At 41.4% G+C, this 72,089-nt stretch overlaps 1 pseudogene; it reads left to right on the forward strand.

The window, feature by feature from the left end:
• Positions 1 to 24,358: 24,358 nt before the first annotated feature.
• LOC127217881 (sodium- and chloride-dependent transporter XTRP3A-like) lies at positions 24,359 to 47,247 on the forward strand (annotated as a pseudogene).
• Positions 47,248 to 72,089: the final 24,842 nt, after the last annotated feature.

Below are 72,089 nucleotides of genomic sequence, written 5' to 3' on the forward strand. Positions count from 1 at the left end.
TGAGCCATTTCTCTGGCCTCATGTATGAGTGTTTTGCCTGCATGTTTTTGTGTACCCCATGTATACCTGGTGGTTTGGGGGGACCAAAAGAGGGTGTTGAATCCTCTGGATCTGAAGTTACAGATGGGCTGTGACCTGCCATGTAGGTGCTGGGAACAGAACCCAGGTCCTCTGCAAGAGTAAAAAGTCCCCTTAACTACTGAGCCACGAGGTCAGGATTTTATACTTAAGGACATGGAAAGCTTTTGCAAGGTGGATATCCTTCGAATAATGAAAACTTGACAATAACATTAAATGTCTTTTGAGAGCAAGGTGATACAAGTAAGAAGTAGCAGGTTACACTAGAAGTGTTCAGGTGGGAAGAATGTCTGAGACTCAGCAGACTGCAGAGTACATAGACCACAGCATAGGGTTCAGAGGTCCTGCCTCAGGATTCCTCCAGAGCCCAGATGAAGAAACACCCATTATTTGTGCCCACAGAGCCCCTGTCTCTTTCCCACATACTTTCTCCAAAAGCACTCTCCTGACTAATAGCATTGTGGTTCATCTGGGCTGTCAGTTTTTGTCATAGTTTGTAACTATAATGGGATCATTCACTGTATATACTCCACTAAGTCCTGCTCCATCCACCCCTGGAGTGAGATTTCTGAGGATTCATTTCTGTTTTACAGAGAGAAATCATTTGCTTGTTCTCATTGCTATATAACATTGTCTTATGTGAACAGCCTATCATTTAATCATCTGCTTTACTACTGATGCACATTTGGAGTTTTCCAGTTTGGGGTAGAACAAAGAATTATATAAACAAAGTGTGGTGCCGTGTGTATATTCAGCAGTAATGGATACTGCTCAGAGTCTCTCCAAGTTGCTAACACTGTAGTATATCTTGTTTCTGTGTATGTTTTCAAGGTAAAACAGACTATCTGCTGTGTCTCACAGAAGAGAACTAGGGTTAACTCCAAGTGTTTGCAGCTGGGCCACTGCTAGGTAAGGCTCGGTATCAGCTGGATTAGAAGCAGGGACTTGGGGGTGTAGGTAAAAAGAAGAGAAAGGTGGGAATTTTGTTCTATATAATCCTGAGATGCCAAATGAGGTATCAAAAAAGTAGTAAACATTCAAGTCCCAAACTCAATAGCTTGGTCTGTATTAGAAACAAAGCAATAGGAGCATCCATGGAGGGAGTTTTAAGCCATGGCAGAGGCAGTCTCACCAAAGAAGTGAGTATAGATGAGAACACAGGATGCCCTGTCACCATGAAATCTGGGAGAAGGGAGAAGCAGCAATGACAAAACAGTAGAAGCCTGTAAGGCTACAGGGAAACCTCAAGCATCCTTAGAGGTATGCTCATGAAGCACATCTGGAAGGAGATATGTGTCCAGGCCACACAGGTCCAGAGGAAGACTGACAAGGTGCCCTGTCAGTTAGGCATGTGGGCAGGGCATTGCTTGAGACCATGCTAGCTTTGGTATCTTCCCTTCCCCCTCCCCCAGTGAGAATTGGCCTGAGTAACTAGAGGAAGTATAAGAGATATAGGGCTACCACTAGGGACACATGAGAATGAGCTCTAAGCAAGGACCTGAACACAGTAAGGGAGCTCACCATGGGATGTCTGCAGAGAGGACACAGCAGTGTAGACACGAAGTATCGATGGAACAGCAGGTGGCATGCTGCGCCTGGAACTGTGAGCAGGGAAAATAGTGGGAAAGTTGGCCAGGGAAGCAAGAAGTGCCAGGTCACATAGCCTCTCAGAGGTCACTGCAAGTGCTTTTGTCCATTCCCCTAAACGGGGAAGCTACTCAGTAGTTTAGGGCCAAAGGGTGACATATTTTGTCTTAATTTGATAAGCTTCAACATCATGATTAGTAGTGATGTGTCACATGCTTCCACTTTAATCTCCAGAGCACAGTGAGTTCTCCTGTTGCCCCTAAGTCATATCAGCATTGTGCTGGAGGTCTAAACCAGAACAGAAGGCTAGAAAACAAAATGGCCAGCGTTCATAGATGGTATGGCTTGGAGATGACAGGATTGTGCATGTTCAAGACTGCACTGCAGGGTTATAAAAGGAGAGCCTGGCACTGCTAGAGCCTACCATACCACTTGGTGGAAGTTTCCATCTGTAGGAAAACTACACTTTGATTTGAGTGGCCTTTACAGCAAAAGTTGACACACTGACGGAAGCCCACAATCATCACAGAGGATGTAAGTTTTCTCTGTGACTGACAGATTAAACTCACAAAAGATTCGGTGAGTGGAGCAACACATTGGACCCAGTAAATGTAGCATGCACACCCTCTTTGCTCGGTATCCCAACTTATTAAGCACAGCATTGGTGTGCTATCATGGAAATCAAAGCCTAATGGCTGGTTCTAAATAAGTCTAGTTTTATAAAATCCCCAAATTCTATGTCCAGAGCAGTGAAAATGTACAGGTTATAGCTACATACAGCATGTATGACCAGTAGAGAAAGTAAAGATGTTATAAAATTCAGATCCACATAAATCACTTGTATGTGGGAAGGTATAGTAGTGTCTTGCCTTGTTCCTGTGACCTAATACCTGACAGAGCAAAATGAAACCAACAACAGAAAAACACTTAAGGGAAAGAGGGCTTATTTGGATATATAGTATGTCTTGGTAGGAACGGCCTGGTAGCAGGAGTGTGAATCCTTTCCATTGCCTCTGTAGTCAGGAAGCAAGTGAGGCCAGAGCATAAAACTTCAAAGCCTGACCCTAGTGGTCCTCTTCCTCCAGCAAGACTCCAGCTCCTAGGGGTTCAACAATGTTCCAGAACAGACTACCGAGGAGCAAAGTGCCCATCATACAAGTCTATGGTGGCAGTTTACATTCACACCACAGCAGAATAAAAATCCTGAAAAAAAAGGTAATAAAATTCTAAAATCTGTGTTTTAAAAATTTAGATTATATAATCTCTGGGGAGGGGGGACTGTGTAAAGTTGAAGTGGATAGGGTGTATCTTTGAACCCTGAAGGCTTTGCATTTTGTTGCCTGTGTGGTAATTATGTAAACACTTGCTTTGTTAAGTCATTCAACTTAATGTGACTTTTCAGAGGTTGTGACATGCCACAAGGAAAAGTACTACATAAATGAAAACAAAACAATAGCCATCAATAAAAAATAAGAAACTGTGTAGGTTATATATTAAGAAATGGAAACAAAAATCAGAAGAGAAACTGTGGAAGAGTATCATTCCTTGTAATACTGCAGGAAATAGGTTTAAAAAAACTGCTCCTAGGTAGTTCTTGAGCTATTTCCAGGCAATGTGGCATCTCAGCAAGCAGGGGAACGTTTTGGGCTCCTTGAATGCATGAGAAGAAATCTGTCTGGCATGTATAACAAAACTATCTTCAATGTAATTCAGAGTGATGGTGCACACTGATAATCCTAGCACTCCCAGGAGAGGGAGGATATGCAATCTCTCTCTCTCTCTCTCTCTCTCTCTCTCTCTCTCTCTCTCTCTCTCTCTGTCCCTCTCTCTTTACCACTCTCTCCCTCCTTCCATTCCCCTCCCTCCCCCACTTACTTGATCTGAATTTATTTTGCAGAGGAAATTTTAAAAGTAGAAAAATCAGAAGTTGACAGTAAATGGTGGCAGTGATGATATTGGGAGATTGGAAAATGGAGGAGGGCTTCAGAAGGGAAAAGTTCAATGATATACATAAAGGTTAATAAAATGATCCCAGCACAGAGAGGCAGGCAGATCTCTCTGTGTATTGGCCAGCCTGGTCTAGAGAGTGAGTTCCAGGACAGTCATGGCTTATACATAGAAACACTGTCTCTAAAAACCAAAAATAATTGAAATAAGATGTGTGATAGGGAAGTACTGGTAGGACTCTTGCTCCCTGAAAATGGCAGTATATACCAGTTGCCATGACACCCTTCAGATGCCTGATACTTAGGGACAACCTATCAACCTCATTTTCCCCCTTGAGACAAGCATATGTAGATTTGGGATGTTGAGGTTATTGTTTTATTTTTTTTAGACAAGACTGCTGTTAATCCCCTTTGGATGTGATTGTGATGATATCTTGCTTGTACAATAAGGGCTGTCTGAAGGTCAGAGAATGGAGCTTGCCACAAACTAAACATAGAGATCTGGAAGTCTGTACAGACAGACAGGAAGTAAAGTAGCTGCGCAGAAACAGGATATAAGCTGGGAGAAACTGAAATTGCTCTCTTGTCTGCTGAGGCACTAAGGAGATAAGGTAAGGCGGTGGCTTGCTCCTTCTCTCTGATTGCTCAACATTTTCCTCTATATCTGACTCCAGGTTTTTATTACTTAGAACTATTAAGAGATCCATTTACATGTATGTGATCTCTTGATTTTCCTACTTTGACTTCCTGAGTGAGTGCTGGGATAGCAGGTATGCACCATCTCTCCCAGCTTGCTCTTATTTGTTTCAAAGTCTCACAAATGATTCTGATGTGCAGCCAAGTATAAAATCTAATATGCCCAGTTGGGATGCCTATGAACCGAGAGAGAGAAGGCCAGCCTATAATCACTAAGAGTACAAAAGTAGCACACGTACCTTGATAGTAACCAAAAGCTCTCTAATTGAACTTACCTGCTCAACAATATAGAAAGCTTGCCTGGTAGTAGAAACCTAGCCAATTACCCAAGGTTAGTTCACTTGTGGGTCTGAGAAGATAAATTACAACCACAACTGTACTAAAACAACATAATTCCTAACTACATTATAAATATTTGTTCATATACTCACATATATAAGAGTAGTCCTCACCCTCATCCAAGGAACTTCTTTTTTGGAGTGAACCGAAACCACTACAGAAAAACCACAGCTAAGTAAAATCCCGAATTGTGGGAAAACAATTCCAAGGAGTACATGTACAAAACAATTCCTGAAAGTAAGGCTTTGGGGGACTTTGCAGAAGGAGGGGGTGGAGAGATTGTTAAGAGTCAGGTGTTGAGAGTATGCTGTGAGAATGTGCCTCCTAGTACTGTCAGAATCTACACCTATAAATTCTCTCCAACATGACTTCCTAAGCATGCTGCTACAGTGGACTGGAGGTAGCTCGCAAGGCTTCAACTCTGTACAACTCCAGGCAACCAAGGAATACTGAGAAATAGTCTTCTCCAGTGAAGGGCACACCAGTCGGTTTTCCAATACTAAGTGGTCAACACTAAAAATATAATAAAAGTAATACTATACAAACTAAGCATGTTGTATTTAAGAATGTATATGTGTGTGCATATTTACTTGTGTTTGTGTGTGTGTATGTAGCAAACATTGATAGAAAAAAAAGGCCATGAATTCTAAAGCTAAAGGAGGGGGTATATGGGAGGGCTTGGAGGGAGGGAAGGGAAGGAGAAAATGTTTTAAATATATTGTAATTTCAAAAACTAACATTTTTTTTAGGCCAGTATGTTTTTAAGATCTCAACATGGATGTAAAACTACTGGTATTCTTTAAAGTGAACCTGAGAGTCTGTACAAGCCTCCCCCTCCCTACACACACACACACACACACACACACACACACACACACAAACACACACAACAAGATGCCCACATTTTATGACAGACCACATTTTGAGGATTCAGAGGTGAAAGGAATCCAATATACTTTGAACCCTGAGCATGTGAAACAAAGCATATGTGTTTCCTGACAACGTGGGACTCATAATTTCTGCTGTTGTGAGATGAGAGAGCAAACACACCAGCCAGGCAGGACTCAGTGAGACTCCTTGGGGCTCACTAGTGGAGCTAACATGGCCCCAATCACATTTTGACCCTGGAAAATATTTCCACAGTGTTCCAGCCATTTTCCCTAGCAGACCATGCCTTTGAGTTAGTCTTGATTCTTGTTCCCATCAAAAATAGTTGAGGTGAAGGAGTAAATTTAGCCAAGACCAACAAAATCTCTGAAGGCCTCACCATGGTTCTCTCAGTCCCCTGTTTCCATAACACGTGGCTGGGTCTTGCCAAACCCATCTCGATCAGCTGAGTGGTCATGGTGACCAGCCAGAGTGTTTTCTAAATAAGCTTATTCCTGACTCTGCTTGAACTGACTTGGAAAATATATTTGTTCCATTTGGGCCTTTCTGAGCAAACAATGTCCACTTTGTGTTGTGTATACCACCTAATTATTTCAGATCACACAGCGTCAATTCACAGAAAATGATCCAGGCTACTTATACTCTTTTCCCAGTTGTCCTTTGGAGGCGAGTATACACACAAAGGAACACACTATAATGAAGTTATCTTAGTTGAAGTCTTACGGAGCCATGCATTTTTATCTCTGTATGTTAAAGAAATAGATGTGAAATAGACAAATGAAATCATCCTTAGGTTAAGTCACCTTGCCTTTATTTAGAAATTATTGCACACCTAGTGGTAACAGTGTAGGTATGTGAAGAGAAGCTGAGATTACCTTGTGGTCCTGGCATGAGAGGAAGATTAGCCGGGAAGAAGGATACTCCTCCACCCTTCCCACATAACAAAAAAAAAAAAAAAAAAAAAAAAAAAAAGAAGGGTTTACTTTGTTTCTGAGTATATTTGAGAGTAGATCCATTATAATTTTGACCTAGATATCATTACCACCATATTCCTTTGTAAAAAAAAAAAAACATAAAATAAATAAAGGCATAAACGGAGTGATGAACAGAGGCTACTACAAATGTAGGCTACTAATTTATATAAAGAGTTGGTGGCCTGTAGACCTAAGAGGTTTTAAAAGTTGTTAGTAGTCCTTGAGGGTATGTGTAAACAGAGGAAGGGAGGGAACATGGAGGAGAAGGAAATCTATAAGTAATTCCATGAAGAGGAAGGTGAGTTTCTGAAGCGCAAGAAAGAAGTGAGAGCTCATGCTGAAGATAAAAGGAAAGGAAACTGCAGATAGGAGAGAGTTTCCCCTTAGCCATCTATGTAATTATTTGGGACCTTTGCTAATCAAGTATGGGGTAAGAGATGTGGGAAGAAACATTTGAGGCACACAGAGATAATATGACCCAGAGCCACAGGTCAACACCTCTATCAGAGATGATTAATAAAGGAGCAGGGCCCTGCTGACATCTTGTACCTGGGCTTGCCCAAGGATCCAGAGCTCTTGGGGTTTGTACTGCAGAAGGAATGGGGGAAATGTGGGTAGGAGCAAGATATGTAAACTCTTTGGTCTAGATAGAGAGGAAAACTTTGGAAAAACAGGGAGGACCAGAAGCAGAGTTTGGTGAGACAGCAGAACCTGGATGGAGCTCATGAGAAATAAAGGTGAAATAGGAGCCCAGGTCTGATGAAGGCACATGACTTTCCCATCCTCTGGTGATTGTTGCTTCAAGGGATGGAGTCACCTCTGATACATGTGACCTTCCTGGCAGAGGATGAGGAGCTGTAGCTCTGGAGAACCCTGACATACATGTCCTTGGTCAGCACCCAAGAGGGGGCAGAGGTGAGGAGAAAGTCACATCCTTTTCTGAGGAAGCAGTGCAGCATGCAACATAGGACTCCATCCCACACAGCTGCCTGCAGTCTAAGCATAGAGAGGAATGCTGCATGGCAGGTGTTATCACTGAACTTCCAGGCCAGGACTGCCTAGTGGAAATTGTACAATGATGTTCTGTGTCTTTCCAGTCCACACACAGAAGCCACCAGCTACAAGTGCCTAAATGATTGCCATAATTAACAGTGAATCCCAGGCTCTTTCTTGACAAAAAATAGGCTGAGCTGCAAGTTTGTGGTGCTGAGGAACACTTGGCAAATTAAATACCAAATGAAGATGCGATGTACGCTAGATACTGTAGTGAGGCTACCCTGGACGTAATATCAAAATTCTGGACACTGTAAAAATGTGGGCAGCTTCTGAAAAGATAAGAGTAAGTAGTGTGAGACATATGACCCAGGAAATACAGGAGACGAGCCATTTTAAAATTCTTAATATCTATCTAAAATTACATAAGAAAAACAATAGCTTCATATACAAAGTAGTATCAATGTTTCAGTTTTATTTTTAAAAATTTTTATTTATTAAATGTGCATGCATTTGTTCCTGAGTGACAGGAGCCTTCAGAACCCAGAAGAAGGTATGAGATTCCCTGTTAAATAAATTACAGATAGTTGTGAACCACCATGTGGGTGCTAGGAATTGAACCTGGGGTCATCTAAATGCACTTAACCACTGAGCCATCTCTTGGTGCTCCAAGCCCTGCAGAGCTGCATTTGTTCTGAAAAGTGAATTGTATGTATTTCTTCGAGACTGTGGCTGATATGTCCTATTCATCCTTAGAGGTAGGTTTCTCACCTGCAGCAAAATGCTGTGTATTTTTAGACTTAAGAGTTAACACTCTGTTTTCTAGAAACCAGGTATGCAAGGGTCAAATTCCTCAGGGCTCAATTAAAAAAAAAAATTCCTCAGGGCTCAATTTAAAAAAAAAATCCTCAAAGCTTTCCAAACAATGCTAAGGAGTGAGTTTGGACTTTATTTTGTGGGGAACTAGAAGCTTGAGATAGTAGTTAGGGAACAATGGAAATCACCAAGATGAGCAAATGATTGAAAGCTGCATGGCCTTCATATTAATAAGGTAAGAATATAGAATCCCGGGATGCACTTAGTGGCCCACACCCATGCAGTCATGGCCCCTTCTTCTCCTCTTTAGGAAAGTGCATAACATGAACTTCAGTGTTGCTATTGTCATAGATGCTGTAAAAGTAAAGTCTGAAGAAAGTGTTCTCCCACAAGCCAGAGTAGGCTCCTCTGAGCAATAAAGCTTGTCTGAAAACTCTGCTTCTGAGACACCAAGCACCCAAAAGAGAAACAAACACCTCAAAGAGCTGAGTTCTCTCTACCGCCCAATCCTCTACAGAGCTCTGAGTAACCAATTAGGGCATGTGGAAGGATTTTGAGAATTTGTTTTATTAAATACAGTCTTTGCTGAGGAATAAGTTGTATAAATTATCTAAAGCAGAAGTAAAAGTTAAAAATCATTTCCAGTTATTTGCTACTCTTTACTACCAGCTAAGCTCTTGTAGCCACCCATGTCACTAGCAGAATCCTTGAGAACCAGGTTTGGTGAAGGGCAGTTTCTAGGCAGTAACTCATTCACTGCTGAGATTAGTTTTGCTAAGGGGTTGACTCCTCAGGAATATATTCATGACCTTGGACTTGATAGGGAAGAAGTTTTGCTTTTTGTTGTTGTTTGGGTTTTTTTTCTTTTATTTTGTTTTTGTTTGCTTTTTTGTTTTTGTTTTTTGAGACAGGATCTCTGTGTAATCACTATGTTAAACCAGGCTGGTCTTGAACTCACAGATTTTCCAGTCTCCCAAGTGCTAGAATTAAAGTCATCTACCACTCCCCTGGTAGGAAAAGATTGTGTAAAGTAAGACATGAGGGGAAAAATGGTCATGAAGACAACTTTTTTAAAAAGATTGATAGATTTGTTTGTTTTTAATATTTATTTTTATTTTTTTTGGTATATGTCTGTGTGTATATACAAGCACATGCATATAGGTGCTGTCAAAAAAAAATCCATTAGATCCCCTACTACACCTGGAGTTACAGTTGGTAGTGAGCTTGCCATATGGATGCTGGAAACTAAACTCTATTGTTTCTGCTTACTTGTTTAATTTTTGAGATAGGGTCTCCAATAACAGGCTATCCTTGAACCTGCTATGTATCTGTGTATCTGAGGATGACCTTGAACCACTGATCTTCTTGCTTCTACCTCCCAAGTTCTGGGATTATAACTATACACCACCATACATACCCAGTTTATGGAGAGCTAGGAATAGAGCCCAGGGTCTCATGCATGTTAGGAAAGCACTCTGAACACTGAGCTACATACATCTCCAGCACAAATTGACCTTTCTTGAAGTTATGAATTCTCTCCAATAGAATACACTTAAAATGGGCCAGAAAGGCAACACAGTAAGAAATGAAACTGTTGGTATATATAGCAGACATAGGGCCCGTAGCCAAAGTAGGGAAACAAATGCAAATCAGTAGAAAAAGACAGCCCAGTAAAAACCGATCAAGGTCTCAGGCAGACATTTCAGAAACCCCGGGCTCTTTTGATGGCTCAGTGAGCAAGTGGAAAGGTTGCAGACTTGTCAGTTGTCAGGGAAATCAACAGGCAAATGGAAACATCACTGCACAGTCATAAGTCTACACAAAAATTTAAAACTGGAACGGCAGGGCCAGTGAAATGGTAAGGTCACTTGCCTGGCTCCCACAAATTGTCTCTAACTTCAACTCATGCTATGGCACCTGCTCCCAATAAATGCTTGTTTAAAACACACACACAAACACGCACACACACACACACACACACACACACACACACACACACACAAAGAGAGAGAGAGAGAGAGAGAGAGAGAGAGAGAGAGAGAGAGAGAGGAACATGCTAGAATGTACACACTAGTTCTCTTCATAGTAACTGCAAACTGGAACAACACAAATATCCATCAGTGATAGACTGGAACTAGGCATGGGGGGAAGCAGACAGGGTTGGGGGTGGGGAAACATATAATCTGAAGCTTAAGTAGCCTGAGTGCCTTCTGCTGTATTGTGCCTGCTTTCTTTACTGTTTGAAGGTGAATAGTTCTGGGATAGGTAGTTTAAGCTTGTTGGCGTGGGGGGTGGAGTAGTAGGGATTTGTTTTTGTTTTCTATTGCAGATGAAATTGTCAGAGGTGTTAAATGACTTGCCCCAAGTCAGAGAGCTTAACCAGTGGTGGAGTGGAGACATGGACCCAAAGTCACTCAGCAATAGCATGAATATCTTAGGTTTCCGCCTAGCCTAGGGCCTAGCCTAGGGAATGAGACTCTGTAGCTTGCACAGGCTGTCTGGAGCCTGAGCTGCAGCACCAGCAGGTACCTGGCAGTGGCAGGGAACCTGCTGTCCCCTTGTGGCAGGACAGGCGCCTCACCCTCTACTGAGGTGGAAAAGTGAGCAACCTGCAGATTGAAAATTTAAGTCCCCAACCACAAGTTGAAACACAAATCAAAAGGGTTGTGAGTTGCTTCTTTACTTTTTATTAATAAAGAAAAAGATTGGTTTGTGGATGTGGGGACTTATTTTGGGTTTGAAATTATAGAAGGCAGGGAAAAAACAAATAATCCCACACACAGATACTTTGTTTCTTGGTCCTGCTGTTGTTTTGTTTTTACAATGTTTTCTCTGACAGGGAGTTGAAGGGGTACAACAGACAGCTGCAAACTCACCATGCATTCCTGTTAGTGGAACAACAAGCAGGGAACTCCTGGGACTCAGACCCGGACCTTCCTAAGGTCAAGTACCTTTCTGAAGCCTGTATGGCATGAAGTCTCAGCATGTATTTAAAACAAAATTCCTCTCCAACTCCATTTCTCTAAAGCCTCGTCTAAAGTACAAGTCAGCATTCTGAGGCAGAAAATAACGTGATCACTGCCTTTTAATAAGATCACAATGTTAACAACATTCTAAGCCCTTTAGAAAAGGGGGTTGGTTCAATAAATTGTGGAACATTCACCTAAGGGTGCCCTTGACAGCCTTGGAGGTAAAGTTTTAATAAGATTTTATCATATATTAAGTGGAAGGAGAGGAAGTCAGATTCAAAACTGGTAACATTTTAAAGCAGTTGTGCTTAAAATCATGCATGGAATGGATAACTAAAAAAAGTATTCTAAAGTGTTTACAGTAGTTCCCTGGGTGGCTCTTGTTTACCTAATAGCATGTGTGTGTGCACCTGGGGGAATTAATCAGCCCTTTCTTCTCACCCTCACAACTTTGAAAGATGCTAATCTGGTATATGACAAATTTCAACCTGTTCAAGAAAATTCCAACCCTCCCTCATCCTGTTACTCTATCCAGACCAAAATCAAGTCAACAAAGGGTTAAGCTATAGATTTTTAAAAGGTCATTCTTAATTATCTGTCTCCTTTATTATAATTTTGAAAGGCCCCCATGAGACCCCAAGAGTTTGGAGCTTATCAGGGTGAAAGTCGCTTGCCCCCAAGAGACAAGACCAGACCACTGGATACAAGTGCAAGAGGTTATTTATTGTTTACACAGGTACCTGTGGATGCTTCAGTCTTTCTGGGACTGAGAATGCTGAGGTTAAAACTCAGGCAGTTTATATAGGGTTGGGGTGGCAAGAAGCAGGCTTACAGAAGCAGAAGCATGGTTACAGGGATTTCATTGTTTCATCTAATTGTAGCAGTTGTAGTTAATCAAGGACAGATGGTTATATGAGGTTGGGCACAAAGGATACAAAGAATTCAGTTATGACTATCTCAGCATCCAGGATACCGTCCTGCTGACCTTGCTTTGGTCCAAGCTTCAGACCACAGATATCTGGTTGGTGCTGGAATAGAACAGCACCTGGTTCCCTTCTGTACTTTTCACATAACTTGACATTGGCAAATTAGTAAGAGTAATTTAAACAAGCAATCAGCATAGTGGGGGTCTTTCACTATCCTATGCAATTCATGTTCAATCCAGTCACTAAGCTCCTCCCTTCTCCAACTGCCAGCGAGTTAGGAATCCAACTTCCTATTAGGTACCTTCTTCTCCCTACCTTGGCTGTGTTTTGTTTTGTTTTGTTTTGTTTGTAAGACCCTCAGAATGAGTAGTCTCATAATTTCAGTCGGTACCCCCAAGAACTCAATGTGTAGTACAGCTGCTGCATCACGCAAGAGGATTTAATGAACAGGAAACATTTGAGCAAATGGGCTCCTCCAGCAGGCAAGCTAGAGATAAGCCGCCTCCCCCTCCCTCTCCCCCCCACAGGTGTTTATATAGGCAAACTCACAAGCTTAGGATGGGGGTGGGGCCTTCTGTCTATTGAGTATGTGACTCTTTCAGGCCAGATGGTCTCGCTATTAGGGTCAACAGACATTAGGGCCTCAGAGTGTGCTAATTAATTTTGTCTGGGCAAACTGGAGTTGCAGCTATCTCTTTGTTTCCTAAGGACCCTATTCACCACCTGCTAACTCACAAGAAAGGAGGGGCAGTGTGAATTCTTGGTATCTTGTTATCTCCCTTGTGAGGGGAAGTTAGCAAATTCCAAGGAACAGATGTTGGTTTACAGGTTAGTCCTTCATTTCAAGTGAGGGGTTTCTTTAACTTTACTTTTTTTGTCTTTCAGTTTAGATGGAGAACTTTCTTGTTACCATATTGTGTTTGTCTTTCTGACTCTCCTTACATGTAAAATCAGATGAGCACTTGGTCATGGACACTGGGAGCTTTAGACTTTCTCTCTCACTCTGATCATCCAGTCCTCCAGTGCAGGGAAGCCAGAGGAAGAATCCCATTAAATACTTACTAAATGAATGCAGCCAGAGCTGCAATGAAAGCCATACATTCGGACTAAGAAGGTAGATCAGTGGATTAAAGCACTTGCAGTGCAATGGTGAGGGTCAGTTTGGATACCCAGAACCCAGGCAAACATCTGGCAGTTGTAAGAGTCTGCACTCAGGAAGCAGAGACAAGATCCTTACAGCAAGCTGTGTGGCTTCACCAGCCCATCAGAGAACTCTGAGCTCAAATAAGAGACCTTAGCTCAGTAAACAAAGTGGAGACTGATGAAGGAAGACACCCACCATCAACTTCAGACTTAGTAAACGTGTGCACGTGCATACACACACACACACACACACACACACATACACACACACATAAAGTCAATAATGGGAGATGCTGGAGGCACTCCCACACCACTCTGGATCCATAGTAGTCAACTTCCAGCAAGTTATTAGTATCACCCAAACCCATGGTAAGGATGGACCAGCTACAAAAGCAAAACTGTCGATGCTAGAGCACTGTTTCTCAGCCTCTAGGTCACAACCCCTTTGGCAAACTTCTGTCTCCAATATCAAAATTACAGTTAGGTAGCAATGAAAATAATTTTATGGTTGGGGGTTACTATAGCATTGTAAGAAGTTTGAGAACCAATGTTCTTGAGTATAAAGGAAGGATGTAAGATGTCTCCGGACACAGATGCAATCATGCCAGTTAACAAGGAGTTTGTTTATAAACCGCCAAAAACCTGGAATCCAGTAGACTGTAACTGCTTCCTTCAGCCAGTCCTGAACACACAATGTTAATTCTAAGGGTTATGTTCCAGGTGTCCCTACTCTCTGCATGACTCTGTTGCTTCAACCCCTACAACAAAGAAGAAAAAGAAAACCAACAAGGAGGCTGAAGGAATTTTACCAAATCACACTTTCAAAAAAGTCAGCAGACCAAAGACCAAGGTATTAAGTACTTCCAGCTTCAAATGTGCTGAATACCAACCAATGTGTGAAAACATACATGCACATGCATGAACAGTGTGCTTGAATGCATGTAAAATGAGTGGGAGAAAGGCAGCAGTCATGTTACTGAAGAAAGATTATAGATTATGCATCCCCCCTCTTAATTATTCTCTAGAAGATATTTGAACAAGGGGAAAATTAGAGGGCATTTGACTCCATAGAGTGTCATCATTTTCAGAGTTAATGTTCCATTCCTCTTTAATGCTTCCCTTCCTTCCCCTTCCCTCTCTTCCCCTCCCCTTTCCTTCATTTCCTTTCTTTTCCTTCCTTTGCCATTCCTTCCCTTTCATTTCATTCCCTTTTCTTTCCTGTGCTTTTAGTCCCTTTAATTCTGCCAATTCTCAAAATGTTAATTTTTTTTTTGAGACAGGGTTTCTCTGTGTAATAGTTCTGGCTGTCCTGGAACTGACTCTGTAGATCAGGCTGGCCTCAAATTCAGCAAGGGCTGGGAGTAAAGGCATGTGCTACCACCACCCAACCAGGATCTGACTTTTTAAATGGGGCCTGTTAAGACTGATACTTCCAGTTCACAGACCATACCTTGGAAGAAGATTCAGGGTTATTCAAATGTCCCCATTCTGTCAGATTCTGGGGGTTTAGCCTGCCACCCTGGGTCCTAAATCATAGCATTAGCTTTCCATCCTAGTATAAACAGTCCCACTGTGGCTGGCTCCAGAATGCCACACAATTGCAGGGTGAAAGCCTAGAAAGAGGTGAGGATGGCTAGGTGTGTGAGCTGCACCAGAAAGGCTTGTATACACCACTGGAGTGAAGCTCTATGGTGACCATGGCTCAAATGAACATTCAGCCTGGGCGTGGCACACACCAAAATGTCCAGGAATGGATGGGGACTCACCCTACAGTGTTTACTTAAGAGTGTGTGCACACACATTCAGGCTGTGTCTTGTTCTGTTTCTGCAGTTCTGGGTAGAACAGAACCGGAGCATCAGCGAGCAGGCATTAAGCCTCTACCTAGTATGTACAATTCCCAAATGGAGATTCCAGGTACGAGGCCATAAAGTTGTGGTCTAGGCCATAGAAGTCCCCTCTGCTGCTCTTCCCTGGCATTTTCAGCATCAGTCCTGGTAACAATCTACTCCACTGGGCTTCATGCTGTAGAACATTTTCTACAGATGTTCAAGGCAGTCTTTAAGCACTCCCAGGATTGACCTTGTCTGTTACAGAGGAAAAACATGCCCAGGAACCAAAGGTGACTTCAGGAGGAGTAAGGAGATTTAAACCATCCCTGTCTCCAAATTGGGACTCTGTGAAACTCTGCTTCTATATTTAACATGATAAATGCTAGAGCTCCTCTTGAGGCTCTCTCAGTCAGGGCTTTGGGTGAATATTGGAAGGGGCCTGGCCAAGAGCTTATGTGTCCTCTGTGCTCTCTTTTAAAGGTCCCATGTACCTTTTGTTCCAACCTCTTCTCTAGTTCTGCCCTTCTCTGAGTGAACATAGGAATATCTGATGTCCTCCCTCTATCTACGGACTTGGTCCCCTCACATCTCCTGGAAACCTCATTCTCCCCAAATCAGAAGTATCACATGCAGCCTTTCTAGGTACCTAGGCTAAGCCATCTCTCCTCTGTGGTGATGGGTGTGGTAATGGGTGTGGTAGAAAGGATAAGTGACAAGTCTCAGTGTCCATGGGTTGATAGCGAAGCCTCCATTCTCATACATGATAGAATTACTAGTAGCTGTAAGTGTGTGTGGGGTTTGTGTGGGTGTGGGTGTGTGAGCATTCCCCATGTTCCACCCCCAGAAGTCCTAAACCTACGGAGTTTAAAAACTTCCCCATAGGATTGTTCACAGTCAGTAATCACTGTCTTAAATTTTGTTCTTAGAAGAAGGGGAATAAAACAAAAATCAGTCACAAGGCAAGACTTATATTATGGGTGAGCTAGCAGAGATGGAGACTATATTGGGGCAAGAAGGAGCAAATGTATAAACATCCTATGCACAGAGCAGGTGGAGCTTTCACAGAAGGCTGTTTACTGAAATGATTGAAGAAGGACTTGTGTATGAAGGAGCCCAGAAAGCCTGTGTCAATGGCATTATTTAAATGAGCATATCAGATAGAACTAAGGGCAGAATACTCCAAGCAGAGGGAACTGTGGAAAAAGCATAGAGAGCATGCATACATGAAGCAGAGACCAAGGTAGTGGTAGGAGTGGTGAGAGAAGTAGGTCCTTAAGGGTTCCTTATTCACAGGCAGACGAAGAAGAAGAGGAGGAAGAGGAGGAGGAGAATAGGAGAAAAAGAAAAGGAGGAGGAGAAGAAGTGCTTTGCTTTTTTACTCTTGAGGGCAAGGCCAGGGTTAAGCAGGAGAGTGGTATTGTCATCACTGAGGCACACAGGAGGATGGTGGCCAGAGAGTAAGGGGATAGTGGGTGATGGCGGGGGATAGAGAAAGGGCTAGAAGAGAAAGCTTGAAGCTTTAGATCCAGGTGACCAGGGACAGTAAGAAAGGCTTCAATTTTCCTCGCATGTGCTTTTGCTGTTTGTTGCTAAAGCATGAATCTGAGCCAAACCCAAAGGGAACCTGGAGAGTAAACTGAAGTGGGAGGAGGTAAGTAAATAGAACTAAGGAGTAGGATGGATGGAGCCCTGCATCCAGCGTTTACTTGCAAGTGGCTCTTCAAGTGTTCCCCATCAAAGCAAGCTCCAGGGTAACCCAGGGTGTGTGTCTTAAATCAAGAAAGTGTAGGCCTCAAGAAGGAAATCAGGCTAATGGACACCTGCTGTGGGTTTTGTAGACAACTAAGGTATGTAAGTGGAGGGGAGACCAATAGTCAGAAAACATGAGTCGACTTCATGTAAGCCACTAAATTTGGGTTCTCTCGCTCTCTCTCTCTCTCTATGTCTCTCTGTCTCTGTCTCTCTCTCTCTCTAGATTCCCAAAGGGATAGAACTCAGTGCAAGGCCTTGGCCATAGTGATAAATGTCACACAGAAATGAGTCTATCTTCCAGTGAGACCCTTGGGTTATGCAAACAGGGTACTGCTGTGGCGGTTATAAAGATAAGTTATTGCACACTCCAAATAAGCTATTGTATGAGTAGGAATTCTGGAAAATAGAGAAATTCATGAAGAATAAAATTCAAACTCAGGGTCTAATGGTGAGGTTTAGTAGTAAGACAATGACTTAGCATGAATGAGGCCCTAGGTTGAATCCTGCACACACACACACACACACACACACACACACACAAAATCAACAACAAAAAACCCTGAAATTCTGCTACCCAGTGATAATAATAGCTCCTATTTTTTTATTTTAAAAGTGAGAGCTACATTTTACATTTCATTTGATGCTTTGCTCTTAAAATTAACCTAGCCTAGTTTGGCCAGCAAAATGGCTCAGTGAGTAAAGGCTCTTGCTGCCAAACCTAATAACGAGTTCAATTCCCAGAATCATATGATAGAAAGAGAGAACCAACTCCTGAACACTGCCCTCTGATATTTGACTCTGTACATATGACTTGGCATACGTGAGAAAACACCTGGTCAGGCATGATGAGTAATAGCAATCACTTAGCTGAGGCAAAGAGATTTTAATTTCAAGACCAGTCTATGGTACAGACTGAGATCCTGTCTCAAAAAAATAAGATAAAATGATGAGAGAGGGAGATAAAAGAAATGAAGGAGGAAAGAAAGGAAGAGACAATAAAGTGGGGGGAAAACTTTTGTAATAATTTTCAAAGTCATATCCTATTATTTAAAAATATAAACTTAATGGCTCAATAGCATTCCATTTATATAGAGGTAACAACACATTTAAGCATTTTCCAGTTGTGGAAGCTAATTTCTTTAAAATTTGACAATTTATTATTAAATAATTAAAAACTTCTAGTGGAAGAGTTGGATCCATTTATAATCATTACCACACTATATTTGCTGATTTATTATTATTATTATTATTATTATTATTATTATTATTATTATTATTATTGAGGCAGGGTTTCTCTGTGTAGCCTTGGCTTTCCTGAAACTCACTCTATAGACCAGACTGGCCTCAAACTCAGATCTGCCTGCCTCTGCCTCCTGAGTGCTGGTAGTAAAGGTGGGTACCACCACCTATTGACTATTGGTTATTTCATGTTCTTGCTGTTTGATTGTTGCATTCTGATCTCTTATAATACAAAATATAATTGCTTCTCTCTCAAATGATTACAGGTTTTAAGTTCCCATTTTACTCTTCTAATAATTAAATTTTTGAAAAATTGTTCATTTCCTTCATCAGCATCATGAATGAAATGTTATCTTTGATATCACCCTTTGTAGTTCAAACTTTTAACACATTAGCATTCCATTTTATATTGTTATAACTGAATAGCACCCAGTGAGTAATATATAAAGCACAGGCATGTGTTCAGCTCATCAATCTGAAGGCTGAACATTCTGAGAGTATGATGCCTGTATAGGCTACTTTTCCCATTGCTACGACTAATGCTTGACAAGGGCAACTTAAGGAAAGAAGATTTTGGCTCACAGCTTTAGGGTACAATGCTTCCTGGCAAAAAAAGTAATGGCACAATGCAGCTGTTTTCCCTACTAACACCCTACCACCAACACTCTCCCATATCTGTTTGCATGCACACACACACACACATACACACAGTTGCATATTCACAATTTATTTATACACATGTATGTAGAGGCCAAGAAGTCAACATTGTGTCTTACTCGATTGCTCTCTAGCTTATTATAAAAAATTAAAAAACATTTATTTTTATTTTATGTCAAGGAGAGTTTTGTCTACATGTATATCTGTATGTATAAGCCTGGTGCCCATGAAGGCCAGAGAGGGTGTTGGATCTCCTGGATCAGGATTTACTGATAGTTGTTAGCTGTCATTTAGGTGCTGGGAATTGAACCCATATTGTTTGCAAGAGCTGCAAGTACTCTTTAACCACTGAGTCATATCTCTAGCCCTTTTGAGACTGAACTCACCAATTCTGCCAGACTGACTGGCCAGCAAGCCCCAAGGACTTACTGTCTCTGACTCCTCAGTGCTGGGATGGAAGGCATAATCAGTTTTTTTCTGTGGGTGTTGGGAATCAAAAATCAGGTCTTTACATGTATAGGGCAAGCCTTTTACAAACTGAAAGTCTCCCTACCCTTCATTGCTCTGTTAGTTCAGTCCATAACCCTAGTCCTTTGAATGTTACTATATTTAAGGTAAGTCCTCCCTTTTCATTTAAATATTCCTGGAAACATCGTCACTGACAGATCCAGAGGTATGTCCCTATGGTGATTCTGAATCTTGTCACCTTAACAATGAAGATTGCTCATCAGAGTCCCAGTATCTGCTCTGCTTTATCCGTGTTGTAACACAACAATGGAAACATAGGAGCTCTGCCTAGAAAACATTTTAATCCAAAGCCACTCCATCTATATGTCCCATGAATTCATTGATCCAGAGCTATCATAACCCCATCATCTTTCACAGGTCCCACCTTAATTCATATTCCAACACATGAAACTTGAGGAATACCTACAAATCACAGCATGCTTTTCCTTCTTGCTCCTTTCCTTACCCTATTCTACGTAGCACATCTTTAAGATATAATCTGGGATTCCATATGTGATTATTTTACCATTGGTATCATGTTTCCCTAGTCATGAGTTCCTTTTCTCTTTTACATTATTTGTCCAGTGAAAACAACAGCATTATTTTTATCCTTCATTGTTTTGCTTATTGATTTACTATTGATACTTATTTTATAACACAATTTCATACTTGTGTTCTTTCTTCTGATCCCATGCTGCAGCTCATCAACAAGTAGTTCAAGAACAGAAAATAAAAGACTCGATGTCGAGACTGTCTTTCCTCTCAATGGGCAGTCATTTCCTTTGCTCAGAATCTGTAGATTTATTTCTATTGTTTTCAGATATTTAATTCTTTGATGGAGAATGTTTTTGACTGATTTTATTATTAATTCTTAGGTACCCTGGGCTCTTCAAGTATTGCAGAAATATATGTGATGTTCAGTAATCTCAACCACACTATCAGAAATTGTCTTACAAATTTCTTTATTGCACACACGTCAACTGTTGTGTCTGTGGTGTTCTATGCCCCTCAGTTCTAGATAGAATAAAGGCTTATGCTCGCTGGCCATGCCTTCTCTCTGTTCTTATGATGTCCACCCCTTGATCCTTTTTTCTATGAGCTTAATTTATCATTATGACTGTGCTGTACTTCTTGCTCCACTGGGCTTTACATCCAACAATCATATTTTTTCATCTTTAAGAAGCATGTTTTCATTTGCACTGTTGATCATCATTGCTTGATGATATCTGATAAACACAATTCCTTTCTGCTTCTTCTCTTTCTCACAGCAAGTCTATTCTACAGGAAGGCATTTGTTCTAACACTGAAGTTTTATTGTACGTGTGTTGATCTACAGTGTCTTATCATAAGTTCAAAGAATACTTATCATTGCCCATCTTTATGGATAGACTTTCCCCTGTCTTATCTATTGCACACGCAAGTAAAGTTAGAGGAAGTTAAAATAATTATTTGTGCTTTTTAAAAACCTATTTATTTTGTTTGCGTAGCAGGCAGAGGACAACTTTTGAGAGTTCATTCTCCCCTTCTACCATGTGTGTCACAGGAATCAAACTCAGATCATCAGGCTTGGTGGAGAGCACCTTCCTTCAGCTGCTAAACCATCTTACTGGGCCTGGTTTGAATTTTTAGATGCACTGTTCTTAGCAACATGAGTGACTTTCAAGACATCTCCGTCATCATCCTCCAGTAATATCTTTGTTACCTACCCTCTTAAATAGAACCGTTACTATAGAACCATTATCACCAGCAGTCTATGGAGGGCCTACTCCTTGCCAGAACTAAAGGCAGTGATGAGCCAGATAAAGTCTTCCTCTGTCCTCAGTGGCTTAGAAGTCTGGGGGTAGCATAGCTATAAATAGTATAGGGACAATTGCCTTGAGAGGAGGAACTATCAGACCAAAGATGAAGAAGACCCCACCTCTGTATTTGAAGTATGGGGGGATGTGTAAAACGTTCCGTAATACCTAAAAGATATTAATCTGTAGTCACCCTGGACTCCAGCTTTGCCCGGTGTCATGAGGAACTAATGGGTAAAAGCTCCCTCAATGGTAAGGAGACAGATACCAAGAGAAAATGGCAGTAACTTATTACTCAAAAAGTAAGTCATACAGATTAGAGGGCAGAGAAGGAAGCCTCTGGAGAAGCCAAATGTGTGCAGAAAATGGACAGGGGGAGACAGAAATGAAGGTGTTAAGACCTCTGAACCAGGGAACAATGGTCGTAGAGGGAAAGAAGTCCTTGGAGATCAAGGGGTGTGTGTAAATTTTATCTCAAGTGTAAAGAGCAAGGAAAGAGGATTTGACCAGGTAAGAGACTGAGGGCTAAAATAAGCAGAATGCCACAGTCTCTGACACAGCCTTGGAAACACTTATAAACTGAGAGCCAGAAGACCAGTGTGGAGATATAATGGTGCTTGGTACAATGCAGGTAGAGATACATTGGCAGGTTTCAGGGGTCTAAGGAATAAAAGCCAGTCACTTCCTCCCAGCCATCTTTCAACTCAGTGTTCACCCACCTGAACTAGCACAGAAACACAGGCAGCAGGTGTGCTAACAACAACAACAACAACAACAACAACATGCTCATTTGTGCTGTAGTTATCTGTTGTGCATGACAAGAGATTGAAAATGCCAACATTGAAGGTGACAATGCCGGTTACAGGCAGAGGGATGAGAAAACACAACTAATGATAAGAATTATTGATTCATGTAAAACGTCCGCACAGTAAAATGGGAATCAAATTCTCCAAGTCTAATGCAGTGGCCAAGGAAGCCTGTAACAAAGCTTTTCGGAGGTTGAGGCATGAAGATTGCCAGCTTTTGCCATACAATGAGACAGTGTTTTAAAACAAAACCAAAACCAAACAAAGAGTATCCCCTCCAAATTACTTTACTGCTTCAAAGGAAAAAGTTAAGATTTAGCAGAGAAATCTAGCAGACGCCACCTAAGTAAGCCACATGAGCAAAGTCTGAATTGCCAAGAAGGGGCAAATGGACATCTTGTACCTCCGGAGGAGGACATCAGGTCACTTTATTGTTTCTGCCAGAACCGCAAGTGAGGGACATTCCACAAAATAAATTGCTGGTAAACTTATAAAGTGTGGGGGGGTGGAGGGGAAGATAAAACCCTTGAGGAAACATTAAGACCAGATCTGAAGATATGACTATGTTCTGGAACCTATCCTGAGAAACTAGTAAAATTTCAATAGCTCTGTATAGCAAATGTCCTGGGTTTTGTTTCTTTGTGGGTTTTGGGTTTTTTGTTTGTTTGTGTTGCTTTGTCTTTTGCTTTTGTTTCTTTCATACAATCTTGCTTTTATGCAACCCAAGTGGAGATACTGAAATGAGGGGAAAGTAGTGACTTACAGCAACAATAATCACCTCATACAGCTTTGTGGGGTACCTAACATGCTTGACCGCTTCATCTGGCCCCATTCATGTGGCTATAGGTCCTACACACCCAGTACTTAAGCTAGTGGCTCACAATTCTCCAGCATGTAGCTCCTCCCCCTGGGGACCCTGGAGGACCCCAATCATGATGTTCCCTGGCCATATTCCATGAGGATGAAAAGCTGCAAGCCTCTGGAATACACATGCCATTTCTTTTTCTGTTCTTTCTTTCTTTATTTTTCTTTTCAATATTTTGATGGACAAAGAGGCCAGCCCAGACCCATAGGGTAGGGGAGAGAACTCTCCTTTTGGTGCAAGGATCAATGAAGAATAGTGACCATATTTAATTCACCAAGTATGCTCCTTGCTGGCCCTTCCCCTCTGATGTCTCATTTGGTCCCAGCTACCTACCCTCTGGGGATGTACACAAATGCCACCCCCTGCCTAATATGTGCCTGGTGCTGAACATGGCATGCACGAGTGTGAGGTCATTTCATCATCACCACACCACTTAGGGGTGTTGGGCCATCGTAATGATACCTGGATGCAGAAGCCAAGCATCTATGCGAACATACCAGGTGTGGCCTACTGCACCCTTCCAGAGTGACCTTCAGTCACTGTCCCCTGGCACCTCCAGGATGTGATTCTCCTAGTTTGTAAAAGCAAAGGATCTAGAGCCATCAGTGTTCATACATGTTCTGTATACCTTTCATGCCCAAGAAAGGGAAGCAGACAGGAAGCCTGAGCCATTGTTTAAGGAATGAGGAAGGGTCCACCTGATGTGACCTCCTCCATCTTTGGAAGAAATATGTCCGGGGCATTAGAACTCATCTTCAAACTGCCTCCTCATGATGAAGAGCTATGAAGGCCATCAGAGTGTGCTGAGGCAGCAATGTATGCTGTATATTGGAAAACAGGGGAGGCTGCCTGGCCCCTTGGGCACTGACATGCACTTACTGGCCTGAGTTCTCAGTGGAGTGGGAGGAGTTGCTCTGTAATGCTATTGATACCTGTATAGTCTGCCACATGCAAAGTCAACAACTTACAGCTCTCTGGTTATGTTTGGGATGACAAAGGTTGACAATACTCCCAAGCGAACACACTTTAGAGCAACCTAATGGCAAATTCTCACTTCTCACAGTGATACACACTGTGGGACCTCATAGATCAGACCTGGCTGGGGGTAAGTGTTGTCTGTCTGTCACACTCCTGCCACATGGATGGGGCTGGCTCCAGGAACTTGACCTCCAAAAGGAGCAAGTTCACATCAGGCATGTAGTTGGCCCTTCTCCATAGTTCTGCTGGGTGGTTTTGGGAAAGCTCTGACCTTTAGTTTGCTCTTTGGAAGGAGGACAATGCTTTTGTGTGAACTAACTGCATAAACAAAATACTGAGCCCAGGACCTGACACTTAGATGTCAAAAATCCGTTACTGATCTACCATCTCAGATGATCAGAGTTGAGGGGTAGTAATTCCCAAGATGATGTCATAGGTGTGGTATCAGGTCTAATGAAAACCTAAAGGAAGAGTGTTCTTGTTTGGGGATCTCACCATAGTTGTGTCATTCAAGTCCCACTGGTTAAATGACACACATCTGATCTTCAGCATGGCCCTCTGCTTTGCTCACAGGTGTTGCTATTGTGGTGGTCTCCTTCTTCCTCTCAATGTACTACAACGTCATCAATGCCTGGGACTTCTGGTATCTCTTCTACTCCTTCCAGGTAAGCCAACCTCTGGTCAGAGCAAAAGCAAAAAGGGTAGAAGATGCAGGGCCACTCACCAAGTGGGGAGCTGGTAGAGGATGAGAACGCCAGCCTGTGGGAACCCTCTCAGTGAGGGGGGGAGCGTGAAGGGAGCCACAAGCCAAGCAGGGATGACAGAATCTGGATCCACTACTTATCACAATGTAAGCCAAACTATGCACTGTGTGTGCGCACGTGTGCATGCATGTGCGTTTGCATGTGTGTACACACATGTGCACAATCATTTCTGAGGAGCAGGTCCACAGCACTCATTGGAATATCTACAGGAATATTTTCAAGGACAAGCATTTTAAACAGTGCATTATCTAAATTCTTGTTACTGATATTCTGGAAGGGTCTAGGCTTTGTGGAAAATAAATATGAGCCATAATTCCACACTAAGCGCTGGAATGTTCCTCTCCACCAGTCACATTCTATCCCACCCCACCCCCATCTTCATTCTTTTCACTCTCAGAGACTCTAATCCCACTGCCTCCATATCAGCCTCTTTCCAGATGGAAAAAGAAGAGAAGGACCCAGGAATTACCACTCTAATATCCATGCATTCCATACTTCACAGAACTCCCCCCCCTTACCCCTGCAGTAAATCCTCTTCCAAGGTTACACAGCAGACCTTCACTTGCACTTCTATGGGCCATGCAGGTCCCCCGGAACATATAAATCTACACTGGCATGGCCATATACACGACATGAGAGCTTTTGTTCAATCCCAGGAGCTACAAGTGACTCTATAGGACTCTACTTTATGGGAGGGTGTGGGTCCTTCTTAGTGGGTACATTTAGCAAAGCAAATATAAGGACCCTATCTTTACCTTCTGATGCAGATGAAGGGAGAAGAACACTGAAAATCTCTCAGTTGTTCCATGCCCTAGAGCTTCTTCATGTAGCATGTTCATTGGCAGGAATATTAAAAAAAAAAAAAAAACAAAAACAAACAAACAAACAAAAAAAAAAAAAAACTGACGTCGAGCTCATCTCAAGCAAAGGACCCCAGAGGTATCCTCAGATTTGCAGCCAAATATGTGAAACAGTGTGAATTAGAGTGGCCTCAGCAGAGGGCCCAGAGAATATCGGCTAGGCAACTGAGCTTAGAGGGCTTCTGTTTCTTAGCTAGGACCTGCTGCTGGTTCCATCAGACACCACAGTGTCTCCCTCCTGTGGCCTGTACATACAAATGGGCTCACTGCTCAAGATTCTAACTCAAGTACCTTCACAGCTTTGTTTTTAAATTATTTTTAAAGTTTATCTTATTTATTTTATGTATATGGGTGTTTCACCTGAATGTCTATGTACAACATGCATGCCTGGTGCCTGCAGAGGCCAGGAGAGCGTGTCAAATTCCCTGGGACTAGAGTTACAGAAGGGGAGCCATCCTATGGTTACTGGGAATCTAACCTGGGGAAAAACAGCCAGTACCCTTAACTAGTGAGCCATCTCTCTAGACCTACAACTGGTTTTGAACAGGGTAGCTACAAGGATCTGGAAAGACTAGGCCAGGAAGCCTCTGATCCACTGTACTCTGTTGTTTCACGCAAGCCAGGCTAGCCCATATTTACAGGATAAGGTGTGAAGCCTCCTGTCAAAGACGCTTCCTATCATCCCACCAAGCCCTTGACCTTTCCCTTGACTGTCTGTTGATTCTCACTTCATTGAAAAGGATCCCCTGCCATGGTCTGTCTGCCCACTTAATGGTAACGGCACAGGCTACGACGAGGAGTATGAAAAGGCTTCGTCAATGCAGTACTTCTGGTGCAGGAAAACACTCAACATCTCACCATCCATCCAGGAGAATGGAGGAGTGCAGTGGGAGCCAGCACTGTGCCTCATCCTGGCCTGGCTGATGGTGTATCTGTGCATCCTGAGGGGCACTGAGTCAACCAGCAAGTTGTGCTAGGGAGTGTGATGGGACTGAATCTGGTCCATGCTAGGAGCTGTCTCTTGCTGTCCAGAGTAGAGGCTCAGTGGGTCAGAAGGCATGGATGGTGTTATTGGCATGTCCCTGTACTAGCTGACAGTGGAGGGTGTCAGAAGTGATTAAAGTTGTAGCACTGAATCTGAAATGACAGGCCCCAGCCAGTTCTCACACTCACCTGTACCAGGTCATTTCATGGAGATATTCAAACACCCTGCTATTCAGTCCTTCCACCTCAAATGCCAGAGCTATTATTCTGTGGAGGGAACCTCAACATCAGACTAGCCAGCCTCTGGGGACTTTATTGTGTAGTTGGATTTGGGGTCCCATTTCAAAGTGCTTTCAGGAAATCAATACAACCCAGAACTGTTGGGTTCTCCCTTGGTTTTTTGTTTTGTTTTGTTTTGTTTTGTTCTGTTGTGTGGTATGGGGTTTTAGTTCTTGTTTTGGCTTTTATTTTTAAAGTGTCTCCTTATGTACTTCAGGCTGGCATGAAACTGGCTGAACGGCCCAAGTTGGCCTCAAACTCAGTGATCCTCCTGACTCAGCCTTCTGAGTGTTGGGATTTTAGGCCACAGATATGCCAAAATACCCAGCAAAGGCCTTTTATTTGCCTAAGCTCATTCTTTCTGTTGAAATGCCCAGGTTTCCATTCATCCTAGGGCTGGAGTATCTGCTGTATTTCCATCACCCGTACCTGTTTCAAACTGGGGTGAATGCTCCATATTCAGCTATTAGGCAAAGCAAATCCATAGTGGATCACGGTGTCTTATTCTTCTAACAGCCCCTCAGAGTAGATACATGAGGTCACTCCCAAAAGGATTAGATAGGCAAAGTATTATTCGCAAAATCACAGCCAGGGACAGCAGACTCAGGACATAGCCCATATTTACTCCAAGCTCTTCCCATCCTATTGGTGACATGCAGCATGAATATTCTCTTCACATCCTTTGTGACTTAGTCATTTACAATTTTTCTTCTTCTGACAATCCCATGAGACCCCTAGATCTCACTCTCCTGATCACCTGCCTGCCTTCTCCAGCACTGACATGTTTGTTCGGTTTTGTTCTTTCATGAGGCATCAAGCTTAGAACAACCTATGTCATTGAGATATTGCATGACAACCCCAATGTTGTTTCTGGCATGACATATCACATTATTTTCTAAGTCCCAATAGTGGCCAGCATCTTAGCACCAAAACACTTTGCCTCACAGCTGAGCAGAAGAATCAGGGTGTTCTTTCTCAGCTGAGATCAGACCTTGCAGCATCTGCTCTGTCTCAACCTAGACCAAGCATGATCCAAAAGATCTAATGGTGATGTCTGTACCCTTGAATATTAAAGCAGTCCTTTCCTCTCCAGGCCTCTTATAGTTGTGAAAATAAGTAGAGTCTGGACATGATGCCATATTAATCCTCACCATCTATTTTCTCTCCTTATACTATGACCCCCCACCCTGACTGAAATGCCCCAGGGTTCCATGTATGGGGAAAGATGCTGCCTTTTCCTTTTTGTTTGAAATCTCTTTTATTCTCCTCTGAAGTTTTACTTATTGGTCAGAGTTATTTCTCCTGATAGGTTAAGCTAAAGCTAGATCACATGTCCAGCCATCCTTCCCACAAGAAAAAGAAGGAAGCCACTTTGTGAGGACTCTAGAAAGCCCAGAAGAAACACAGCCCACTGGCGGGGGTGGGGGTAGAAGTCCAGAGCTTTCCCCGAATGTCTTCTTAGTGCCCAGTGTTATGGACCCGGTTCAGCCCTCCCCCATGCCCCTGAATTTCTTTGACATCACTGGCAAAAGGACTCTTATCCATTTGCATCTCACCTGGTTTGACATATTAGATATTTGGGTAAATTCACTAACCCCCTAAATGTGTAAGAAGCCATGGTAAACATATATCCCACATTCTCAGTGTCCTTCTGACAGTCTTAGAAGTACATGAAGTATGGTGCCATGCCAAGGAAGAAATGGAAGACTGAGATTAATTGAAGCATATCAAGACATGGTCACTAGCTGGGTTTCTCAGAGGTGGATCCAACCTAAAAGAAGATTGATAAAACAAAACCAACCTTGTGAAAAGTTTTGTTTTGTTTTGTTTTTGTCTATGAATCTAGGCATACATAGAAAGTGAATTACCCAAAATTTCCCACCCAGGGTAGGCAGATGTTTATCTGAAAGCCCTTACTTTCAGGCTTTTAGAAGTCAGGGTGACCCTGAGTCTGAGATTCCCCTGCCAAAGAGACTAAGAACACATCCTTAAATTGTGATGCATGTCAACAGGGAAAGAAGATTGGCTTAACCAAATACACTTTTCTTTTTATGAAGAATGCACAAAATCAGTACATTTGTTGCATTTGTTGTGGGGACTTTGCCCTGTGCACTGTTTTCTACATATGGACATGCCTAACCAGGCTCCCCTCGGATCCCATCCAGAAAACCCAGTTCTGCCCCTTAAGACACTAATTTCACTTTGGAGATAACATAGATCCTGTAAGTGATTAGTCTTTCTGATTTTCTTGGGACCTCAGAAAGCTGAGTCAAATCTGGCTGAAAAAACAAAACAGAACAAACAAACAAACAAAAAAAAACAAAAACAAAAACAAAACAAAACAAAACAAAACAAAAAAACAAAAAACGTGTTGTGTGGGCTCCTCCAGCCTTTCAGCCTTTCTTAGAGAAACAGGGGCTCGGGGAGTGTTGCCTCTCATGCACTGGAGAAGAAATTTCATGGGGGCAACAGACATGAGCAGCCATGTCCCACACTTTCTTTCTCTAGACCATACTCAGAACCTGTGTCCTACTCAGGACCAGTGCTACCCACAGCTCTTAGCAGCTGTGGATGCAGCCTAAATGCCAAAGAATTAAGGTTTTTGTGGGAGTGGCGGTCCCCATCTCTCCAGCAGTCTTATTCTGTTCCTGGATGCCTACAGGTGGTCTACTTCATCGCGTTGATGCCCTACTGTGTGCTGATATCTACTTGGTCCGTGGCCTCACAATCCACGGAGCTACCAATGGCCTGAGGTACATGTTCACACCCAAGGTATGGTTTGCAAGGGAAGGGGACTGTCACTTTCTGGGATACCTGGGAGGAAGGGAAAAGAGGGTAAGATCTGTAATCATCAGAGCTGGTGTGAGCCCATGACTGGGCCAAAGACTATAGATATCCTGGAAGTTATGTTCTCTGTAGCCTGTCCTGCAGCCCTCACTACCACTAGTGACTAGTGCCTGTGCCTTCCTTCAGGTCTTCCTGCTCCAGTTCTCACCTAAAGCCCAGTCCAGACTCCCCACTAAGCTAGGGACCATGGACATCTCTCCAGTCATCTCCCTTATCTGATCCCATATTTTCTTAGACCTTTTCCCTCTAGGGAATGCTATGGTCCCGTCCTTAACGTTTTTTTTTTTTTTTTTCAGTCACTCTAGCCATTGTTCTTCAGTGTAGATGTTATTGAATTTAGAGTAGGGCACATTCTTTGCTGGACAAATGGCTGGAATCATATGACTGTATCCTTTCAAAATGGACACTCTTATTGCATAGGCCTTAAGTGTCAGTACTGGAGTAATCTCGAACTTGACTCCACATCCACCTAAATTTCCTGTGTGGTAAGACTGTTGTTGTGGCAGGCTGGTGATTTAGATGTTTTATGTGTTTTAGACTATTAGACCAGGCAATACTCAATTGCACTCTCCATGGGTAGGGTGCCATAGAGGGTATGAGAGGAAGATTGCTGAGTAGTTTACCTGCCAGGAAATACACTGGAGACATTCTGAGACATGGACCTAGAATTCAGCCCCAAGTCATTCTGACTACCTGTGAGTTGGAAGTAATTTCTTCCCCATCTCTGAGCTTTCATCTCCTGGGAGGGAAGAGTTTGGGATTAGAGCTCAGGATTCCTCAGCCCTATCCCTACTGGCCTTCTAGATGAAACAGCTAGCCAACCCCAAGGCCTGGATCAATGCAGCCATGCAGATCTTCTCCACACTGGGCTTGGGGTTTGGCAGCCTGATTGCCTTTGCCAGCTACAATGACCCCTCCAACAACTGCCAGAAGCATGCCATCATTGTGTCCATCATCAACAGCTCCCACCTCCAGATATGCCAGCATCGTGTCCTTCTCCATCTACGGCTTCAAGGCCACCTTCAACTATGAAAACTGCTTAAACAAGTGAGTCTAAGCTGTCCCTCAGAACCGTGGACCCCAAGTGGGAAGGCAAGGCTCCAAAGCCCTGAGCTGAAAGGGAGACTGGGAAGGACTGGGTTCCCAGAAGTCAAGGAGTAGACTAAAGACACCAGTATTGAGATCTGCAATGTGAGGGTCAGTTCTGTTTCCTCGACGTGCTAATTGCTGCCTTCTACCAGCACTAGAAACTGAGGGTCCAGAAAGCAAAGGCCGCCTTGCAGGGAATGGGACATTTAAGGTAGGCATTGCACTTAGCAGAAAGGGGCGTTCAGGAAAAAACAAAACCAAAACCAAACAACAACAACAACAAACACACCAGTGTCTTCATCTCATTTGTAAGCAAGGCCTCTCTAGCCGAGTCTACTGTCTTTGGCTTCCCTCAAAACAAATGCTAATATGTCCAGTAGGGAGGTCACTTACATGAGTAGCCATCTCTAAACTAGGACTTAAATTAATGGAAATCAGTATACATGCAAATCATTTAATTCGTACTGTGATATAAAATTAAGCTTAATAATTCTAGGCCAAATGTAGTGGTGCATGCCTTTAATCTCACCAATATGGAGGCAGAGTCAAATGAATCTCTTAAGTTTGAGACTAGCCTGGTCTACACAACAAATTCCAAGACAGCCGAGGTTGCATAGTAAGGCCCTGCCTGAAAATAAGTAAATATGTTTAAGTGATTCTAAACTTATTTCTAAGCGGTTGGTCAATGGCATTAGCCACATTCTTGTGTTGTCACCACCAAAGGGTACGAATCTGGCTATGAAGTATTGAATGCTTCCAACATCCTACCCAATCTCACTGGAGGCCACTTATCCAGATGTGAAGTAGCCTGTTGGGAGGTAGTTTCTGTTCTCATCTCTTCTGCACTGGGCAGGAGGGAAGAGGCTACCCACCTTCCTCCCAGGTTTTAGAGCCAATGGCTTTTTAGTGGTATATGTTAAGATGATAGTCTGCTCTGCAGGGTGATTCTGCTGCTGACAAATTCTTTTGAGCTAGAAGATGGCTTTCTGACAGCCAGCAACCTGGAGGAGGTGAAGGACTACCTGGCATCCACCTACCCAAGCAAGTATAGTAAAATGTTCCCACACATTAGAAACTGCAGCTTGGAGTCAGAGCTGAACACTGTAAGAGGCCTGGAAAGGGTGGGCACTGCCTCTCTCCACACGGTCCATGAAGACTTGTGGAGAGAGACATGGTCCCCTGCAACAGTGATGAGAGACTGGACTCCTGCTCTCTCCCAGCTGCTACTAGGAATTCTTTTCATTTCCCTGTGTCTTTTTGAAATTTCCAAAACTTGAGAAAGGCAAAGGACAAGGTAACACACTGTCTTACTTAGGGTTACTTAGAGGAGGAGAGGGTTTATTTGGCTGCACTCTCACATTGCTGTTCATCATTGTAGGAAGTAGGGACAGAAATTCGAACAAGGTAGAAAGCTGCAGGCAGGAGCTGATGCAGAGACCATGGATGGGTGCTGCTTACAGTTTGCTCAACCTGTTTTATTTATAGAGCCCAGCACCACCAACAACACAACGGACAGTGTACTCTCCCAGCAACCATTAATTAAAAAAATGCTTTACAGACAGATCTTATGGAAGCATTTCTCAGCTGAGGTTCCCTACTTCCAAGTTGACATAAAACTATCCAGCACTCAAACACCAATATTTCCAATTCTCAAATTAACACTATAAACCTTTTTGTTACATGAAACGTAGATTTTTATACAGGACAAACAAAATTATTTTAAGGACACACAATTAAATGTCCCTGAAATTAATAGAAAGTTTTCCCTACTCATTGTAGACAAAATCCCTTACAGTTTTGTGCCCATGATACATTGTTTTTAAATTTTATTTATTAACATAATATCCATGCATGCCTATGAAGGGCCTGATGATTTGATACAAGTATGACATATATAGCCGCTAGACCAATGCCCCTAGCATTTCCTTCTCCTCATACATGGATTTTATATATATATATATATATATATATATATTACTCTTCTAGTTATTTTTGTGTATCATGGATTCTTGTAGATTAGAGTTACCTACACTTCTGGGCACAGAAGCAGCGATTTCTGCTTCTAATTCCTGTGTTTTTGTGACTCTTGTCTAACCTCTGTCTTCACTCGCTGCCTTTCCATCTTCTTGGAGGTTCATTTATCACTTTCTACAAATGAGTGCAAAAATGCATTATTTGTCTATGATTTGTTTTATTTACCATGATGCCTGCACTTGTCTCTACCTTTACACTTGACAAGATTTCATTCTTTTTATGGCTAAGTATTATTCCTTTGTGGATACATACCACGTGATTTGTATATGTTCACTCTTCCATGGATGGTTTTATATCCTAGAGTTTTTTTAAAGGAATATCACAGTAAACATGAGAGTGCTGCTATATCCTTGACACATGGCTGTTAAGATCCCTTTGCAATAATATCTAATTGTGGTTTTTATTTGTATTCCCTTGAAGATTAATGATGCTGACTTTTTGTTCATATATTTGCTGGCTATTTGTGTCTTAAATTTTTAGATGTTTTTATTTTATTTGACACATATGAGTATTTTGCTTGCATGTGTATGTGTATGCCAAATGTATGTCTGGTGCTCGCAGGGGTAAGAAGAGGGCTATGACAGTGGTTATGAGTTGCCACGTGGGTGCTGGAAACTGAACCCAGGTCTTCTGCAGGAGCAGCAGGCGCTCTTAACCAGTGAGCCAGCCCTGACGTCCCCTCATTTCTTTTTAAAGAAATGTCTATGTAGCCCATTTCTTTGCCCATTTTTTAAGGTGGACTCTTTGCTCTCCAGTTGTTTCAGCTCTAAATAAATAGAATTAAGGGAATGAGAGGTATTGGCAATAAAAGAGTCAAAATGCTAATGAAAGATGTCAAGATGACTCCAGGAAAGGAAAGATACTCTATGGAGCAGATGTCCTAGTTAATTTTCTGTTCCTGTGAAGAGACACTATGTATTATGTACTCTGTACTCTGTACTATGTACTATGTTCTATGCTTATCAAAAAAGCATTTAATTGAGGCTTTGCTTACAGTTGCTTTGAGTCTATGATCGTGGAAGGAAGCATGGCAGCAGGCTAGCAGGAAGAATGCCTGCTTATATCTAATCCACAGGCAAGAGGCAGAGGGAGGGGAAGGGTGAATGGGGAAGGAGTAAGAGGTAGGACATTGTAGAAGAAAGAGAGGATTGGGTTCAGCCTGGGCTCCCTCAATGGCATACACACTCCCTTCAACAAGGCCATCTCTCCTAACCTTCTAAAATAGTTCTACCCACTGTGAACCAAGGGCTCAAATATATGAGCCTGTGGGCACCATTCTCATTCAAACCATCACAGAGTTCTTATTATTATTGTTGTTGTTGTTATTATTATTGTTGTTTTTGTTATTATTACTGTTGTTATTATTATTATTATTAATGTGTTCATACTACCCAAGACAGTTCACAGATTCAGCTCAATCCTTACCAATAATAATGTTCATAGAATCAGAAAAAAAAATCTTAAAATCTACATGACACTATTGAGTAAAAGAAAGAAACTGAAGTCATATCAATACCTGATTTTAAGGCTGTCTACAAAGTGTCTGGTATTGGCTTGAGAAAAGACAAGGAGACAAGTACAACATAGTAGAGTACCTGGAAATCCACATATTTCTATCAAAGACACCAAGAGAATACATTGGAAAGCCATCATATCAATTACTGATGCTAGATCCACATCTCACATGCTGTACAAAAGTCCAAAAGTATGAAAAGTCTAAGGGGAAACAGGGGAAACACTTGAAGACATAGGTTTGTGTGTACCTATGTTTTGGGATAAGACCCCAAAACTTGCAACAGAGTAAAAACCAGTGGGATTACATCAAAGAAAGATCTTTCTGTGCAATAAAAGAAATAGTCAATAGCATGAAGAAAATATTTAGGAACTCACACACACATTCACAGAGTAAGGGGGAGACTTAAATAAATAATATTGTTTTGTTAGCAGTTGTACTAAGTAATGACATTTTTAAAATAGTAAATACATAAAAAACAAATTTAATTATGGCATTTTAATACATAAGTTTCATTGCTCCTTATTCTTATTCACCTTCTCTCTATCCTCCCTCTTTACCCCTTCTTTCTGGTATAATTTAGAGGGAAAGTATATGTTGGAGGTGTAAGAATAGAGGAATTACTATAAAAATACAAAAAGAAGTCATAAAAAGCTGCTCAAGTAAGATGATTGTGGTTGATACATTGTTTATGAACTAATGAAGCAATGAAGATCAGAGAAGCAAAGCATCCAGGCTACCAGAGAGCTCTGTCCTGTACCAGGGCTGGAGAGATATTATTCATAGCAAGCTGGAGACTAATTGCCAAGAGTAAATACTTAATGCCCTGCTCCTATCTTATATATTAGTGCTGGGGATTAAAGCTGTGAGCTCTGTTTCTCTTTTAGACTGATTCACTTCTGGTGTAGCCCTGAATGGCCTTGTAAATCCAACATTAAGTATTTTTGAATTTTATATTTTCTTACTCTCTGTTGTTGACTGTGGCCTTCTCTTGTGGCTCACCTTTTAGTTGTAACAGGATTTGCTTTAAACTCTGTAGGGATATGGAAGAGTGTTATCTCTCCCTCCATCTTTGTTCCTGGGGATTGGGTTTTGATTTAGGAACATGCTTTCTCTCATTCACCCAAGTCTGTCAGATAATTTCCTTTGTGAATGTCTTTGCATATCTTCTGTTACATTGCTATTGTAAATAGTGTCTTTCTCCTTATTTCTACCATTGTTTATGTTGGTGGCAGAAGAAACAAACATTTTTGTATGTTAGTCTTGTACCTTGAAATCTTGATGCATTTCCTAATGAATTCTCACAACTACAGATTGCTCATATTTTCTCTATAAACTATCCTATAACCTGTGGATATAATTTAGCACATTTCTTTTCAGTGTCTGTATTTCAACCCTTTTTTATTGTGGTTTCACTATTATTATTGATTTTATTGGAGTCTCAGGCACAATTGTTTTCCTGTACTTTGAACACAGTGAAATTCCAAGTTTTAGGTGAACACTCTGACTAGTTCTTAGATTTACTATAAAGACTTTTTCAGACTGCTTTTAGAGAATACTTTCAAGGCCAGGATAAAGGTTCCATGGCCTTTGCTTATTGGTTAGGTTAGGGAGTAGTTGGTTGTTTTTTGTTTGTTTGTTTGTTTTGTTTTGATTTTCTCTTTTTTATTTTTTTTTAATTTTATTTAATTTTATATAATAGTCCCATTAAATGAAAACAAACATTTATATACAATATTTTGGAATTTGGGTGTCGTTCTTTCCAAACTACTTCCTGCTGATAAGGGGCGCTGTCTTGGGGGATTCGAAGAAGATTCAGATATCCTGGCTGTAGTTTGTAGGGATGTTTTGTCTAGCTGTTTGGAATGTAGGATCAGCTTGTATTCTGTTTCAGGCAGTCTGGCATGATCAAACCACATTAGTCTGGAAGGAGTCCACATCTTTTCATTTTCTGTGGAAACAAAAATAGAAATCCTTTTCCCCAGTAACTTGTCCTTCAACTTAAATTTTGGAGTCAAAGCACTTTTTTTATTTTTTTTTCTTTAATATATTATTTTACATGTGGATCCCAGTTCCCTCTCCTTCCCTCCCTCCTCCCTCCCTCGCTCACTCCCCTGAGCCCTCCCTCCTTCCTTCCCTCCCTTTTTACCCTCTCTGCCCTCTCACATGCACTCTAAACACCCTCCCCTCCCATCCCCCCACCCCAATTCCATATGTAGGGGAGTGCCATCCAGTTGGGGTCATGTAGATCTGACAGGTTCTGTGAAGTAGGGACTAGGGCTTCTCTCCTGTCTCTAGATTAAGGCAGTTATCCCTCCATGGGGGATATGTTTGCAAAGTTCTTTTGTGAACCAGGGACACATCCTGGCTCCGCTGTCTGGGGTCTCTTAGACTGCTCAGTCCTTCTGGCTGAGACCCATAATCAGGGGGGCCTGAGTCAGTCCCATGCTGGCTTCCCAGCTATCAGTCTAGTGGCCCTTAGCTCCTCCTTGTTCAGTTAAGCTGTCTCTATGAGTTTCTGCTGCATGGTCTTGTCCTCTCCATCTGCATGTAGGTTCTAGTTCGACTCAGTGTTTATGTATGAGTGTTTGATCCTTTTTTCAACAGGCATTAGTTGAGGGCTCCATGGAGAAGTTAGTTGTTGATCTCACTCTCTGGGAAGGGCATTTATGATAGTCTTTCCACATAAGCTCAACTTGTTAGTTGAGAGCAATCTTATTGTTCTCTCGACCTTTCTTTGTGTTCAATTTTATCTTCAAACCAATATTGGCTCCCTCTTTTATCTTCTCTCTCTCTGTCTCTGTCTCTGTCTCTCTCTCTCTCTCTCTCTCTTTCCTATATTCTATTCCTAACCAGGCTCAATCTTCCTGGTCGCACATGTTTTCCTTTCCTCCCCCTCATTTTCTCCTACTTCTCTCTCCATTCGCTGTCCTCCCCCACTTCACCTGAGCTCTGGGGGACTTGCCCCTTCCCAGTTCTGTAAGGGACTTTATATGAATCTCTTAGAATACACCTTGTATCCTAGTTCGTCTGGTGATGTGAATTATAGGCTGGTGATCATTTGATATATATCTAAAATCCATATATGAGTGAGTACATACTGTGTTCCTCTTTTTGTGACTGGGTTACCTCATTCAGGATGGTTTCTTCAAGTGCCATCCACTTGCCTGCGAATTTCAAGATACCATTATTTTTTTCTGCAGAGTAGTATTCCATTGTGTAGATTTGCCACATCTTCATTAACCATTCTTCAATTGAGAGGCATCTAGGTTGCTTCCAGGTTCTTGCTATTACAAATAATGCTGCTATGAACATAGTTGAACAGATGTCTTTGTTGCATGGATGTGAATCCTTTGGGTATATGCCTAAGAGGGGGATTGCCAGGTCCTGTGGTAAACTAATTCCCATTTTCCTGAGGAACTGCCATACTGATCTCCAAAATGGCTGTGTGAGTTTGCACTCCCACCAGCAGTGGAGGAGTGTTCCACTTTCTCCACATCCTCTCTAACATAAGTCATCACTGGTGTTTCTAATTTTAGCCATTCTGGCAGGGGTAAGATGGTATCTCAAAGTTGTTTTGATTTGCATTTCCCTGATAGATAAGGATGTGGAGCATTTTCTTAAGTGTCTTTCAGCCTTTTTGATTTCCTCCATTGAGATTTCTTTCTTCAGTTCTGTACCCCATTTTTTAATAGGGTTATTTGGTGTTTTGTTGACTAGTTTCTTGAGTTCTTTGTATATTTTGGAGATCAGCCCTTTGTCAGATATAGGATTAGTGAAAATCTTTTCCCAGTCTGTGGGCTGCCATTTGTTCTTGTCAACTGTTTCCTTTGCCTTACAGAAGCTTCTAAGTTTGAAGAGGTCCCATTTATTAATTATTTCTTTCAGTGTCTTTGCCCCTGGAGTTATGTTCAAGAAGTGGTCTCCTATACCAATTTGTTCAAGGGTACCTCCTACTTTCTCTTCTAAGAGGTTCAATGTGGCTGGATAGATGTTGGGGTCTTTGATCCATTTGGACTTGAGTTTTGTGCATAGCAACAGACATGGGTCTATCTGCAGTCTTCTACACACCCTCATCCAATTTTGCCAGCACCATTTGTTGAAGATGCTGTCCTCGCCCCATTGTATAATTTTAGCTGTTTTGTCGAAAATCAGGTGTTCATAGGTGCGTGGATTAATATCAGGATTTTCAATTCGATTCCATTGGTCTACCTGTCTATTTTTATGCCAATACCAGGCTGTTTTCAGAACTATAGCTCTGTAGTAGAGTTTAAAGTCAGGAATGGTGATGCCTTCTGAAGTTCTTTTATTGTATAGAGTTGTTTTGGCTATCCTGGGTCTTTTGTTTTACCATATAAAGTTGATTATTATCGGTGAAGAATTGTGGTGGGATTTTAATGGGGATTGTATTGAATCTGTAGATTGCTTTTGGTAAGATTGCCATTTTTACTATGTTAATCCTACCTAAGCAAGAGCATGGGAGATCTTTCCATTATTTTTTTTTGTTTTGTTTTGTTTTTTTTTTTTTTTTTTTTTGTTTTTTTTGTTTTTTTTTCTGGGGTGTACCATTGTCCACGGAGAGATACAACACTTTCCTCTTTTTGCTTGTTGTTCTAGTTAGAGTTATAATTGTTATGAAGAAAGGCCATGACCCAAAGCAAGTTGGGGAGGAAAGGGTTTATTTGTCTTACACCTCCATCAGGACCTCAAGGTAGATTCCTGTAGATAAGAACTGATGTAGAGGCCACGAGGTGTGCTGCTTACTGGCTGCTCCCCTCCCCCTCACTAATTAAGAAAATGCCCTGCAACTTATGGAAGCATCTTCTCAGTTGTGGTCCCCTCTGTTCAGATAACTGTAGTTTGTGTTAAGTTGACATAAAACTAACCAGCAACGTTGTAGAGCTCTGGGCCCTGCCTACAGGATCTATAGCCTGACCCTCCATTCCTGCACAACTCAGACACCAAGACGCTGTCACCCAGGCTTCGAGATCTAGATCCCACTTGGGCAACTATGGCACCTGTTCTAAGCTTTGGCATCCATTCAGTTGCCTTCTTTTGGTTCTGACACTTAGTTTTTCCTTGCTTGTTTTTGAGATTGGCTTTATGTCCAAGATGTTATAATTACTGATTTTATTTTATTTTATGTTTTTAGAATTACTTTCTTTCCCCTGCTCCTGCCATTCTCTCTCTCTTATTTCCTTTCCTTTCTAATATATATTCTCTACTGTTTGAAATTTGGACTTTCATATCTCCTTCCTGAAATCTCTTAATTAATATTTAACTTAACACAGCTTAATGTTAGAGAGTATTCATGAGTTCCCTTTCAAAAAGTGAAAGAATTTTAGATCACTTTCTCCTGTCTTTCCTGTCTTTGCATTTTTAAAGACAGAAGAATGATATAGAAATCCTGATCTTCCCACCTCTGCCCCCTGAGTGCTGGGATGAATGGTGTGTGCCAGACCTGGTTCTCCTCTTCCATTTTAAACATTATTGTCATGTAGTTCTGGCCCTTTGAGCCTATAACTTTCTAAATACCGCAAACTTAGGATGCATAAGGCAGTGAGATCTGTCCCTGGGCTCAGGGATGGACACACACACACACACACACAAATACACACACACACACACACACACACACACACACACACAATTTTATTTGTAAATACTCTTTCTTGCATTCCAGCTATCTTTGGGAGAGAGGAGCTAGATTTAAAATACCTTCCTGTGGGGCTAAATAGATGGTTCATCAGTTAGAAAAGCTTGGTGTTCTTCCAGAAGACCGGAATTTACTCCCCAACACTCACATCAAGTAGTTCAAAGTCACCCCCCAAAGCATCCGATGTTTCCTTCTGGCCTTGTGGGCACCTGCACACACATGGTACACAAACACACATGTACATGTACATATGCATATAACTAAATAAATCTTCTTTAAAATATTGTCCTATAAGGCAAGTTTTTTTGTTTATCGGGGGGGGGGGGAGAAGGATGTGTTTTCAAGACAGAGTTTCTCTGTGTAACTGCTCTGGCTGTCCTAAAATTTATTTTGTAGACCAGGCTAGTTTCGAACTCACAGAGATCTGCCTGCCTCTGCCTTCTGAGTTCTGGGATTAAAGGTGTGAGCCATCATGCCTGGACAGGGCAAGATTTAGGGACTGTAAACTTTGTTAGATTTTGCTTCCACATAAACATTTGGCCCCATTTGTTTTCTGTCATTCTTTTTTCCTTATTTTTGTTTGTTTGTTTGTTTGTTTGCATCTTTTTGAGGCAGGGTTTTTCGGTGTATCCGAGACTCTTCTGAAACTCCCTCTGTAGACCAGGCTGGCCTCAAACTCAGAGATCTGCCTGCCTCTACCTCCTGATTGCTGGGATTAAAGGTGTGTTCTATCACTGCCTGGCAATGTATAAGAGTCTTTTTAAACATTGTTTTATGTATATTTTGTCTACATGAACCATGTGCATTCCCAGTGCCCATAGAAGTCAGAAAATACTGTCAGATCTCTGGAACCAGAGTTAGCCACACTGTAAGCCACTGTGGGTACTAGGAATTGAACCCAGGTCCTTCGGCACAGAAGCATATGAACGCTCTTAAACACCAAGACACTTTTTCAGCCCCTGGCCCCTTTTCTTAAAGAACTTGTGCCAAGAGTAGTTTTTTTTTTTTTTTTTTTTTTGTTAACAGTTATTTTCTCCCAATACTTGGATAACATTTGCCTTATAATTCTGGTTTCAATCGTTGCTGCTGAATTTTTCTTTTATTTTGATTTAAATTAATTATGTGTGTGTGTGTGTGTGTGTGTGTGTGCGCGTGCATGTGTGGAGGTCAAAGGACAACTTTGTGGATTCAATTCTCTCCTACCTTTACATGGGTTCTAGAGATTGAACATAAGTTCAGGCCTGCATTACAAACAAATCTACTGGCTGAACTGTCTTGTCTGCCCTTCTTTTATTTTTATAAGTGAGCAGTCCTTTCTCTGACTTCCCTAAATATGTCCCTTTGTCTTTGGCATCTTTAGTGAATTTAGTATGGGTGGGTTTTTATTACCTCATCCAGGCCTGAACCTAAACACTATTAAACCTGCTGGATTTATGAATCCATGATTTCTTCTCAGTTTTGGCAAGTTCATACATACTATGTCTTAATTGTCACCTGTGTTTATGTCTTTTCTCCTTGAAGATCTTCATTTAGATTTATGTTAATCTTCTCCCTCCTATTCCACAGGTTTTATACCTCTTTGATTACATATTACACTCTCCATGTCATCATTTCATTGGGTTTCCTTCTATGTTGTTAAAAGGGAATCTGAGGTGGTTTAATGAGAATGTCCCCATAAACTCACATGTTTAAATACTTGTTCCCTAGCTGGTAGAACTGTTTAGGAAGGATTAAGAGGCGTGGCCTTGTTGGAAGAGGTGTGTCTGCCTGCCTGCCTGCCTGCCTGCTGCCTGCCTGCCTGCTGCTTGCTGTATCCTTGCATGCCTGCCTGCCTGCCTGCCTGCCTGCCTGCATGCCTACCTGCCTGCCTGAGGCCTGCCTGCCTGCTGCCTGCTGCTATGCTTTCCTCATGATGATCATGGATTCTAACCTTCTGCAGCCATGAGCCCCAAATTAAACACTTTCTTTTTCATAAGTTGCCTTGGTCATAGTGTTTTCTCGTGACAACAGGAAAGTGAGGAAGACAAAAGTTGGTACTACGGGGTGGGGTATTGCTGTGACAGGAAGCTGGCCATGCTGCTTTTGGAAGGAATATGGAAAACCTGGGGAAATTGGATTAGGAAAGCTGATGACTGCTATAAGCAGGGTTGAATGGACATCCTAGTCAGAGCTTGGAGAAAACAGTGCTAAGATCATTGAGGGTTATGGATGCTCAGCTCAAGAAACTTCAGAGGGCAACAGTATTAGTGACAGTGTTAGGAACCATTCTTGTGGTGCTTGGGGAAAAAATGAGGATGCTTTCTGCCTGAGGGCAAATTGAAATAGTTGGACTAATTTTATAGGCAGAGGAGATTTCAAAACAGCCAATTATTAACTCTATTGCATGGTTTTTAGTAATCACTTTCATGTGTAGCTACCATAAAAATAATAAGCAGGGCAAAAAGAAACACAAAATGTACAGTTTGAGGAGGGGAAAGAGCACTAATATAAGGAGATACCTGGTGTGAAACAGAATAAAGGGAGTGTTGTCTTTGGGTGAAGACCCCTCCAGCTCAACCTAAAACTTGTAAAAAGGAAATGCCTTTTGTATTTCTAAAAAGCTGCAATGGGGGAAAATGTTATGCAAATATAATTCAAGAAGGGGAACAGGCTCCAACTCAAATGACTGAACATGGCTTCATTGGCCAGGTCGTTCTGGCTTTAGATCCCTGAATGATACATGAGTAAAGGAGTTGTAGAATCTTCCTCCACAGTTAAGAAAAGCTTCTGAAGCGAGGTGTTTGGCATGGGAATCCCTTCAAGGAAACCAGAGAAGCTATATGTGAATTTATGAAAATGAAGCCTGGATTGGGTTGGAGACCTCAAGATGTTGGAGATGTCAAAATCATAGGAAATACTTACCAAGAAGCTTGGGACCAAATCAAGAGAGAAAGTCACATGTTGTAGCCAGCAGAACTTGAAGGGAAGAGCCATCTAAGCCCATTGGCAGCAGATTAGAGCTTTAAGATTTGGGGTTTGCCCTCCTGAATTTCCATTTGCCTATTAGCAACAGATTAGAGATACAGGATTTGAAGTTTGCCCCGCTGGATTTCTGTCATGCCTTGGTCCAGTATTTTCTAACTATATTCTCATTCCTCCCTTTTGAAATGGTAATGTATATTCTATGCTGTTTTACATTTAAGTATATAATTTACTTTTTGATTTTACAAGGAGTTATAATTAAAAGTTGCCGTAGTTCTCAGAAGAAATTTAAAAGTGTTAACACTGATGGGACTATTAGAGTTGGACAAAAGTCATTTCACATTATGATCTGGCCACAAGCCTATGGCAGCCAAGGTGTGGGGTGTGATGGTATGAATGAGAATGGCCCCCATATGCGCATATGTTTGAATACTTGGCCCCAGTTGGTAGAGTTTCTTGGGAAGGATTAAGAAGTGTGGCCTCATTGGAGGAGTACTGATACTGGCAGTGGGCCTGAGGTTTCAGAAGCCCAGGACATTCCCAAATAGCTCCCTCTGCCTCCTGTTTGCAGAAAGGGATATAAGCGCTCATGGGCAAACACCATGTCTGCCTGCCAGCTGCCATGTTCTCCCCATGATGGCCATGGACTCCAACCTTCTGTAACCATGCACCCCAAATTAAACACTTTATTTTCTGTGGCCTTGGTCATGGCATTTTGTCACAACAACAGAAAATAAGTAAGACAGAATCACTTTCATAGATCTTAATTGGCTTGATTCTGTAGTTAGAAAACATACTGGGCAAAATGAAATTCAGAATGTTCTACCCTCACATGTGCAGGATATCAAAAGAAAAGAAAATTATATATAGAAAGTGGAAATGAGGGGGCTGGAGAGATGGCTCAGTGGTTCAGAAAACTATCTGTTTTTCCAGAGGACATGGGTTCAATTCTCAGCACCCTGTAACTCAAGCTCCAAAGGATCTCTCTCTCTCTCTCTCTCTCTCTCTCTCTCTCTCTCTCTCTCTCTCTCTCTGTCTCACACACACACACACACATAGACAGACATGCATGTGAGCAAAACACCAATGCATATAAAATAAAATTTTAAAAAGAAAATGAAAAGAAGTATACAGAGTTTTCGTTGGGTAAAACTTATATTTGCTTTCTTTGAACCTTGTTTTAAGCAGTTGACTACCTGGCTCTTAGAGGCTGGCTGATGTGATTAGGTTAAGTTTCACAGTGTACAAAGTCACCATTAGTCCAATTTAAGTGCATCTTTAGGTCAAACTACATTCGATTGAACAGAATTACCCTGAGAAATAACTCCCTGTCCACTAATTTTCTCTTCAGCCATATCTAATCCAATATTAACATTACAGTGACCTTTTAACCAATAATAATATTAATCATTGAAAAGACTATTTTTTTAAGTCATTGATTCCAATTGTCTACGATTTGTGGTGCTTTCTGTGGTAGTCATGGGCAGGAAAGTGAGATCAGAGTACCACAGTAGGGTGTATTTTAACACTGACATTGTTAAGAATTGATGGCTCCTGATAATAATAGTGAAATAATTGTTGTGTGATATCTAATATTCACTTAAAAATTACAGTGTCATGTTATCCTTATCTGCTCCTGACACCTACTATTCCCACTGTGCTTACACCATTGAGCTTATTTACATTTTTGTATCAGTCAATACAAAATTGTGTTTCTATAACCAAATACCTAACACGGTCATGAGTGAGGCATTTATTTTATTTCTGGAGTGAGAGGTACAATCTATCATGGTGGAGAAGGATTGTACAATTCATGACAATAGACTCATGAGCCTAAGACTCTAACAATTGATGGACAAGGAAGCAAAGAAAAGACAGGAAGTGACATCAATGACATCGGGCTATAAAATCTCAAGACACTTACTCAATGATCTAATTTCTCCAGTGAGAGCTCAGCTCTGAAAGTTATATGTGATGATATATTATTTATGATTCATCAAATCTTGCCTGAGTATTCAGAAAGCAAAGCCAGCAACAAACTATAGAGGCCAGGCAATGGTGATACATACCTTTAATCCTAGAAACGATACTAGCTAGCCAGGCAGTGGTGGCACACACCTTTGGGTAGATTTCTGTGAGTTTGAGACCTCCCAGGGATACACTAGAGTGAATCAGTCTAAAAGATTAACAGAGCTCAGGCCTTTAATCCCAGCTCTAGAGAGGCATATAAAAGACAGGAACCCAATGTCTCAGGGTGCATTGTGAGATTTAATCTCTAGCCACCCTGAGGAGAGGTAGCAGTCTGAGGTTTGCTGGAGAACTTGCAGAGACAGGATCACCCCCTTTTAGACTGAGGTAGATGTAAGTGCTAGTGGCTCGGCTGCTTTGCTTCTCAAACCTTCGGCTTGGAGCTTGAACCCCAATATCTGTCTCTGGGTTTTTATTTTTGGTGTTACAGTTACACACCTCTAAGAGTGCAGCAAGACAGGGAGGATAGACATTCCACATTTGAACTATGGTGTTTCATTCTTGTCCCCTCTGACTCACATGTGTATCTGGTGTCTTTTAATCATCAGCAGGCTGTCCAGGGCACGGGCCTGGCCTTCATTGTCTACACTGAGGCCATTAAAAACATGGAAGTGTCCCGGCTCTGGTCAGTTCTCTACATCTTCATGCTGCTGATGCTGGGTTTGGGGAGCATGCTTGGAAACACAGCAGCCATACTCACCCCTCTGACGGACAGCAAGGTCATCTCGTGCTACCTGCCCAAGGAGGCCATTTCATTCAGGACACCAGAAGGTGGAGGCAGGGCATGGGTGGGTGACAAAATGCAAGACAATCAGTGGAAGGGTCTAATTAGGGGCCGTGTGATTCTAAGACAACTCCAGAAGGGCTGCATGGGTGTAGCTGTGCTCCTGCTAGGGTAATACTCAGTTCCACTTGGGTAAGTTGTTCTAGGAGCTGTATGTACATGTAATGTGTACCACAGAGACCCATTTTTAATTTCAACATCTTGCCACCCAGCCAGGATCATAAGAACACTCCTGTGCCTCCGATGGCTCTATATTCAGGATAGATAATGTCATGTCTGATCACATGTCCTAGCTATCATGTGGGAAGCATCCTCTTCCCTGTTCCTCGAAGCCTGATAGCACCTGGTATTTTTTTTTCTGAATTTGGGTCTCTGTGGTCCACAGTACAAAGGCAAGTAGCTCCCAATCCAGCACTTAATCCTCTCCTGAGGGAACCTCCCACTGGCTGACATTGTATGGTATGGCAGTGGGAAGGGCTACTAAGAATTCAGAGGCACCATGGAAAGCCTTTGGAAGTCAGAAGAAAACCTGGAAATAGTCAAATATTGACTCTGCCATGTTGTGCTACAGGGAGTTATCTGACAACACTGAGCCCTGGAACCCCGGTATAAAAGGGATCTCTGACTACTACCTTGGAGGCTTAATCTGGTCTGGTATATGACCAGAGCCTGGCAAGTGAGAACACCTACATAAATGTAAATTGCAGTTTCCTCCCAAACCAATCCTTATCTAGGGCCCCACACCACATTTAAGTCCACTTCTCACAGTCTCAGGGGCTATGTTTTTGGTATCTTCAGCATTCCCAGACTTTCAACCATTATGATATCCCCCGAAGAGCAACACCCTGACTTTTGTTGTTGTTTTCCTGCTCTGAAATACCTTACAAAGCAGCTCCTATAGCTGATGTGGGAACTCACCCTCCAAAGCACACCTAGGGATCGATGGCTCTTGTTGACATCCAATGTGGGATGAGTCAGGGAGTCTCAGAGAGATGAGCAATGATCTTGTGTTCCAGGTCTGGTGTGCCTCATCAACTGTGCCATCGGCACAAGTTCACCATGGAGGCTGGGAACTACTGGTTTGACATCTTCAATGACTATGCAGCAACACTGTCTCTGCTGCTCATCGTGCTGGTGGAGACCATAGCTGTGTGCTACGTGTATGGGCTAAAGAGGTAAGGAGACCCCAGATCCTGCCTGCTACAGGAGGCAGAGAAGCTGCAGGTCCACATCCATAGGAAAATCACCTTTCCTCTGTGCGCATGCCTGTTTTAGATAGCAGAACTGGCAGTCTGTTCTCTGCCCTCAAATCTCTGCTATCTCTTGCTTCCTCAGTTTACTTGTATCTTTCTTTCCTTTTCCATTTTCTTTTTTCCCCATTTTGTATCATCAGATGGATTTTAGGCTCAAAGAGTGGGTGTACCCTGTGATAATACATCAGATTCTATTCCTGAACACTTAAGTGTCTGTCCCCCTACTCTCAACCTAGGCATAGTGACTGCCTTTCTGCACTTGTCATGCCTTCCTAGGGTCAGTCACAGACAGGGTCTCAAAAACCATGTACCCTCAAAGGTGAAAAGAGGAACATTGTCCTATATCATTATTCTATTCTTTTTTCAGTGTGCCCATCATCTCTGCTATTCTAGACACCCCGGAGCATTGAAAATTTTCAGGGTCCATGCTACTGGCTTCAAGGAGCCTTTGTCAGAAAATCTTGGGAGTGAGCCTGGTGCACTTAGGTGAAGCCAATGTGCAATCAAATCTGAGAGCATGGTCAGAACCTATTGAAGGAGAGGGGAAAGTACGAGTTGTGTTTAGACATACTTACATCCAGAGCAACTTGTACAAATATAAATGCTCTGTTGAACATCTCTAGTTATGAGGGGGAGTCACCAAAACAGAACAGTTGTGCTCTTGGAAATCAGAAAGGTGAAGTAATGCTATCAGGAAATGCAAATGTGCCTCTGTTTACCGATCTAAAGGTAGTTGAACCTGGGAGAATGGAGCCTAAAAAGGGGGAATAAAGTCTCACACAACAGCCAACTTTATTAAGAACATCAGGAAATATCCACTTTGAGTGTTAAGAAAGATCATGTGAGTAAAGCTCTCATGAGTTCAAGCTGAGTATAATCACAATGACAGGCTGCACATGGGAAAAAAAAAAAAAAAACAAGAATTTCTATAGAGGTATAAATAAGTAATAATAGCCAGTTGGCAAGAATAATCTGAAGCAAACTATATGATACACCTGGGAGAGGTGTAGAAGAATAATCCTCCAAGAGCAATTCAGAGTTTTGGAGAAACTGAGGTCACGAGACTTTTATTTTCTTGGAAGTTTTCTCACAGGTACTCAGAATTGTTTTTTCTTCTTGAGAATGTTTCTTCCCTTTTCCATTTTTTCCTTTTTTAATTTTATGTGAGTTGGTGTTTTGTCATGGGTGTCAGGTCCCCTGGAGCTGAAATTACAGATGGTTGTGAGCTGCCTTGTGGGTGCTGGGAATTGAACCCAAGTCCTCTGGAAGAGCAGCCAGTGCTCTTGACCACTGAGCCTTCTGTCTAGCCCCAGCACTCCGAATTCTCACAGGAATGCATTCTTGGATTGTGTTAGGATACTCTTCCATCCACATTGTGGTTACAACCTGCTAAACCCACTTTAGATTAAAGAGCACCCTAAATTAAAAATGCATTTGTTATACCTTCCTTCCTATCCATCACACTCAGAGCTGTCAAATGATCATCCCAGAGGCCATGTGATTGTCGGGGTTACCAACATCTCCACAGAATACCCTGCTTCAGATTGCTTGCCCACAAAATGTTGGGTCTCAAACTATAGCTTCTACAGAATTCATTTCCCTTTCACACATTGTAGAGTGAGAAGACACTAAACTGAACAGGTCAGCCAAGGAGCTCTCCACATACAGTCAAATGCCAGTTTCTCCATGGGGACGTAGCTTTGCTTTATTTTGTTACTGTGAAAAGAGAAAGATCACTGTAGAATGATAAAAGATCAATTATAATGTTTAAAAGCTTACTCATATAACAGCTGTAGAATATACATTCTTATCAGCACACTGAAATTCCCCCAAATCAAATCTCAAATAATGTAGTCGTAATTAGAAGTCAACATGAATCATGAAGGTGGGATGCACCTGTAACCTACAAACTTGAGAGGCTGAAGCAGGGAGACTAAAGACCGGACCTAAACAATCAACCTAGCTAAATCCCATCTCCAAAGGGGAGGCTGGAGCAATGGCTCAACAGCTAAAAGCTCTGGCTGTTCTTGTAGAGACCATGGGTCCAGTCTCCAGCACCCAGTTGATGGTTCATAGCCATCCAGAACCCCAGTTCCAAGTAGGTATTATGTATATACATTATATATATATATATATATATATATATATATATATACATATATATATATATGTGTGTGTGTGTGTGTGTGTGTGTGTACATATACATAAGTATATGTAGAATATGCAAATAAAATAAAAACATATCTTTCTTTTTTTAAAGGACAAGAATTGCAACACAAACAAAAGCAACAAACAAACAAAAAAAACAAACAAACAAAAACTCTCAAGGTCTTGCCAACAGTGCTAAGGAGATTGGACTCTCTCATACAGGGAAACTAGAAACTCTTATGATTAATTAACAGTGGACTCACCAGGATGAGCAAATAATTGAAAATTGTATAACCTTAGTTTGCAGGGTAAGACTATAGAACCCTGCGTAGAGCTATCCTTGCTTTCTCTCCTTCCTCAGGAATTCTGGCGACTCAGCTTGATCATGTTCTGTATCGTGTTTCTGATAGGCACAGTGAAGTTCCTACCCACAGGCAGTCATCCATTAGCCTGAATTGCATCCTGGGAACACTCAGGTGGGGCTAAGCCTGACTGAGTCACCTGCACTGGGAATCTGGACACCCCAGAGAACTGAGATTCATCCCTTTTGTTGAGATGATTTTTAAATACAGTTGTGACCGAGGTCTGAGTGAAGTGTAAATTTTAAAACAGACAGGACGCTCAAAATTCATGATTTATGATTGCTTGTCAGTTGTGCTCCTGAGGCTACATGTGTCACTGTACGTGCAAGGTGGGAGGGAACCCAAAACAATAGTGTCCCGTTGCACTTATTGGTAGCTCAGGATGTGCCATCGTGGGAGCGTTTATACTATAGAAATTTACAAGCACATAGATCGGAGTTTTTCTGCAGTTTCCAGTTCAACATCAGCAGACACAATGGTGGGAGATGTTATTCTATATATGTTTCTCATACTGGTTAATAAATAAAGCACTGTTGGCCAATAGAAAAGGAAGATAGGAGGGACTAGGAGACAAGGAGGAAGAGGAAATAGTAAGGAGGAGTCAAGATGGAGAGTCTGAAGAAAGCAGTATGCCTACCAGCTCCCTGGTAAGAGAAATACATAGATCAGTAGAAATGGGTTAATAATTAAGACAGAGCTAGCCGATTAGAAACTAGCACCTGGCCAACAGCATAATATCAAATATGGAGTCTTGGTGTTTTCATTGGGGCTGGTGCGGCGGCGGGACAAGGCAGGACAAGACCAAGCGGCGGGCAGAAAAACCGTACTCCTTACACACAATCGTATCTTCATGAGATATTTTGCAGTAACCCTTAATAGTGGAAGTCTGAGGAGCCCAGAAATCCTAGAATTTGAGACTCATGACAGAGAAAAAGAATGTGGCCAAAGGTCAATGGGAGGGTGTGAACTGGCTACCACTGAGGTTAAGGCCAGGGGGGAGGCACCAGCCAACCAGGGAAGACACACACCAGGGCCTGACAGGACAGAAAGCTGAACAACAGGAAACACAAGGGACTGGAATCCAAAAGAGAGCACAGGAGTGGGTCCATTCTACCCTGAGTGTTGTCTCAGAAGATGGAATCACCCTTGGCGCATGTGGTCTCCCTGCCAGAAGATGAGGAGCTGCAGCCCAAGGGCAGCCCTGAATGCCCTGAACAACACACAGGAAGACTGGGCCCAACCAAATATGCCCAGCCTGGGGTTGGGGAGAAGGGGCGACCAAAGTGGGACAACCCCAGCAGTTCTTACTTACCTGCATACCCTATGCCATGGTCCTGGGCAATGTGTGGCCCTTCCCCCACCTGAGCCAGACATACTGCAGAGGTGAGTGCAGTTTGCAGGGACAGCAGTGTCTGAGTAGCTGAGTGCTTCACATCTCAAACCCTCACCTTCCAGGAATCTGTATGAATTATAGGACTAGTGGATGTTACCTCCAAAGATCTGGCCCACAACCCAGCAAAGAAGGAAGGTTGGGCTTTGCTTTCACAGACAGGGCTTTTGTGCTGTCTAAAAAAAAAGAAAAGAAAAGAAAAGAAAAGAAAGAAAAAAACTTTCCCTTTCCTAACTTGAAGTCATGAAACCTTTCTGTTCCTCCTCTGAATTCTTAACCACTGGGTTGTGGATATGGAGCTGTGTTCTACTTCCTTTCCTTCCTTTTTTTCTGTATAAAATATGGTATCTAAAAAGGTTCATTATATTATGTTGTTGTATTGTTGTTGTCATGACGAAAAGATTGCAGAGCTCTTTTGCTTGGATTATATCCTTGAGGTTTGAGGAAGTGATGGAAAGTTTGCTCGGCAGAGCTGAGAAGGTGCCCACACTCCCACCTTGGTAAGAGCAAGCAGTCTGTCACAAAGACAAGTTGATGTGGGCCATACCAGGCCTGCTGTAGTTGCTACTTGGTAGTTTGGGTTAAAATTAGACTATCTTATGACCTTTGTGTGTTAGAGCCCAACTCCAAACAGCTGTGGGGAACATGGCTATGGCTCCTGCTCCCAGGTGTCTCTAAGAATCCTCACAGGCCTCTGCCTCCTTCAACATCAAGCTGAAAGTTAAACCTGAGTGTTTAAAGAGTAGAATTCTTCTCTGCAAAGCAGGCTCTGCGATGAATGTTTCCTGTTCCTGGACGGTGTTTTGAGGAGAAATGTTAGGAAATGTGGTGGTGGTGCGGTGTGTGCGTGCTCGGGGTGGGGACATCTAAACAGTACCAATATGGGAAAGGGGAAGATCCCAGGTACCCTATCAAATACTCATGGGAGTAAAGGCTGATAGACTTAGGCCCACCCCCATTCCAAAGGGATAAAGCTATTGCTTTCCCTTTCCCTGCAATTGTTACATTTCTCATGGGTGTCTCCCATCTGTAATTTGAGAAGACCTCTACATAGGCTCATATACCAGACTCAAAATTGTGGAGGAGGACTTGGAAGTGTCCAGACTGTTGCAGCACTCTCGCCTCAAGTGAAGGAACCCTCCCTAACCAGGATAAGCTTGGTGAGAAGCCCAGACAATTTCCACCTCTACCAGGAATAAGGAAAGTAGGGCTTCTGTCTGTGTGTAAAAAGTAATTGATATCATTTGGCTATCCATGTGATAACTAGGGTAGAGGGGTAAGTCACAACTCCAAAACCAAGAGACTTTGGACTCCAAGGAACCAAGAATCTTCTGGAGAAGGAAGAGTGGGAGGGGTGGCTATCCCCTGCACCCTCCACCTTTAGATTGCTTCATTGCCGCTTGCTGGCCTCTTGAGCTAGGATTGCTAACTATTAGCACCTTGAGGTAGGCTGTCTTGGGTAGGGAAGATTTGCTCAGCTTTTTTCTTTCCTGAGATGTTCTAGCCCACAGGCAAAACCTGAGTTCATCATGAAGTTTTCCAGCTTCAAGGAAGAGATACCGACCTTGCTTTTGTATTTGAAGTGGGGATTGCCTGAAATTCCAATGGAGCCTGTGAGTGAGCTAGCAGGGCAAGTTTCTAAGTAGGAAATCATTGTTGGGTGGTGTCACCAATTTACCCAGAACTCAAGTATTTACAGCTGTGGCATGCTAGAAAAAATGACCCCTGCATACAACCCCCCATGTCCCTGGTGTACTGGGCTGTTGGGTGGGTGCGCGTCAAAGAAAGTGTCAAGACTACTTAACTGATGGCTGTGGGTCAGGGTTGTGTGGCTGGAAAAAAAATTTATTTTTTTCGGATTTTCCAGATAGGGATTTTCGGTGTAGCTTTGGAGCTAGTCCCTGCGCTTGCTAAGTAGACCACGCTGGCCTTGAACTCGCAGAGATCTGCCTGCCTCTGCCTCTCTAAAGCTGGGATTAAAGGCATGCATCACAAAAGTCCAGCAGGGCTACTGAAATCTTAAACATTCCTGAGCCCCAGGATTGCATTCCCAGTGAAGTAACTATCAATCATTGAAGCTAAAGGAGACTTCCAGTTGTTTAAGTCATAAGGCACCAGCACTAAGATTAAAGCTCATGTGAATTTTCAGCAGCACAGGGTCAGGTGCTAAACAAGCAGGTACAGGCAAAGAAAGATCAGCCTGCCTGAGTTGGGAAGCTGGAGACAGGGGCTTTGCTGGGGTGGTCGTGCTCTTTGTATCTGGCATCTCCAATATTGGTTTCCCACAGTTGGATATAGATTACCATTTCACATATTCCTGCCTGCATTTTTGCTGGCCCATTATGATTACTAATATTATTTTTGAGAGAAACATTTCCTCTATTCCTTTGGAGACTGTCCTAGAACACTCTCTGTAATAAAGCAGGTTTGGAATACAACCAGAACAATTTTTGTTAGCCTACCTAATGTTGATGGGATTGAAGGCCAATGTCACCAACATCTAGTCTGTTCTCCTTTTTTCCCTTTAACTTTGTCTGTAAACTCACATTTCTTCTCTCTTATTTTCTATTTCTATTTCCTCACTCTCCATAGGAATCTAAACCTGGGGGGTGTTTTCATTTTCATGTAAGACTGTGCTCAATATAAGAGCTTCCTACAAATCTTCAAGTGAAAATTGGTTTTACTTTGTCACTAGGAAACGCAAAGAACAAAAAGGACCTTGAAAAGTACATCATTTGATTATGTCCAACTTGGTATCTTGTTGAGGTAACTAACACAAAGACATGGAAATGAAAACCAAAGTAGGCAGGGCAGCCGGAACGTTGACCATCATTGCTGGATTTTCTCAAACAACTGTGCTGGCCTTGTGAAATTTAGCATTATACACCCTAGCTCCCTCTAAATCTCCACTGCTCTTTTACCACCTTCCAACACATGCCACAAGATATCTGTGAGAGTTTAACTTCCACAAAGTGTGTTGTCTCTCAGGAAGACAAACATTCTTGAATGATAGATATCCAAGTAACATCACCTCAGTGGGTACGGTATTATCTCTGAGGAATGTGAATGAACCATTTCAGTATATATTGGACTTGTTTTTAGGGGACCAGAGTTGTTGTTAGTCATCAACATCCTCATGATACTTGTGGCTCCTGCTGCCTTCCTTTTACAAATTAATGCCTCTCCTCTCGTCTCATGAGGGTAAATCAATGCAAAGTCTAACTTGGATTTGGTTTGCTTTGGAAGAGTGGGATTATATTCCTCTTTGCTGAACCTGGGCCATTCAGTGGGGACTAAGAGATCTGCATTCACGGAAAAGTCTACCAAGTATTGATGAAGGCTTTTCATAAGCATACAGCTGGAGCCAATTTGCCTAAACTCAATACCCTATATATCCTCACCTGGGTCATCACAGTGCCATTGCTAGCTGATTGCGGTTGGATATAAAAGAAACGTATCACTTAGAGTCAGAGAGTTCTGCTCCCTTGTTTTTTTTTATTTTATTTTATTTCATTTTATTGTTTATTTTGATTGTTAGGCCAAATGGATTCTATGCATCATTGCAGACTGTCCTGGAACTCAATCTTGGGACCAGACTGTCTTCAAGCACACAGAAAATAGCTTGGCTCTGCTTCACAAGTGCTGGGATTATTGATGTGTGACACAACCACACAGATTTTATTGTATTTTTGTTTCTGGGGAAGAGGTATGGTGGCAATGCTATATCAGTTCTTTCTTTAGATCCTTCAGGATTGATTTCATACAAAGTGTTCTTACCACAGTTTCCCTTCTTCGACAGCTCCTTCTCCTCAGCCAAATCCAACTGTTGTTAGGGTTATGCTTCTAGTTCACTCTCTTTCACACATTGCTGTGTTAATGCAACAGCTGTAATTACTTTTCTCCATGAATCCTGGAATTATCAGTTTTTAGATTATGCATGTGGTTTAGCCATGCACATGAATAAAATCAGTGAAATCTGAGTACCACCTGACAGAGCAAAAGAACTTTTACGAGGATTTCAACTTACAGGCAGAGTATGTCAAGAATGGGCAAGCTCTCTATCACTGGGTGTATAGCCTTTAAAATTGGTGACACATAAACAAAGCATTACACAGGATCAAGCCAACTTTCAAATAAGGTACCCAATCATTCTGTTGTACTGATAGTCATATTAATAGAGGAAATTAGAAAAAGATAGAGTGATAAATTTAGGGACATGGCTTCATTTCCAGCAGAAGTCAAATATATGAAACTTAAAAAAAAAAAAAAAAAAAAAAAAAAAAAAAACCAGAAAGGGCCTGGTAATTGTCTTAGTAGTTGAAAGACTTTCTGTCTTTTTTTTCAGCATTCTCTGTATACCCATTTCTTTTCTAGAACTCAGACTGAAGTCCTGGTGAGCTGCCAAATCTCTGCTTTCAGATTTTTGAGAACAGAGGCTTGATTCATCATCTGTGGCTAAAAGTTGGAATTTTGTTATTTATTTTTGAGTACATGAGACCTGAGAACTATAGTAGCAGAACAATACTCAGGAATCAGTTGGTGTTCTGCCTTAGGGACTGTGTGAAATTTTTGTCTTGATGTTTGTTTGTTTTTCTTTTTGTTTTTTAGTTTGTATTTTGTATTAACTGTCTACATATTTACATTACCTCCACTGTCTCTCCCTTCCTTCCTTCTTCCTTTCATTTCTTTTGGAAACTGGTTTTGTCTTTGTACCTTGAGAGCTGTCTTGAAACTCATTTTGTAGGCCAGGCAGACGTGAAATTCAGAAATCAAACTGTCTCTCTGCCTCTACCTCTGCCTCTGCTTCTGCCTCTTCCTCAGAACCACTGTGTACCAATCTCCGCTGGAATACTCATATATGCATGTGCCATGCTTTCCAGTTAAACATTGGTTGAGGAGGGAAAGCCTACATGGCTGATAGGAATTCAGTTATTTTCAGGTTTATGAGGAAAAATAAACTTTGTTTTGTTTACTTTATATTTTCACTTGTGTGTGTGTGTGTGTTTTTTTTTTTTTTTTTAAAGACAGCTCGTGTCCCTTTTTCTGTGCTCCACTACATGGTGCAGGTCTTCTTTCTGAGAACAGATATGAAAGCATTGAGCTACTTCAAGTTAGTTTACCTCTACTAATGTTGTTGTTCTCACTATACAGCAGAGATTGGCCAAGCCATGCATGAAAGTCCAGCCCTGTCAAAGAGCAAATGGGACCTTTCTTGCTGCAGGGCTTAACAAAGCTTGGCCCTAATTCCCTTGTACTTGTAATTATGGATACATTATGAATTTTAAAATCATTGAAATCCTGTTAGCCTCTTGTCACTCTCTAGATTTTCACTGAACTATTGTCATTTGTTTATTTTTGGCTTTGTCATTGAGTGTGTTTGTGTGTGTGTGTGTGTGATCATCTCATCTGCCTGTCTGCCAACGCCCTACTCAGTTTGAGCATGAATATGTTCAGATTTGTAGTTAGATTTAGTGCAAAAAGATAGTTTTCAATTTTTGAAGACATGATTTTTCTGTGTTGCTTTGACTCTCCCAGGACTCAGTCTGTAGACCAGGCTGGCCATGAACTCATAGATCCTCCTGCCACCAGAGTGGTTACATTACAGGCATGTGGGGATATTTCCTGCTCCATACTGGGTTTTCTTCTTTCTTCCTTGCTTTCTTTCTTCTACCACATCAACTTCTTATTTTCCTTCTTCTTCTACCCCTTCTACTTCGTTTTGTTCTTTAACTTCTTATTTTCCATCTTCTTCTACCCCTTCTACTTCTTTTTGTTCTTTATCTTTCTCGTCATCTTCTTCTCTTTTACTTCTTCTTCTTCTAATTTTCTTTTGCTCTTTCATCATGAGGCTTCACTATGCATATTTAACTGACCTGAGGCTCCATTGAACTCAAACCCACACAGCTTCCTGAGTGCTGTTGATAAAAGTTCTCATGGCCACTGCCCAGTAATTTTGCCTTTCAAGTCTTGCTATCTAGCAATTTAATTTTTCAATTACTTACCCCATTGTCTTTATGTCTGCGCACTCCTGGAAATCCAGTTCCTCAGTCCTCCCTATATAATCAAAAATAACTAGAGTTAAAATAATTAACCTGGCCTTCATACAGGTGTAAATCAAAAATAAATGAAGAAGATCGAAGGGAACTTGGCCTGGGGATCAGATGAAACTTCATGGATTGCTGGAAAGCCGAACTATTCAAGAGGTGTATGCTTACACAGAACAAACAAGTAGTGCTGCTTCGGTTAGTATGTGAAGAAACACTGATTCTGATTCCAAAGTGAGTTTTTCTTTTCCACCTTTCTTTATTTCATAAGTAAAATCGGAGACCTGGTTGGCATGGAGCTTGTATTGCCAGTCCCACATGCAACAGGCTTTGTATGCATTCTGCCTCCACACCCCATCCCATTGTCTCCTGCTGTATCATACAAATGCCCAGTCTTCTACCAATTTACACACACACACAGACACATGCACGCACACACACGCACACACACACACACACAAACACACACACATACACACTCTCACATTCACAAACACACACACACATATTAAAGAATAGGGCCCAGGAGCATAGACTATCTATAAATTGCAGAGGTCACTTGGTGGCATGTAGTGCCCTCTTCTGGTGAAATGGCAGACAGAATACACGTGCATAAAATCAATCCAGAAGCATTTCATTTCTACTTATTATTACTATTATCATCATTATTATTATTCTGATTATTTTTGACACAAACATTTAGTCTTTTCTTAGGAGACTGTCCTTGAACACTCTCTGTAATTAAGCAGGCTTGGAATTCAAACAGAACAATTTATGTTTGCCTCCCTAGTGTTGATGGGATTGTCGACCAATGTCAGGAACAGAACATAGTGTGTTCTCCTTTTTTCCCTTTTCCTTTGTCTGTGAACTCACATTTCTTCTCTATTGGTTTCTTTTTCTTTCCCTTCACTCTCCATAGGAATCTAAACCTGGGCGGTGTTTTCCTTTTCATATAAGGCTGTGCTTTCTCAATATAAGAGCTTCCTACAATTCTTCAAGTGAAAATTGATTTTACTTTGTCACTGGAAAACACAAAGAACAAACAGGACCTTGAAAATACATCATATGATTGTGTCCATCTTGGTATCTTGTTGAGGCAACTCAAGTAAAGACGTGGGAATGAAAACCAAAGTAGGCAGGGCAGCCGGCATGTGGCCCTTCATTGCTGGATTCTCTCGAACAACTGTGCTGGCTTATGAATTTTAGCATTGTACTCCCTTGCTGTCTCTTACTCTCCATGGCTCCTTTACCTCCTTCCAACACGTGCCACAAGATATCTGTGAGAGTTGATCTTCCAGAAAGCGTGTTGTCTGTCAGGAAGACAAACATTCTTGAATGAGAGCTATCCAAGTTACATCATCTCAGTGGGTAAGGTATTGTCGCTGAGGAATATGAATGAACCATTTTAGTATATATTGTACTTGTTTTTAGGGGACCAAAGTTGTTGTTATTCATCAACATCCTCATCAAACTTGTGGCCCCTGCTGCCTTCCTTTTACAAATTAATGCCTCTCCCCCTCTCCTCTCCTGAGGGTAAATCAATGGAAAATCTAACTTGGATATGGCTTGCTTTGGAATTGTGGGATTATATTCCTCTTTGCTGAACCTGGGCCATTAAGGGAGGACTAAGAGATGCTGCATTCACTGGAAAGTCTACCAAGTATTGATAATGGCTTTTCATAAGCATACAGCTGGAGCCCACTTTGCCTAAACTCAATACCCTATATATCCTCACCTGGGTCATCACAGGGCCATTGCTAGCTGATTGTGGTTGGATATAAAGAAACAAATCACTTAGAGTCAGAGAGTTCTGCTCCCTTGTCTTTTTATTTTACTTCATTTTTCTGTTGATTTTCATTGTTTGGCAAAATGTATACTATGCATCTTTGCAGACTGTCCTGGAACTAACTTTTGAGACCAGACTGGCTTCAAGCACACAGAAAATAGCTCAGCTCTGCCTCCCAAGGGCTGAGATTAATGATGTGTGACACAACCCCACAGTTTTTAAGTTAATTTTGTTTTTGGAGAAGGGGGTATGGTGGGAATGCTTAATGAGTTCTTTCTTTAGATCCTTCAGGATTGATTTCATACAAAGTGTTCTGACCACAGTTTCCCTTCTTCCCTCAGCTCCTTCTCCTCAGCCAAATCCAACTGGTGTTAGGGTTATGCTTCTAGTTCACTCTCTTTCACACATTGCTGTGTTAATGCAAGAGCTGTAATTACTTTTCTCCATGGATCGTGGAATTATCAGTTTTTAGATTATGCATGTGGTTTAGCCATGCACATGATTAAAATCAGTGAAATCTGAGTACCACCTGCCAGTGCAAAAGAACTTTTACGAGGATTTCAACTTACAGGTAGAGTATGTCAAGAAAGGGCAAGCTCTCTGTCACTGAGTTTATTGCCTTTACAATTGGTGATACATAACCAAAGCATTACACAGGATAAAGCCAACTTTCAAATAAGGTAGCCAATCATTCTGTTGTACTGATAGTCATATTAATAGAGGAAATTAGAGAACAAGAGAGTGATAAATTTAGGGACATGGCTTCACTTCCACCATGAGTCAAATATATGAAACTTAAAAAAAAAAAAAAAGAAAACCAGAAAAGGCCTGGTAGATGACTTAGTAGTTGAAAGACTTTCTGTTTTTTTTTTTTCAGCATTTCTCTGTATACCCATTTCTTTTCTAGAACTCAGACTGTAGTCCTGGTGAGATGACAAATCTCCGCTTTCAGATTGTTGAGAACAGAGGCTTGATTCATCATCTGTGGCTAAAAGTTGGTATTTTGTTATTTATTTTTGAGTACATGAGACCTGAGAACTATAGTAGCAGAACAATACTCAGGAATCAGTTGGTGTTCTGCCTTAGGGACTGTGTGAAATTTTTGTCTTGATGTTTGTTTGTTTTTGTTTTTTAGTTTGTTTTTTGTATTAACTGTCTCCATATTTACATTTCCTCCACTGTCTCTCCCTTCCTTCCTTCTTCCTTTCATTTCTTTGGAAACTGGTTTTGTATTTGTACCTTGAGAGCTGTCTTGAAACTCATTTTGTAGGCCAGGCAGAAGTGAAAGTCAGAAATCAACCTGTCTCTCTGCCTCTGCCTTTGCCTCTGCTTGTGCCTCTTCCTCAGAACCACTGTGTACCAATCTCCGCTGGAATATTCATATATGCATGTGCCATCCTTTCCAGTTAAACATTGGTTGAGGAGGGAAAGCCTACATGGCTGAGAGGAATTCAGTTATTTTCAGGTTTATGAGGAAAAATAAACTTTGTTTTGTTTACTTTATATTTTCACTTGTGGTTTTTTTTTTTTTTTTTTTCCTCCCCTTTTTTTTTTTGAACAGCTCGTGTCCCTTTATCTGTGCTCCACTACATGGTGCAGGTCTTCTCTCTGAGAACAGATATGACAGCATTGAGCTACTTCAAATTAGTTTACCTCTACTAATGTTGTTGTTCTCACTATACAGCAGAGACAGGGCAAGGAATACATGAAAGTCCAGCCCTGTCAAAGAGCAAATGGGACCTTTCTTGCTGCAGGGCTTAACAAAGCTTGCCCCTAATTCTCTTGTACTTGTAATTATGGATACATTGTGAATTTTAAAATCATTGATATCCTGTTAGTCCTCTTGTCACTCTCTAGATTTTCACTGAACTATTGTCATTTGTTTATTTTTGGCTTTATCATTGAGTGTGTTTGTCTGTGTGTGTGTGATCATCTCATGTTCCTCCCTGCCAACGGGCCTACTCAGTTTGAGCATGAATATGTTCAGATTTGTAGTTAGATTTAGTGCAAAGAGATAGTTGTCCCTTTTTCAAGACATGATTTTTCTGTGTTGCTTTGACTCTCCCAGGACTCAGTCTGTAGACCAGGCTGGCCATGAACTCATAGATCCTCCTGCCACCAGAGTGGTTACATTACAGGCATGTGGGGATATTTCCTGCTCCATACTGGGTTTTCTTCTTTCTTCCTTGCTTTCTTTATTCTACCACATCAACTTCTTCTTATCCTTCTTCTTCTACCTCTTCGAATTCCTTTTGTTCATTATTTTTCTTGTCATTTTCTCCTAATTTTCTTTTGCTCTTTCATCATGAGGCTTCACTATGCAGCTTTTACTGACCTTAGGCTCCATTGAACTCAAAACCACACAGCTTCCTGAGTGCTGTTGATAAAAGTTCTCATGACCACTGCCCAGTAATTTCGCCTTTCAAGTCTTGCTATCTAGCAATTTAATTTTTCAATTACTTACCCCTTTGTCTTTATGTCTGCGAACTCCTGGAAATCCAGTTCCTCCGACCTCCCTATATAATCAAAAATAACTAGAGTTAAAATAAGTAACCTGGCCTTCATACAGGTGTAAATCAAATATAAATGAAGAAGATCGAAGGGAACTTGGCCTGGGGATCAGATGAAACTTCATGGATTGCTGGAAAGCTGAACTAGTCTAGAGGTGTATGCTTACACAGAACAAACAAGTAATGCTGCTTGTTTGAACTTGGGTTAGTATGTGAAGAAACACAGATTCTGATTCCAAAGTGAGTCTTTCTTTTCCACCTTTCTTTATTTCATAAGTAAAATCAGAGACCTGGTTGGCATGGAGCTTGTATTGCCAGTCCCACAAGCAAACAGGCTTTGTATGCATTCTGCCTCCACACCCCATCCCATTGTCTCCTGCTGTATCATACAAATGCCCAGTCTTCTACCAATTTACACACACACAGACACATGCATGGACACACACACACACACACACACACAAACACACACACACGCACTCACACATTCACAAACACACACACACATATTAAAGAATAGGACCCAGGAGCATAGACTATCTATAAATTGCAGAGGTCACTTGGTGGCATGTAGTGCCCTCTTCTGGTGAAAGGGCAGACAGAATACTCATGCATAAAATCAATCCAGAAGCATTTCATTTCTACTTATTATTACTATTATCATCATTATTATTATTCTGATTATTTTTGAGACAAACTTTTAGTCTTTTCTTAGGAGACTGTCCTTGAACACTCTCTATAATAAAGCACGCTTGGAATTCAAACAGATCAATTTATGTTTGCCTCCCTAGTGTTGATGGGATTGTCGACCAATGTCAGGAACAGAACATAGTGTGTTCTCCTTTTTTCCCTTTTCCTTTGTCTGTGAACTCACATTTCTTCTCTATTGGTTTCTTTTTCTTTCCCTTCACTCTCCATAGGAATCTAAACCTGGGCGGTGTTTTCCTTTTCATATAAGGCTGTGCTTTCTCAATATAAGAGCTTCCTACAATTCTTCAAGTGAAAATTGATTTTACTTTGTCACTGGGAAACACAAAGAACAAACAGGACCTTGAAAATACATCATATGATTGTGTCCATCTTGGTATCTTGTTGAGGCAACTCAAGTAAAGACGTGGAAATGAAAACCAAAGTAGGCAGGGCAGCCGGCATGTGGCCCTTCATTGCTGGATTCTCTCGAACAACTGTGCTGGCTTATGAATTTTAGCATTGTACTCCCTTGCTGTCTCTTACTCTCCATGGCTCCTTTACCTCCTTCCAACACGTGCCACAAGATATCTGTGAGAGTTGATCTTCCAGAAAGCGTGTTGTCTGTCAGGAAGACAAACATTCTTGAATGAGAGCTATCCAAGTTACATCATCTCAGTGGGTAAGGTATTGTCGCTGAGGAATATGAATGAACCATTTTAGTATATATTGTACTTGTTTTTAGGGGACCAAAGTTGTTGTTATTCATCAACATCCTCATCATACTGGAGGCACCTGCTGCCTTCCTTTTACAAATTAATTGCCTCTCCCCCTCTCCTCTCGTGAGGGTAAATCAATGGAAAGTCTAACTTGGGTATGGCTTGCTTTGGAATTGTGGGATTATATTCCTCTTTGATGAACCTGGGCCATTCAGGGAGGACTAAGAGATGCTGCATTCACTGGAAATTCTACCAAGTATTGATAATGGCTTTTCATAAGCATACAGCTGGAGCCCACTTTGCCTAAACTCAATACCCTATATATCCTCACCTGGGTCATCACAGGGCCATTGCTAGCTGATTGTGGTTGGATATAAAGAAATGAATCACTTAGAGTCAGAGAGTTCTGCTCCCTTGTCTTTTTCTTTTACTTCATTTACTGTTGATTTTAATTGTTTGGCAAAATGTATACTATGCATCTTTGCAGACTGTCCTGGAGCTAACTTTTGAGACCAGACGGGCTTCAAGCACACAGAAAATAGCTCAGCTCTGCCTCCCAAGGTCTGAGATTAATGATGTGTGACACAACCCCACAGTTTTTAATTTAATTTTGTTCTTGGGGAAGGGGGTATGGTGGGAATGCTTTATCAGTTCTTTCTTTAGATCCTTCAGGATTGATTTTACACAAAGTGATCTTACCACAGTTTCCCTTCTTCCCACAGCTCCTTCTCCTCAGCCAAATCCAACTGGTGTTAGGGTTATGCTTTTATTTCACTCTCTTTCACACATTGCTGTGTTAATGCAAGAGCTGTAATTACTTTTCTCCATGGATCGTGGAATTATCAGTTTTTAGATTATGCATGTGGTTTAGCCATTCACATGATTAAAATCAGTGAAATCTGAGTACCACCTGCCAGTGCAAAAGAACTTTTATGAGGATTTCAACTTACAGTCAGAGTATGTCAAGAAAGGGCAAGCTCTATGTCACTGGGTTTCTTGCCTTTACAATTGGTGATACATAACCAAAGCATTACACAGGATCAAGCCAACTTTCAAATAAGGTAGCCAATCATTCTGTTGTACTGATAGTCATATTAATAGAGGAAATTGGAGAAAGATAGAGTGATAAATTTAGGGACATGGCTTCACTTCCAGCAGAAGTCAAATATATGAAATTAAAAAAAAAAAAAAACAAAAAACAGAAAAGGCCTGGTAGATGTCTTAGTAGTTGAAAGACTTTCTGTGTTTTTTTTTCAGCATTTCTCTGTATACCCATTTCTTTTCTAGAACTCAGACTGTAGTCCTGGTGAGCTGACAAATCTCCGCTTTCAGATTTTTGAGAACAGAGGCTTGATTCATCATCTGTGGCTAAAAGTTGGAATTTTGTTATTTATTTTTGAGTACATGAGACCTGAGAACTATAGTAGCAGAACAATACTCAGGAATCAGTTGGTGTTCTGCCTTAGGGACTGTGTGAAATTTTTGTCTTGATGTTTGTTTGTTTTTGTTTTTGTTTTTTAGTTTGTTTTTTGTATTAACTGTCTCCATATTTACATTTCCCCCACTGTCTCTCCCTTCCTTCCTTCTTTCTTTCATTTCTTTGGAAACTGGTTTTGTATTTGTACCTTGAGAGCTGTCTTGAAACTCATTTTGTAGGCCAGGCAGAAGTGAAAGTCAGAAATCAACCTGTCTCTCTGCCTCTGCCTCTGCCTCTGCTTCTGCCTCTTCCTCAGAACCACTGTGTACTAATCTCCGCTGGAATATTCATATATGCATGTGCCATGCTTTCCAGTTAAACATTGGTTGAGGAGGGAAAGCCTACATGGCTGATAGGAATTCAGTTATTTTCAGGTTTATGAGGAAAAATAAACTTTGTTTTGTTTACTTTATATTTTCACTTGTTTTTTTTTTTTTCTTTCTTTCTTTTTTTTTAGGACAGCTCGTGTCCCTTTATCTGTGCTCCACTACATGGTGCAGGTCTTCTCTCTTAGAACAGATATGACACCATTGAGCTACATCAAATTAGTTTACCTCTACTAATGTTGTTGTTCTCACTATACAGCAGAGATTGGCCAAGCCATGCATGAAAGTCCAGCCCTGTCAAAGAGCAAATGGGACCTTTCTTGCTGCAGGGCTTAACAAAACTTGCCCCTAATTCTCTTGTACTTGTAATTATGGATACATTGTGAATTTTAAAATCATTGATATCCTGTTAGTCCTCTTGTCACTCTCTAGATTTTCACTGAACTATTGTCATTTGTTTATTTTTGGCTTTATCATTGAGTGTGTGTGTCTGTGTGTGTGTGATCATCTCATGTGCCTCCCTGCCAACGGGCCTACTCAGTTTGAGCATGAATATGTTCAGATTTGTAGTTAGATTTAGTGCAAAGAGATAGTTGTCCCTTTTTCAAGACATGATTTTTCTGTGTTGCTTTGACTCTCCCAGGACTCAGTCTGTAGACCAGCCTGGCCATGAACTCATAGATCCTCCTGCCACTAGAGTGGTTACATTACAGGCATGTGGGGATATTTCCTGCTCCATACTGGGATTTCTTCTTTCTTCCTTGCTTTCTTTCTTCTACCACATCAACCCCTTCTTTTCCTTCTTCTTCTACCTCTTCTACTTCTTTTTGTTCTTTATCTTTTCGTCACCTTCTTCTCTTTTACTTCTTCTTCTAATTTTCTTTTGCTCTTTCATCATGAGGCTTCACTATGCAGCTTTTACGGACCTTAGGCTCCATTGAACTCATACCCACACAGCTTCCTGAGTACTGTTGATAAAAGTACTCATGACCACTGCCCAGTAATTACGCCTTTCAAGTCTTGCTATCTAGCAATTTAATTTTTCAATTACTTACCCCTTTGTCTTTATGTCTGCGCACTCCTGGAAATCCAGTTCCAACGACCTCCCTATATAATCAAAAATAACTAGAGTTAAAATAAGTAACCTGGCCTTCATACAGGTGTAAATCAAATATAAATGAAGAAGATCGAAGGGAACTTGGCCTGGTGATCAGATGAAACTTCATGGATTGCTGGAAAGCTGAACTAGTCTAGAGGTGTATGCTTACACAGAACAAACAAGTAATGCTGCTTTTTGAACTTGGGTTAGTATGTGAAGAAACACAGATTCTGATTCCAAAGTGAGTCTTTCTTTTCCACCTTTCTTTATTTCATAAGTAAAATCAGAGACCTGGTTGGCATGGAGTTTGTATTGCCAGTCCCACAAGAAAACAGGCTTTGTATGCATTCTGCCTCCACAGCCCATCCTATTGTCTCCTGCTGTATCATAGAAATGCCCAGTCTTCTACCAATTTACACACACACAGTCACATGCAAGCACACACACACACACACACACAAACACACACACACACACACACACTCACATTCACAAACACACACACACATATTAAAGAATAGGGCCCAGGAGCATATACTATAAATTGCAGAGGTCACTTGGTGGCATATAGTGCCCTCTTCTGGTGATAGGGCATACCTGCAGACAGAATACTTGTGCATAAAATCAATCCAGAAGCATTTCATTTCTACTTATTATTACTATTATAATCATTATTATTATTCTGATTATTTTTGAGACAAACATTTAGTCTTTTCTTAGGAGACTGTCCTTGAACACTCTCTGTAATTAAGCAGGCTTGGAATTCAAACAGAACAATTTATGTTTGCCTCCCTAGTGTTGATGGGATTGACGGCCAATGTCAGGAACCCAATATAATGTGTTCTCCTTTTTTCCCTTTTCCTTTATCTGTAAACTCACATTTCTTCTCTCTTGTTTTATTTTTCTTTCCCTTCACTCTCCATAGGAATCTAAACCTGGGTGGTGTTTTCCATTTCATATAAGGCTGTGCTTTCTCAATATGAGAGCTTCCTACAATTCTTCAAGTGAAAATTGATTTTAATTTGTCACTGGGAAACACAAAGAACAAACAGGACCTTGAAAAGTACATCATATGATTGTGTCCATCTTGGTATCTTGTTGAGGAATCTCAAACAAAAGACGTGGAAATGAAAACCAAAGTAGGCAGGGCAGCCGGCATGTGGCCCATCATTGCTGAATTCTCTCGAACAACTGTGCTGGTCTTATGATTTTTAGCATTGTACTCCCTTGCTCTCTCTTACTCTCCATGGCTCCTTTACCTCCTTCCAACAAGTGCCACAAGATATCTGTGAGAGTTGATCTTCCAGAAAGCGTGTTGTCTGTCAGGAAGACAAACATTCTTGAACGATAGCTATCCAAGTTACATCATCTCAGTGGGTAAGGTATTGTCGCTGAGGAATATGAATGAACCATTTTAGTATATATTTACTTGTGTTTAGGGGACCAAAGTTATTGTTATTCATCAACATCCTCATCAAACTTGTGGCTCCTGCTGCCTTCCTTTTACAAATTAATGCCTCTCCCCCTCTCCTCTTCTGAGGGTAAATCAATGGAAAGTCTAACTTGGATATGGCTTGCTTTGGAATTGTGGGATTATATTCCTCTTTGCTGAACCTGGGCCATTCAGGGAGGACTGAGAGATGCTGCATTCACTGGAAACTCTACCAAGTATTGATAATGGCTTTTCATAATCATACAGCTGGAGCCCACTTTGCCTAAACTCAATACCCTATATATCCTCACCTGGGTCATCACAGGGCCATTGCTAGCTGATTGTGGTTGGATATAAAGAAACGAATCACTTAGAGTCAGAGAGTTCTGCTCCCTTATCTTTTTATTTTACTTCACTTTTCTGTTGATTTTCATTGTTTTGCGAAATGTATACTATGCAACTTTGCAGACTGTCCTGGAACTAACTTTTGAGACCAGACTGGCTTCAAGTACACAGAAAATAGCTCAGCTCTCCCTCCCAAGGGCTGAGATTAATGATGTGTGACACAACCCCACAGTTTTTAACTTAATTTTGTTTTTGGAGAAGGGGGTATGGTGGGAATGCTTAATCAGTTCTTTCTTTAGATCCTTCAGGATTGATATCATACAAAGTGATCTTACCACAGTTTCCATTCTTCCCACAGCTCCTTCTTCTCAGCCAAATCCAACTGGTGTTAGGGTTATGCTTCTAGTTCACACTCTTTCACACATTGCTGTGTTAATGCAAGAGCTGTAATTACTTTTCTCCATGGATCCTGGAATTATCAGTTTTTAGATTCTGCATGTGGTTTAGCCATGCACATGATTAAAATCAGTGAAATCTGAGTACCACCTGCCAGTGCAAAAGAACTTTTACGAGGATTTCAACTTATAGGCAGAGTATGTCAAGAAAGGGCAAGCTCTCTGTCACTGGGTTAATAGCCTTTACAATTGGTGATACATAAACAAAGCATTACACAGGATCAAGCCAACTTTCAAATAAGGTAGACAATCATTCTGTTGTACTGATAGTCATATTAATAGAGGAAATTGGAGAAAGATAGAGTGATAAATTTAGGGACATGGCTTCACTTCCAGCAGAAGTCAAATATATGAAACTTCAAAAAAAAAAAAAAAAAAAAAAAAAAAAAAACCAGAAAGGGCCTGGTAGATGACTTAGTAGTTGAATGACTTTCTGTCTTTTTTTTTTTTTAAGCATTTCTCTGTATACCCATTTCTTTTCTAGAACTCAGACTGTAGTCCTGGTGAGCTGACAAATCTCTGCTTTCAGATTTTTGAGAACAGAGGCTTGATTCATCATCTTTGGCTAAAATTTGGAATTTTGTTATTTATTTTTCATAACATGAGACCTGAGAACTATAGTAGCAGAACAATACTCAGGAATCAGTTGGTGTTCTGCCTTAGGGACTGTGTGAAATTTTTGTCATGATGTTTGTTTGTTTTTGTTTTTGTTTTTTAGTTCGTTTTTTGTATTAACTGTCTCCATATTTACTTTTCCTCCACTGTCTCTCCCTTCCTTCCTTCTTCCTTTCATTTCTTTTGGAACTGGTTTTATCTTTGTACCTTGAGAGCTGTCTTGAAACTCATTTTGTAGGCAAGGCAGAAGTGAAAGTCAGAAATCAACCTTTCTCTCTGCCTCTGCCTCTGCCTCTGCCTCTGCCTCTGCCTCTGCTTCTGCCTCTTCCTCAGAACCACTGTGTACCAATCTCCACTGGAATACTCATATATGCATGTGCCATGCTTTCCAGTTAAACATTGGTTGAGGAGGGAAAGCCTACATAGCTGATAGGAATTCAGTTATTTTCAGGTTTATGAGGAAAAATAAACTTTGTTTTGTTTACTTTATATTTTCCTTGTTTTTTTTTTTTTTTTTTTTTAAGACAGCTCGTGTCCCTTTATCTGTGCTCCACTACATGGTGCAGGTCTTCTTTCTGAGAACAGATATGAAAGCATTGAGCTACTTCAAATTAGTTTACCTCTACTAATGTTGTTGTTCTCACTATACAGCAGATATTGGCCAAGTCATGCATGAAAGTCCAGCCCTGTCAAAGAGCAAAGGGGACCTTTCTTGCTGCAGGGCTTAACAAAGCTTGGCCCTAATTCTCTTGTACTTGTAATTATGGATACATTGTCAACTTTAAAAACATTGAAATCCTTTTAGTCCTCTTGTCACTCTCTAGATTTTCACTGAACTATTGTCATTTGTTTATTTTTGGCTTTATCATTGAGTGTGTGTGTGTGTGTGTGTGTGTGTGTGTGTGTGTGTGTATGCATGTGTGTGTGTGCATCTCATCTGCCTCCCTGCCAACGGGCCTACTCAGTTTGACCATGAATATGTTCAGATTTGTAGTTAGATTTAGTGCAAAAAGATAGTTTTCAATTTTTCAAGACATGATTTTTCTGTGTTGCTTTGACTCTCCCAGGACTCAGTCTGTAGACCAGGCTGGCCATGAACTCATAGATCCTCCTGCCACCAGAGTGGTTACATTACAGGCATGTGGGGATATTTCCTGCTCCATCCTGGGTTTTCTTCTTTCTTCCTTGCTTTCTTTCTTCTACCACATCAACTTCTTATTTTCCTCCTTCTTCTACCCCTTGTACTTCTTTTTGTTCTTTATCTTTCTCGTCATCTTCTTCTCTTTTCCTTCTTCTTCTTCTAATTTTCTTTTGCTCTTTCATCATGAGGCTTCACTATGCAGCTTTTACTGACCTGAGGCTCCTTTGAACTCAAACCCAAACAGCTTCCTGAATGCTGTTGATAAAATTCTCATGGCCACTGCCCAGTAATTTCGCCTTTCAAGTCTTGCTATCTAGCAATTTAATTTTTCAATTACTTACCCCTTTGACTTTATGTCTATGCACTCCTGGAAATCCAGATCCTCAGACCTCCCTACACAATCAAAAATAACTAGAGTTAAAATAATTAACCTGGCCTTCATACAGGTGTAAATCAAAAATAAATGAAGAAGATCGAAGGGAACTTGGCCTGGGGATCAGATGAAACTTCACGGATTGCTGCAAAGCCGAACTATTCAAGAGGTGTATGCTTACACAGAACAAACAAGTAGTGCTGCTTGTTTGAACTTGGGTTAGTATGTGAAGAAACACAGATTCTGATTCCAAATTGAGTCTTTCTTTTCCACCTTTCTTTATTTCATAAGTAAAATCAGAGACCTGGTTGGCATGGAGCTTGTATTGCCAGTGCCACAAGCAAACAGGCTTTGTAGGCATTCTGCCTCCACACCCCATCCCGTTGTCTCCTGCTGTATCATACAAATGCCCAGTCTTCTACCAATTTACACACACACAGACACATCCACGCACACACACACACACACACACACACACACACAAACACACACTCACACATTCACAAACACACACACATATTAAAGAATAGGGCCCAGGAGCATAGACTGTCTATAAATTGCAGAGGTCACTTGGTGGCATGTAGTGCCCTCTTCTGGTGAAAGGGCAGACAGAATACTAATGCATAAAATCAATCCAGAAGCATTTCATTTCTACTTATTATTACTATTATCATCATTATTATTATTCTGATTATTTTTGAGACAAACATTTAGTCTTTTCGTAGGAGAATGTCCTTGAACACTCTCTGTAATAAAGCAGGCTTGGAATTCAAACAGATCAATTTATGTTTGCCTCCCTAGTGTTGATGGGATTGACGGCCAATGTCAGGAACAGAACATAGTGTGTTCTCCTTTTTTCCCTTTTCCTTTGTCTGTAAACTCACATTTCTTCTCTCTTGTTTTCTTTTTCTTTACCTTCACTCTCCATAGGAATCTAAACCTGGGCGGTGTTTTCCTTTTCATATAAGGCTGTGCTTTCCCAATATAAGAGCTTCCTACAATTCTTCAAGTGAAATTTGATTTAACTTTGTCACTGGGAAACACAAAGAACAAACAGGACCTTGAAAAGTACATCATATGATTCTGTCCATCTTGGTATCTTGTTGAGGTAACTCAAGCAAAGACGTGGAAATGAAAACCAAAGTAGGTAGGGCAGCCGGCATGTGGCCCATCATTGCTGAATTCTCTCGAACAACTGTGCTGGCCTTATGAATTTTAGCATTGTACTCCCTTGCTCTCTCTTACTCTCCATGGCTCCTTTACCTCCTTCCAACACGTGCCACAAGATATCTGTGAGAGTTGGTCTTCCAGAAAGCGTGTTGTCTGTCAGGAAGACAAACATTCTTGAATGATAGCTATCCGGGTTACATCGTCTCAGTGGGTAAGGTATTGTCGCTGAGGAATATGAATGAACCATTTTAGTATATATTGTACTTGTTTTTAGGGGACCAAAGATGTTGTTATTCATCAACATCCTCATCAAACTTGTGGCTCCTGCTGCCTTCCTTTTTACAAATTAATTGCTTCTCTCCCTCTCCTCTCGTGAGGGTAAATCAATGGAAAGTCTAACTTGGATATGGCTTGCTTTGGAATTGTGGGATTATATTCCTCTTTGCTGAACCTTGGCAATTCGGGGAGTACTGAGAGATGCTGCATTCACTGGAAAGTCTACCAAGTATTGATAATGGCTTTTCATAAGCATACAGCTGGAGCCCACTTTGCCTAAACTCAATACCCTATATATCCTCACCTGGGTCATCACAGGGCCATTGCTAGCTGATTGTGGTTGGATATAAAGAAACGAATCACTTAGAGTCAGAGAGTTCTGCTCCCTTGTCTTTTTATTTTACTTCATTTTTCTGTTGATTTTCATTGTTTGATAAAATGTATACTATGCATCTTTGCAGACTGTCCTGGAACTCACTTTTGAGACCAGACTGGCTTCAAGCACACAGAAAATAGCTCAGCTCTGCCTCCCAAGGCCTGAGATTAATGATGTGTGACACAACCCCACAGTTTTTAATTTAATTTTGTTTTTGGGGGAGGGGGTATGGTGGGAATGCTTAATCAGTTCTTTCTTTAGATCCTTCAGGATTGATTTCATACAAAGTGTTCTGACCACAGTTTCCCTTCTTCCCACAGCTCCTTCTCCTCAGCCAAATCCAACTGGTGTTAGGGTTATGCTTCTAGTTCACTCTCTTTCACACATTGCTGTGTTAATGCAAGAGCTGTAATTACTTTTCTCCATGGATCCTGGAATTATCAGTTTTTAGATTCTGCATGTGGTTTAGCCATGCACATGATTAAAATCAGTGAAATCTGAGTACCACCTGCCAGTGCAAA

The sequence above is a fragment of the Phodopus roborovskii genome, unplaced genomic scaffold (assembly GCF_943737965.1).
Source record: "Phodopus roborovskii unplaced genomic scaffold, PHOROB, whole genome shotgun sequence".
Classification (NCBI taxonomy): domain Eukaryota; kingdom Metazoa; phylum Chordata; class Mammalia; order Rodentia; family Cricetidae; genus Phodopus; species Phodopus roborovskii.